This window comes from Salmo salar, chromosome ssa03 (assembly GCF_905237065.1).
Source record: "Salmo salar chromosome ssa03, Ssal_v3.1, whole genome shotgun sequence".
NCBI classification, from domain to species: Eukaryota; Metazoa; Chordata; class Actinopteri; order Salmoniformes; family Salmonidae; genus Salmo; species Salmo salar.
In genome coordinates, this window is record NC_059444.1 from 8,037,308 (window position 1) to 8,102,936 (window position 65,629).

Below are 65,629 nucleotides of genomic sequence, written 5' to 3' on the forward strand. Positions count from 1 at the left end.
TAGCAACTGAGCCACAGGGAAGACCGAATACTCTAATCTTGTAGATTATTTGGAGGAGGGCTGTTAATTAGTTACGACGTGACCCTCAACTCCACCATTTGATCCGTAATATTTACCCTGAGGATTTGAACCCTGTGGGGATCTTCATGCACCATTGACCTCAATGAGAAGAAGAAGAAGAAGAAGGTAAATCACGGGCCTATACAGTCCGGTGGCGGGAAATGGGGCTGGTACAGGCTATATATCAGCATCATTTTCAAAACAGACTTTGGTCTTTTGGAATATTCACTAACACTGGTATGGCATAAACACATTTTGAAAACAGCCATAACGATAAAACTACTATGTCACTGTACTAATACATCTATTAAGATAACTAAATATGAGCTCTTGCATAGCATGACATAAATTAATCTACATTTTGGAAAACAGTTAAGGCGCTAAAGCGTGGAAATTCCTCTCCTTCCCTACCCAAGCACGTTATACCTGTAATAATGCAGTTAGGACCTGTTATAACACGTTCATGAGACGCTTATAGATGTGTAACTGCATTATTACAGGTTAATGAGTTATATCCAAAGCATATCTAATAGCGCATTAAAAAATGTACCAAGGAAAAACACATTGAGACCTAGGTCTCATTTGCAAATGTGTCCTGGGAACAATACAGAAAATACAATTATACACAATTTAAAACGTGGATATGTAGTCAAAGTATATCGTTACCAAATTTGGAAAATTCAATAATAGTGACCTAAAAAATATATTTTTTAAATGCATTGTTTATTTACAGTCATTACAGTCACAATTGTCATTGTGAACAGGGCAGTCACAATCATAGATATTTTATACAACTTTTTGTTTATGACACTTGTTCACTCTCACTGTGAAAGCTAAACATACTCATTACAAATAAGTGCTTTCCTACTTAGAAAGTGTCTCAAATAATTGATCAGCTTATTGATACGGTTCGACCAAAGAGATTGATGAAATAATATTAATATTAGTTAATATTGCCAATTAACTTTATAATATAGAGATGGATAGAGGGCGCACTTGATCACAATGGAGATACTTATGCTGTCACAGAATCCATCATTGTAAAGAAAATACTTGTTTCCTCTTTCCCATCTCTATACTTTCTAAACAAATGCAACCAAAAAAAAAGGCACAAAACAGCTTGGCTGAATTTACAGAACCATAAAGACCAATGAAAATGCATTGTACCAGTACAGACCCAATGCTGTCATGGTTAGCTCTTTTCCCATCACTTGGGAATCGTCAAACACAAACCCCCAAACCAGACTTCGACTGTCCATCCTTTGTGGTCATCAGCTAAAACTGAGAAGGTCTTTATAGACCAGCCAAAGAAGAGTCCTATCATGACCAATGCTTCTAGCAACGTACACAAGAGCCAAGAGTTTCTCCAGCTCTCAGAAAGGGACCTCTTCTCCCCATGTCACTGCCTCAGCCTCAGCCATGGTCAGATAACCAAAGAAGTCTAAGTCTGATGCAAGATTGGGCAACCTGGGGATGGGGGGGGGCAACGACAACAGTACAACCTCTCTCACTGGGACTGTTAGCCATATTGGTTTGTCTTTCCGTTGCCAGACCTTGCATTGTGGAACAGAGCGTAGTTGCACAGCCACTCAATTGTTATGAGGGACTTCTGGTCGCACGCAAAAGGTTGTACTATGACTGTGCCTTCAAAGCGAGAGTGCCTGTGTGGTGTCCGTGTCGGACATGACCGATGAGCGCCCAGGTCCTCCTGGATCTTGCTGAGTACCCCCTGGGCCGGCCAGCAGTGGTAGATGCGGATAAGCTTGAGGATGTCTCTGCGGAAGCGTTCGCCCACAAATACATACAGGAAGGGGTTGAGGGAGGCATGCATGTAGGCCAGGCTCTTCAGCACCTGGCCGACCACGTCGAAACGCTTTTCCGCATCGCAGTCCATTCCGGTGCTGTTGACCGCCTTGGTGGCCTCCACCACCAGCACGCTGTTGTATGGCAACTGGGAGAGGACAAACACAACCACCACCACCATGATCACGCGCAGTGCCTTGTGCTTCTTGAAGTTGCGGGTTTTGAGCAGGGTGCGGATGATGCCGGCGTAGCAGAACACCATCACCAGGAGAGGCAGGCAGAAGCCCATGCAGATCTGAAGCACCAGGACCAGGATCTTGGTGCGGTTGTCCTGGTTACTCCAGTAGACCATGGTGCAGTAGAACCGGCCATCCAGCTCCTTGACGTTGGCGAACATGAACTCGGGCAGGGCCAACACCACGGCCAGGAGCCAGACGCAGGTGCACACCAACTTGCTGCAGCTCAGCCGCTGTCTCTTGGAATTCTGGGCCTTGGTGGTCTGGACGATGACCACGTAACGATCGACACTGATGCAGGTGAGCAGCAGCATGCTGCTGAAGAAGTTGATCTTGTAGAGGGCAGAGGTGATCTTGCAGAGGCCCAAGCCGAAGCTCCATCCCTGGTTGCCCTCCACAGCCCAAAAGGGTAAAGTGCCCAGGAAGAAGAGGTCGGCCACAGCTAGGTTCAACAGGTAGACATCGGTCATGGTCTTGAGACGCTGGTGGAAGTGCAGGTAGATCCACACCACGGTCAGGTTACCCAGGCCTCCCAGGATGACGATGGACCAGTAGAGAGGTGGTTCATACTGGCCTCTGAAAGCCCTAACGGCAGATTTGTCGCACATAAAGTCATCCAGACCATCCTCACCAACCGTGGGGGTGAAGCTGGAGTCGTAGTCGTACACCTGTGTGTAAGACAGGACAACATAGCTTGTTGGACATGTGGACAAATTGTGCCAGTAAATGATATGAGCAGAATATACGGTTGCGGACAGAAATATCGGAACACTTTTCTTAAATAATTTCCTATTTATTGTAAAATATATATTTTTTAATTATAATAACTTTGTCAGATTCTCAAATTGCAAAATACATTTTATTTTCGCAAACTTGGCAATTTTAAATCAGGGCCAGATTACCGAACAGGCACGCAGGGGGGTTGGGGCTCCCCTGGAGGTAGGGGGGCCACCAAATAGCATATGATAACAAACTATGTTTCATTGCAGGAAATTAGCTTTGAAAATGATAAATGTTTTCTTAGACTCATGACAAAATGTGTAGAATAGCATTATAAAACTCAAAATGTTTCTCTCTGCACTATGGCGAAATCAGTTTTCCTAAAAAAGGAATGCGGTAGTCCGACAAAATTATTGGCACCCCAGAGCTAGTACTTGGTTAGACAGCCTTTGGACAAAACTGCAGACAAACTCTTCTGGTAGCTGTCAATGAGCATGCTGCACCTTTCTACTGAAAATGTGGCCCACTTTTCAGCAGCAAATTGCTCTAATTCATCAATATTTGAAGGGTGCCCTCCACCAACTGTTGTTTTCAGATCTCTTTTTGGATATGATTCACATCTGGACTCTTCCCTGGCCACACCAGAACAGTCCAGCATCTTTTCTTAACCATTCCTAGGGGCTTTTTTATGTGTGTTTGGTGTCGTTGTCCTGCTGGAAGACCCACAAACGTCAATGGAGACCCAGTTTTTGGTCACTGGGTTGAACATCAGACTACAAAACACCTTATAATCTGCTGATTTCATGATGCCTTGTGCACATTCAAGGCCAACAATACCAGAGGCAGCAAAGCAACCCCAAAGCATTATTAAATCTCCCCCATCTTTGATTGTAGGCAGGGTGTTCTTTTCATTGAATGCTTCGTTTGGCCATCAACAAACACAGTGCTGATCTGTATTGCCAAAGCGCTCTAATTTTGTTTAATTGGTCCACACTTTTTTTTGTGGGATGTAAGCTTGTTTAAGTGGGTTTTTGAGAAGTTCAATCAGTTTCTTTCAGCATTGTGGTCTTCCTATGTTTACCAACGACCAAATGAAGCGTTCAAAGAAAATAACACCTTCCTCTACAATCAGGTTTGATACTGCTAACGGTTTGCTTTGCTTCCTCTGGTACTAGGGGCTTTGAATGTGTGCAACACGTCAGGAAATCAGCAGGTTATTTTGGAGTGCAATGTTCAACCCAGTGTCCAAAAAAATGGTGTTTCTGTTGAAGGTTTTGGGTCTTCCATTGGACAACAACCCCAAAGCACCCTGGAATGGTTCTAGAAGAAACACTGGACTGTCCTGGAGTGGCCAGTGAAGAGTCCAGATCTGAATCACATCCATAATCTATGGCGAGAGATGAACACAGCAGTTGGTGAATGGGACCCCTTAAACATTGAAGATTTAGAGCAGTTTTCTGCCGAAGAGTGGGCCAAATTGAAAATAGAAAGGTTCAGCAAGCTCATTGATGGCTACAAGAAGCATTTGTTGGCAGTTATCTTGGCCAATGGCTGCGCAACCAAGTACTAGCTCTGAAGTGCCAATAATTGTGTCTTTATTTTCTAAATTAAAATGGTAAACTTAAGTTTACAATGTTTAACATCCAATAAGGGGGAGACCAAAATGTTTGTTTTTTTCAATTTCAAGTACTTTTAGAAGAAATCGGGAATTATTTAAGAAAATTGCAAGGGTGCCAATATACTGTACACATACTTATATAGACCAGGGGTCTCCAACATGTTATCTCATAAGAGCACGTAAAAAAAAACGATATACATGTAATTTAACTGTTATGAATTAAAATAAGAAAAATTTGTTGTGATTTTTTGGTTGTTGCTATTTAATACAGATATAACACACACACACACCCAATATTTTACACATATGGTATAAAAAAGTACAAAAAATTAAATATATATATATATATATATATAGTGTACAAGTTGTTTACCTCTGAATCCATTGGTGAAGTCACCATGTCACCTATAACTGGCATCTGAAAAGAGATGGGAGAGAAACAACAAATTAGTCAGGAAAATAACACACAGTACAGTATAGGTCATGGTGTAATGTTGACTAAATATTAAAAATAAAATATTACAGCATGATGAAGTAGATACTTTATAGTAATACATGCAAAAATACTTACATTTCAAATCTGCTATCTTAAATGTTAATACATTTTGAGAACACTACACAAGACCAACTGTTCAGACAATTTTACTTACAGTTGTTCTCTGTTAGTGAGATGTCAAACAGGCGCTTAAATTCAAGATGCTTGTTGTTTTCTTCCTTATCACTGAGTAGTTTTAGAGAACTGTCTGGCAACGGTTTGCTCTCCAGAGGCTTATAAAGGTTTCAGTTAAACCACAGTTGACGTCAGGTTGCAAAGCAGGGTGATATTCTATTGTGCTCATTTGCGTGTTTTGCCGCGTCTCGCTGAACCTGCAGCGTGCGTACAACCTCATGCAACTTCTCAGGGATTTTAGTCATATATGAAGATGTATATGTAGCTACCTGTATACAATGGATGAGTCATAGGAAATCCCTTTTATTCTCAGCAGAAGTCTCCATTCATCTGAGATCTATGCCAAAAGAACACTTTCTCAGGACACCTTTGTTCATATACTGATTTTACAGTTCATTTCAGAGATCCCCCAAAATCTCCAGGATGACAGCCATGTACTTTGGATTTTTTGACTGTAGTATAAACATAAGAAGGTGGATTATGCTTTTTTTGACAAGGGCACACACACACACACACACACACACACACACACACACACACACACACACACACACACACACACACACACACAATCTCTTCCCTCCTGTTAGGAATGAAAGCCTATACTGTGATAAATTACTTAGGTTTGTTACTTCAGGCACCATGGTTACAATGGTTACCATTTCATTATATTACTGTAGTTGATTGACTAGAACCCACACACCTTGGCCAGAGAGTCCACTCATCACCTGGTGTCCCAGGTCTAAATCATTCCCTGATTAGAGGGGAAGGATGCAAACCAGCATTGCATAAAGAGCTGTCGAAGCAGTAGGTGTTTTCAAAAGACACTGTAACATATGGCTACAACATGGGTGGTGGTAGAATCCTATTGTGCTATCTCCTGGATCCTTATTATATGTTATTATATATATGATATGGTGATTTACTAGATATCTGTCTCTACTTGTCAAGGCGCCGGGGTCGACACTGGAGCAGATGAGTAAGGTGATACACTCCAACCAGATGCTGTCAAGTTAAGATTTGCTCAAGGTGTTTACCGTACTTTTGTTGTTTTCTTACCGTTCAAGAGTTGCCACAGTGTCAGGCATGCTTGTCATGTGACGATACGAGTCGTTAAACAACCAGATGAATTGAAGACAAGACAGCGCACTGAGGGTATATTTAGTTGTAGGCATGGTTTCAAACAGTTGTATGTGTTTGCGTTACAACACTTGAATTTCGTAATGTACATGGGGCCTATGAACATTAATTATGTAACCACTCCCTCTTCAAATCAGGGTTGATTGGAAAAAGCTGTTCAGAAGAGGACAATGTATTATCATATCATTGTACTCCCTGACGAAGAGTTTTTTTTTCATCTTTGTTTCCGTTGAACATGTCATATAATAAAGGCGTTTTTTTAAATTAATTATATGAAGAGTGCCTTGGTCCTCCTTTCTTTGTGAAGTCATTTAAAAAATGCCTAGTCTAGTAATATCATCCCGTCTCGGCTCACATCTCTAATTGGTTCTGCCTGGATAACCCCTGGATGCTACCAGCTGTACGTTATATGGTGATTCGACACTGTCATGCTTGCCTTGACTGGCCTTTTAGGCCTCCGTCGTAACAACTAGTGATATATCACCTGTCTCTCATATCAATCTGCACATCCTTTAGGGCCAAGACATACTGAAAAACATGGGCAGGAATGGAAATTAGACATTCTCAGTGTGTGTGTGTCACAGTGTGTGTTTCTCAGTGTGTGTGTGTCACAGTGTGTGTTTCTCAGTGTGTGTGTGTCACAGTGTGTGTTTCTCAGTGTGTGTGTGTCTCAGTGTGTGTTTGTCTCAGTGTGTGTTTGTCTCAGTGTGTGTTTGTCGCAGTGTGTGTGTGTCTCAGTGTGTGTGTGTCTCAGTGTGTGTGTGTGTGTGTGTGTGTGTGTGTGTGTGTGTGTGTGTGTGTGTGTGTGTGTGTGTGTCTCAGTGTGTGTGTGTGTCTCAGTGTGTGTGTGTGTGTGTCTCTGTGTGTGTGTGTCTGTGTGTGTCTCTGTGTGTGTGTCTCTGTGTGTGTCTCTCTGTGTGTGTGTGTGTGTGTGTGTGTGTGTGTGTGTGTGTGTGTGTGTGTGTGTGTGTGTCTCTCAGTGTGTGTGTGTGTGTGTGTGTGTGTGTGTGTGTGTGTGTGTGTGTGTGTCTCAGTGTGTGTGTGTGTGTGTGTGTCTCAGTGTGTGTGTACGTTGCACTGTAATAAGATATCTTTCTAAACTTTACTTGAACTCTTCATCATAAGGGACTGCTTATAATGATGATAAAGCCTACAACCACTGTAAAGACACGAAACAGTGTTTAGACTAGCAAACTTGCTAACCAATAGCTACCTTTAATTTTCAATAGCTTACCTTCAATCTTCAATTCAAGCCTACTAAAAAGAGTGTGCTCTCAGGCCTGGAGGGAAGCAAAAGTAATTCCCCTATTGTACCTAAGAATAGTAAAGTCCCCTTAACTGGCTCAAATAGCCAACCAATCAGCCTGTTACCAACCCATAGTAAACTTTTGTAAAAAATGGTGTTTGACTAGATACAATGCTATTTTTCAGTAAACAAATTGACAACAGACTTTCAGCACGCTTATAGGGAAGGACATTCAACAAGCACAGCACGTACACAAATGACTGATGATTGGCTGAGAGAAATTTATGATAAAAAGATAGTGGGGCTGTTTTGTTAGACTTCAGTGCTGCTTTTGACATTATCGATCATAGTCTGTTGCTAGAAAAACGTATGTGTTATGGCTTTCCAACCCCTGCTATAATGTGGATAAAGAGCTGCCTGTCTTACAGAACACAGAGGGTGTTCTTTAACGGAAGCCTCTCCAACAAAATCCAGGTAGAATCAGGAATTCCCCAGGGCAGTTGTCTAGGCCCCTTACTTTTTACAATCTTTACTAACGACATGCTTTGAGTAAAGCCAGTGTGTCCATGTATACAGATGACAAACACAAACACAGACACATGCATACAAACACACGATAACATATGAACTACACATGTACACATGTATTTTGTGTTATAGATAAGTAGTAGTAGATTTGAGGCCCGAGGGCACCCACTTAATATGTTGTGAAATCTGTTATGAATGTATCGTAATGTTTTTAAAATGTATAACTGCCTTAATTTTGTTGGAACCCAGGAAGAGTAGCTGCTGCCTTGGCAGTAGCTAATGGGGATCCATAATAAATACAAATACATAGATAACAGTTTGTGTCCTGAGAGTGTAAAGCCAGTTGCCATGAGCTGAAACCAACTTGACTGTTTATAACATCTGTTATGCCGTCATTATGATAGTTTTATGTAGACCGTATGACAAAGGGTTAAAATAAAGTGATATTAAACAGACCAATGGGGGTAAAGTTAAATTCGAAACATGATTGTTAATGCCATTAGATTTGTAACCTATTCTTACATCACTGTGTTTGGTACAGCTGATTTGGTAATATACTGAGATGTGATGAGAAAAGTGTTGCAATCAATCCTATGCAATGAAGCTGGTATAACAACACAACAACTTGTGTTTTTGTGAGCAAGAACTCGTGTCTGTTGTCTGTTGATTGGGGGTTGCTCTAAAGTTCAACACGGTGAAGCAGAATAACCAGACTTCACACGATGGTGGGTTTCCAAAAAGTTGTAAACAGTGGGAGCAGCAGAGGGCATATTTTATACAAATTAAAAGGACTGAGAACATAACAAATATATACATTCAAAACTGTGTGGTGTTCACAGTCTTGGTAATTCCCCGAAATACAGTGCATTCGGAAAGTATTCAGACCCCTTCCCTTTTTTCCACATTTTATTACGTTACGACCTTATTCTAAAATGGATGAAATATTTTTTTTCCTCATCAATCTACACACAATACCACATAATGACAAAATAAAATAAAATAACAAAAACATACCTTATTTACATAAGTTACATAAGCTTGAAATTGAGCTCAGGCTCATCCTGTTTCCATCGATCATCCTTGAGATGTTTCTACAACTTGATTGGAGTCCACCTGTTGTAAATTCAATTGATTGGGCATGATTTGGAAAAGGCACACACACCTGTCTATATAAGGTCCCGCAGTTGACAGTGCATGTCAGAGCAAAAACGAAGCCATGAGGTTGAAGGAATTGTCCGTAGAGCTCCAAGACAAAATTGTGTCGAGGCACAGATCTGGGGAAGGGTACCAAAACATTTCTGTAGCATTGAAGGCCCCCAAGAACACAATGGCCTAAGGCATTCTTAAATGGACTAAGTTTGGAACCACCAAGACTCTTCCTAGAGTTGGCCGCCCGGCCAAACTGAGCAATCGGGGGAGAAGGGCCTTGGTCAGGGAGATGACCAAGAATCGGATGGTCACTCTGACAGAGCTCCAGAGTTCCTCTGTGGAGATGGTAGAACCTTCCAGAAGGACAACCATCTCTACAGCACTCCACCAATCAGGCCTTTATGGTAGAGTGGCCAGACGGAAGCCACTCCTCAGTAAAAGGCACATGACAACCCACTTGGAGTTTGCCAAAAGGCACCTAAAGGACTCTCAGACCATGAGAAACAAGATTCTCTTGTCTGATGAAACCAAAATTGAACTCTTTGGCTTGAATGCCAAGCGTCACATCTGGAGGAAACCTGGCCAATACCATCCCTACGGTGAAGCATGGTGGTGGCAGCATCATGCTGTGGGGATGTTTTTCAGCAGCAGGGACTGAGAAACTAGTCAGGATCGAGGGAAAGATGAACAGAGCAAAATACAGAGAGATCCTTGATGAAAATCTTCTCCAGAGCGCTCAGGACCTCAGACTGGGGTGAAGGTTCACCTTCCAACAGGACAATGACCCTAAGCCCACACGCAAGACTGGGGGCCTGTACTAAAAAATAATAACAATAATAATGTATGAAATGTATGCATTCACTACTGTAAGTCGCTCTGAATAAGAGCGTCTGCTAAATGACTAAAATGTAAATTTAAAAATAATGCAGGAGTGGCTTCAGGACAAGTCTCTGAATGTCCTTGAGTGGCCCAGCGAGAGCCCGTACCCAATCGAACATCTCTGGAGAGACCTGAAAATAACTGCGCAGCGACGCTCCCCATCCAACCTGACAGAGCTTGAGAGGATCTGCAGAGAAGAATGGGAGAAGCTCCCCAAATACAGGTGTGCCAAGCTTGTAGCATCATACCCAAGAAACAAAGGTGCTTCAACATAGTACCGAGTAAAAGGTCTGAATACTTATATAAATGTGATATTTCCATTTATTTATTTATTTATTTATGAATTTGCTAACATTTCTAAAAACCTTGTTTTTGATTTGTCCTTATGGTGTATTGTGTGTAGATTGATGAGGGTAAAAAAATATATATATTTAATCCAGTTTAGAATAAGGATGTAACGTAACAAAATGTGGAAAAAGTCAAGGGGTCATACTTTCTGACCGTTCTATATATGTTTGTTTTGCTGTGTGCTTCTCTGCTACATGCGCATCTGACTCTAAGATTGCATCATCCTGTGGTCAACTTGAAATAGCTTCCAGGAAAGAAAGGTCACGTTTTTCCTCCACCCTGTCTGTGAACACAATCAACAACACTCAAAACATCTGCAACTCTATTGGGAGCTGATGGTATACTTAAACAATATGACCCAAGGGGTTGTGGTATATGGCCAATATACCACGGCTAAGGGCCTTCCTTAAGCAAGACGCAACGCGGAGTGCCTGGATACAGCCCTTAGCCGTGGTATATTGGCCGTATACCACAAGCCCCCCGAGGTGCCTTATTGCTATTCTAAACTGGTTACCAATGTAATTTCAGCATTAAAAGGAAATATTTTGTCATACCCGTAGTATACGGTCTGATATGCCACGGCTGTCAGGGCTCGAACCCCGCAGTTTATAATAGAGGTTATAGCTGCATTGGTTCCATCGCTGTCGAGTATAGGAGTAGCGACTTCCATCATAGGAAGTATAATGTCATTGAAAGTTGGTATGTCCTAAAATGTACACCGTATCAATGTCCATAATATTGCCCTAGCAATGTCAACAAACATGTCATTGTGACCTGACATTTCCATTGGTGAACAATGCCATCAATTTGGTATCTGTTTACATTCAGAGGAGAATGGCACACATCAGAGGAAGAGGAAGTGGGTCAGTGTGGGCAAATCTTAGTTTTCTGTTTATGTTCACAGAGGACATGACACACACGTGCACATGACGCACTCGTGCACACGTCTGGTGTGGGTAAAGATAGCAGTACCAATCACAGAGCCCTCAGCCTCTGCTCAAAAGGTTGAACAACTCCTTGAGAGGACCGAAACGGGCAGCTATTCAACCAAATAAAGTTTATTGAACTTTCCACAGAAAGAAGCTGCAATCCTGTGGAAATGATACTGATGACAGTATAACTTCTTTTCTAATACGTGTACTAGTTTGGTAAAAAGGGAATGCCGTCAAGCCATAACGGTTCATTCAAGATATTCACAGACAAAAAAAAACCATTGTTAACCATTGTTAACGATTTAATACTGATATGTTATTGAAGTAGGTTATTTATCTAAACCTGCATAGGTCTAATTTTTGATTTTATGTTTCATATCAACGGCACGCAATGTAGCCAATGTAGCCAATGTAGCCAATACCCACTTTTGTAAACTAATGTCACAAAATGTTATTCCGAGATCACCCTTCGCCCCCCCACCCCCCCTTCTTCCAAACGTGTAACCTTGGTAACCACATGCAGTCACAAACAGAAAGTGAAGAGCAGGTGGGTGGGGGGGGGGGGAACTGTGGCCAAAGCTAGTAGCCAAAAATAAGCTGTGGTTAGAACCTAGCAGCAAGGCAAGGAGGTTGTAGACACACCATTTGGAATTATACTGGCAGCTCTAAGAGTATGGAGAAAATACAGCACCTACAGAAGCTGCCCGAGTATAACAAGCCAAAGCCTAATTGGTTTTAATTACACTTTTTTTCAATAGTTAGTTCATCTTTCCTAATGCTTTCTTGCAGTACTTTTAAAACATATTTTGAAGTTTGTAATTTTGGTAACACTTTGCAGTATTACTATAACTTTATACAAATGGGAAAATATCCCCCCCAAAAAAAATATTATCTCCGGGGCATACCACATTTGTAATCTCTACCCACACCAGACGTGTGCACGTGTGTGTCATGTCGTCTGTGAAACATAAACAGAAAACTAGCTGCTAATATGAGTAATTACAAAACGTATTACATTGTACTCATCATTAGTTACACCGTAATAATAAAACGAATTGTGTACATTTGTAATTGTTCCATTATCATGTACAGTAAACACAATAATTACCTACAATAAGCTAATACTATATAATATATAGATATATATATATATATATATATATATATATATATATATAGTAATGTTAGCTAATTGTTTACTAAAACATGCCGTATAGCTGCATGTTCTTAACTAATATTAAATAAATGCATAGATTTTAACCAGCGATTTTTTTTTAATATTTTTTTTTAAATTTTTTTTATTTTTTTTAACCAAACCTCAGATGAACAAGCACCCCCTACGCACAACAGGGTTGCCGTGACAACAGTCCGTCCTGTATAATAACTGTGTATGACTTCCTGTGTAGCGTGACAAACTTTCATAGCAGTTGCGTGTGGGGGTTAGCTGTCCTGTTTAGAACATTGTATGGTGCACTTTATCCGGGGCCTTTGCATGCCAAGAGCAGACCACAAAAATAACGATATTTGAGGAACAGGATAGAGATGACAGAGAGAAGCGTACACACACACACACTGACATTCTCACATGCACCCCTCCAACTATCCTGTTTTCTACTCACAAACACAAATAATTATGCAACTAATGTAATTATGCAATTTCTAATCAAAACACAGTAAATGAATGAGTGCACAGACACTCAGTCACACATCCACATATAAAATTACAGGAGTTTGAAAAATGTATAGAAAATTATAATAAACATCTCCAAAGACCTTATAATGTAACAGAGCCGACATAAATGAGCAGGGGGGGTCAGATGTAAGATGCAATGTTTATTGTGTAGTTTATAAATCATGGAAAGTGGGGCATAGATTGACAGAGAAGCTGGGTAGGTTAAAAGAGTTGCTTTAGCATCTAAACGTCCAACGTTCCAAAGGTACCCTGGTGGAATCAGGTGGATTCAGATTCATCTGCGGATGCGGTTTCAGAGATCCGAGACGTCTCTGTGAGTTCTAAGGGGAGCAAAGTGAGTGAAGGACAAAAAATAAATAAAAATATTACAAATGTTAGGGTAATACTGTAATTGGATTTGGCATGAAAATTAACTCAATATTAGGAAGGTGTGCAATGGTTTTGTATACTCAGTGTGTGTTGACTAATGGCCTTACATGATGACGTGATGACTTGTAGACGGCACGTAACGTTACATGGAGTGTACAAAATATTAAGAACACCTTGCTAATATAGAGTTACACCCCCCCTAGAAAGTGTATCACAGGGATGCTGGCCCATGTTGACTCCAATGCTTCCCACAGTTGTGTCAAGATGGCTGGATGTCCTTTGGGTGGTGGACCATTCTTGATACACACAGGAAACTACTACCATAACCCCGTTCAAAGGCCCTTATATCTGTTGTCTTGTCCATTCACCCTCTGAATGGCACACATGCACAATCCATGTCTCAATTGTCTCAAGGGTTAAAAATCCTTCTTTAAGCTGTCTCCTCCCCTTCATCTACACTGATTGAAGTGGATTTATCAGGTGACATCAATAAGGAATAATAGCTTTCACCTGGATTCACCACATGTTATGACAGGTTGATACCGTACCAAATGACTGACCTGTTATGATCTCTTTAACTTGAATTCCCCCTCCTCCACCTCCAGCTAGAAAGACAGATATGAAAGGAAAACCAGATGAGGGGATAGAGAAAGAGCACAGAAGAGATAGCGAGGGAGATACCTTGTTTAGCCATATTCACACATTTTTACTCATGAGATGTTGTGACCAAAAAAATCTGTTCAGCAACTTCCCCATTGCTAAACGTGTTACAGACTTCAGCAGAGAAAATAATATGACCAGAAGGGTAGTTTTCCGTTCTCCTACCCTGAGGCTCCCTCTATGTGTGTGAACTTGCCTTTGTATCTAGCCTGGGTAGGAGGTAAAGGGGAGCCCTGGGGAGTGCTGGAGCGGGGAGCGTCCCAGTCTGCAGGATGGAAATGTGGAGGTGAATGAGGGCTCTGTCTACCCCTACACTCTCCCTCCACACTCCCCAGTACTCCTGCCCCCTACACTACCCCTACACTCTCCCTCCACACTCCCCAGTGCTCCTGCCCCCTACACTACCCCTACACTCTCCCTCCACACTCCGCAATACTCCTGCCCCCTACACTCTCCCTCCACACTTGCCAGTACTCCTGCCCCCTACACTACACCTGCCCTCCACACTCCCCAGTACTCCTGCCCCCTACACTACACCTGCCCACCACACTCCCCAATACTCCTGCCCCCTACACTCTCCCTCCACACTCCCCAGTACTCCTGCCCCCTACACTCTCCCTCCACACTTGCCAGTACTCCTGCCCCCTTACACTACACCTGCCCTCCACACTCCCCAGTACTCCTGCCCCCTACACTACACCTGCCCTCCACACTCCCCAGTACTCCTGCCCCCTACACTACACCTGCCCACCACACTCCCCAGTACTCCTGCCCACTACACTCTCCCTCCACACTTGCCAGTACTCCTGCCCCCTACACTACACTTGCCCACCACACTCCCCAGCACTCCTGCCCCCTACACTACACCTGCCCTCCACACTCCCCAGTACTCCTGCCCACCACACTCCCCAGTACTCCTGCCCCCTCTATGCCAGCTCCAGTGGTCCTACAGATCAACCATCCATCAGGTGGTCTGACTGGGACATTAGTTAAGATTTCTCGATAAATTGATTAGTCAAATTAAAAAATAGATATAGGATTTTAGAAAGGGCCCATCCTGAGTTATTTAAAAAATATATATATATATTTTTGTACTGTTGTGTGCCATCCATTTGGGTACGTTTTCATTGAAAGCCTATGGGTGCTTTTTAGGTTGTATTTTCCCACATGGTATTTTTGGCCCCTCTATTCACCTCTACTATACTCCCTTGTTTCAAATGTTTCTCACCCGAGAAACTGTAGGAAGATGTTGTAAACCCGGATGTCTCAGGTAATCTGGAGGAAAAAGAGTGAAAATATGACAGTTTAACAACCTCCTCACAGTCTTTTTAGATTACATTTTATGATGTTAAATTTGACTAAAGAAACCAGTACACATGCCTTCATCTACACGCAGAGACATAAAAATGGTATCCACAACTTTTATAACTTTTATAACTTGTATAGCTGCTTTAATTGCTTTACGTTTGCTGGACCCCCAAGAAGGCAGCAGCTAATGGGGATCCATAATAAATACAAATACAAATCTGACTCTGGGGAAGTAGAATAACACAATTGCCAGAATCTCACACTATCCTTTTAATACTGTATGTATTGATTGTACTGACTTGAGGTGGTCTCCTTCCAGCAGGGTTCTGTAAGTGGAGATCTCCACGTCTAGAGCCAGCTTGACGTCCAGAAGCTCCTGGTAGGCCATGATCTGCTTGTGGAGGTCATTTTTGGCCACCTCGATGGCCGACGTCAAGCTGGAGATCTGACCCTGGTACCCGGCCACGCCCATGCTAGACTGGGCATGGGCTTCTGCCAAGCTCTGCTCCAGGGACATGTTCTGGAGAGAGGGGTGGAGAGAGAGCACAGGAATGGAGGAGTGTGAGGGCGGGGATTCCGGATAGAGTAAGGTAGGAGGGTAAAGGAGCGAAGGAGATTATGTGAGAAAAGATTAAGTGAGACAGGGAAGAGGAGAAGAGAGGGTGTGGGAATGGGAGATGAATGGGAAGTGGAGAAAGTGAGGGTGTGGGAATGGGAAGAGGAGAAAGAGAGGGTGTGGGAATGAGAGAGAGAGAGAGAGAGAGAGAGAGAGAGAGAGAGAGAGAGAGAGAGAGAGAGAGAGAGAGAGAGAGAGAGAGAGAGAGAGAGAGATTTAGCTATAGTAACTATTGTATTTGCATGTTGTAATGTCTTGGATGAGCAAAGATCTTTAGACAGTGAAAATCATCTCTTGTTTAAGAAAGGAACAGCATTTTCTTTCAACAGAAAAAAAAACTGAAAATTAATTAGTGTAAGTTCCCTCTGAGGAAGTCTGTCTGGCACATTCAGAGCTGGTATCATGTGGGACTTTCCTGTCACTCAGAGAACCAGATACAGATTCAACCACTTCCTGTGTCTTCTGCATTCTACTTCCTGACGTGATTTATCATAAAGTCTGACGGTGATCTGCTGGGAAGCAGTGTACTGAAACAAAAGTTAAACAGTCGGTGTAGCTGGCGAACCGTGTGAAAAATGTTTTTTTGCTTTGTTGGCTGAGGTACATTTTTCACAAGGTCTTACTCAGTTGTTTTACTGCAGGTGGTTTCTCTTCTGAAATTGGCCTTGTGATAGCACTATGGTGGGGATTCTCCATGTGGTCACAGTGAGGCATTTTATTTGCATTTATTTAACTAGGGAATTCAGTTGAGAACAAATTCTTATCTACAATGACAGCCTACCCCTTGCCAAAACCAGACGACACTGGGCCAATTGTGCGGTGCCCTATGGGACTCCCAAATCACAGCCGGTTGTGATACAGCCTGGAATCGAACCAGGGTCTGTAGTGACGCCTCTAGCAGTGAGATACAGTACCTTAGACCGCTGCGCCACTCGGGAGATAAGACCAAGACTTTGAGATCAAAATGTTAGGTGTCCCCTCTCACCCCCCAAAACTTTACTGTAAAGAGGGTATTTTTTTTTTGTGTGAGGTGAAGTAGTAAGATGGAGGGTCCCACTCACTGCAGTGACCAGGCCTTGGAGCTCTAGACCGAAAGCCTGCAGCTCCTTCCGGGCCACTGAGATTTCCATCTTGGCCTCTGAGACGGCCTCCGAACTCTTGGCAGTAGCGGTCTGTATCTCTTCCATCTGCAAGAGGAGAGAGACACTCCCTGTTAAAACACTATTTACGTTCTTTGGGATTAGCTCATTTAAACAAGCGCCATTTTGTCACTTGGTACCAGGTAGTTGCCACTCAGTAGTAAACTATACAGATTACGAGAAAGTATCAAAAAGTATGCTTTGTTATTACAGACAGACAGACAGACAGACAAGCCAGGGTAGACAGACAGAGACAGACAAGCCAGGGTAGACAGACAGAGACAGACAAGCCAGGGTAGACAGACAGAGACAGACAGACAGGCCAGGCCAGGGTTGGCAGTTAGATAGATGCAGTAAATTGTTGAAGAACCTTCAGTTTGTAGTAGGCGTCCGCCTCATCTCTGTGTTGCTGCACAGACTTCTCGTACTCCACCCTGATCTTGTTGAGAGCAGTGGAGATGTCGAAGGACTTGCCCGTGTCAACCTCGATCATGGACACAGACGTGTCCATAGACGTGGTGCCCAGTTTGGACTGCAGAGTGGACAATTCCTGTGTGGATAGACGGTGGACAGTGATGTACAGAGTCAGCTAGACGGAGTCAGGTAGACAGAGAGTCAGGTAGACAGAGAGTCAGGTAGACAGAGAGTCAGGTAGACAGAGAGTCAGGTAGACAGAGAGTCAGGTAGACAGAGAGTCAGGTAGACAGAGAGTCAGGTAGACAGAGAGTCAGGTGTGATGAACACATACACTTTGACAACCAGATATCAAAATAATGACATTGTTCATTTACTGTACTCATACTTAATTTACTATACTAATTTACTATACTCATAAACATAAACACTTTATTCTCTGTACCTCTTCCTGCGTCTTGGTGACAAAGTCCAGTTCGTCCTTCAAGCTGGAGTACTTGGCATCCAAATCAATGCGTAATTCAGATGCCATATCTATGTCCTGGAAAGAGAGAGTGATAGTGGTACATCTACACGCTGAACAAATTCGGAGGGAGAGTAGGGAATTTTGTCATGGGGGAGGAGGAGTATGTCCGTAAAATGTACACCATATCCCAGTAAAAATAAATGCCTCTTTGTTTCTCTCTTTACCTTCTTCATAGCTGAAATGTCAGAGTCCAACTGAAACTTCACACCTTGCTCAAAGTCAAACCTGCAACAACATGCAGCAAAACCCTTTTTAATGCACCATTCAGCTGCACAAGGAAGTTCCATCTAACCATCAAGCTTGTCTATAGAGGGGCCAGATGAATATGGGACGAGGATAAAAGTGCTATGCAAAATAAAAGCTATCCGGTCAAGAGGCATAATTTCAACAAATGGAGGAATCTTAAAGGATCACCGTTTAGAGTTTCCATATAGTTTTATCAACCGAATAAAGTAATAACTGCTTCTTGAATGTTCAATTACTTACAGTATTTGTCTAAATAAAGGTGGACTAAGTTAGAATATTTATAGTTGTATTGTGCTAGTACTCTAACCAAGATATTAAATAATTCTCTGAAAGTGAAATAAAATATGTGAAACGGACACTCACTTGGCCTTGAGTTCGTGGGCAGTGCCACGAACGTTGTCCAGCTCGATCTCCAGTTTGATGGTGTCCAGGGTGAGCGTCTCCAGGGCACCGCGGTACTCGACGAGCTGAGCCTCGTACTCCGCTGTGGTGGTGGTGGAGGACTCTGGAGACCCCATGTCCGCACCCCCCGACAACTGGGACAGTCTGGCCTCCAGGATGGCGTTCTCCTGCTGGAGGACTCTCACTTTGCCCATGTACGAGGAGAAACGTTCGTTGAGGCCGGACAGCATGTTCTTCTCTGCCTGCCGGGACCTCATAGGAGCCAATGCTGGGCCCAGAGAGGTACCCAATGCCATGGCCGACCCGCCACCGATCCCCCCTGCTGCCATGGTGCGCCCCATAGCGAAGGCAGGACTGGCCATCAGGACTCCACCATAACCTCCACCATAACCTCCACCTCCACCATAACCTGCACCTCCACCATAACCTACACCTCCACCTCCACCACCACCTCCACCTAAGCCACCACCGAAACCCAGCCCACCCCCTGCTCCCCCACCCAACCCCAGCCCAGACCCCATAGCCAGTCCTCCTCCCAAGCCCAGCCCCATGCCCAAGCCTCCTCCGCCACCTCCCCCAAAGCCACTGCCACCTCCCCCAAAGCCATCTCCAACTCCCCCAAAGCCAAAGCCCAACCTGGCTCCACCGCCTCCTATTCCCCCAGACAGGCCACTACCGGCCGACATCCTGGAGGACCAAGCCATGGACATGATGTGCAGCTGAGGATCACAGCATATGCAGCAGATGTAAGAGAATGGGAGAGAGAGCTGTCTATGAGAGTAGATTCCCCAAAGAAAGCAGATCTGGATTTATATACTGTGGAGTCAGGGAGTGGGGGGGGGGGGTTGAGGGAGTGGAGGAACAGGACGAGGCTTGTGACTGTGCCACACCACCACTCAGGCACAGACAGAGCCCTCGGGGTGCTGGAGCACCTGCCCTTTTGCCTTACTATGAAAAAATGCCCATTTGATTGGTGGAAAAAAATATATATACAGTTGAAGTCAGACGTTTACATACACCTTAGCCAAATACATTTAAACTCAGCTTTCACAATTCCTGACATTTAATCAGAGTAAAAATTCCCTGTCTTAGGTCAGTTAGGATCACCACTTTATTTTAAGAATGTGAAATGTCAGAATAATAGTAGAGAGAATGATTTATTTCAGCTTTTATTTCTTTCATCACATTCCCAGTGGGTCAGAAGCTTAAATACACTCAATTAGTATTTGGTAGCACTGCCTTTAAATTGTTTAACTTGGGTCAAAAGTTTTGGGTAGCCTTCCACAAGTTTCCAACAACAAATTGGGTTAATTTTGGCCCATTCCTCCTGACAGAGCTGGTGTAACTGAGTCAGGTTTGTAGGCCTCCTTGCTCGCACACGCTTTTTCAGTTCTGCCCACAAATTTTCTATAGGATTGAGGTTAGGGCTTTGTGATGGCCACTCCAATACCTTGACTTTGTTGTCCTTAAGCCATTTTGCCACAACTTTGGAAGTATGCTTGGGGTCATTGTCCATTTGGAAGACCCATTTGCGACCAAGCTTTAACCTGTTGGGGATAGGGGGCAGTTGTCCTTAAGCCATTTTGCCACAACTTTGGAAGTATGCTTGGGGTCATTGTCCATTTGGAAGACCCATTTGCGACCAAGCTTTAACTTCCTGACTGATGTCTTGAGATGTTGCTTCAATATATCCACATCATTTTCCAGCCTCATGATTCCATCTATTTTGTGAGGTGCACCAGTCCCTCCTGTAGCAAAGCACCCCCACAACATGATGCTGCCACCCCCATGCTTCACGGTTGGGATGGTGTTCTTCGGCTTGCAAGCGTCCCCCTTTTTCCTCCAAACATAACAATGGTCATTATGGCCAAACAGTTCTATTTATGTTTCATCAGACCAGAGGACATTTCTCCAAAAAGTACGATCTTTGTCACCATGTGCAGTTGCAAACCGTAGTCTGGCTTTGTTATGGCGGTTTTGGAGCAGTGGCTTCTTCCTTGCTGAGCGGCCTTTCAGGTTATGTCAATATAGGACTCGTTTTACTGTGGATATAGATACTTTTGTACCTGTTTCCTCCAGCATGTTCACAAGGTCCTTTGCTGTTGATCTGGGATTGATTTGCACTTTTCCCACCAAAGTACGTTCATCTCTAGGAGACAGAACGCATCTCCTTCCTGAGCGGTATGACAGCTGCGTGGTCCCATGGTGTTTATACATGCGTACTATTGTTTGTACAGATGAACATGGTACCTTCAGGCATTTGGAAATTGCTCCCAAGGATGAACCAGACTTGTGGAGGTCTACAATTTTTTTTCTGAGGTCTTGGCTGATTTCTTTGGATTTCCGATGCTGTCAAGCAAAGAGGCAGTGAGTTTGAAGGTAGGCCTTGAAATACATCCACAGGTACACCTCCAATTGACTCAAATGATGTCAGAAGCTTCTAAAGCCATGACATCATTTTCTGGAATTTTCCAAGCTGTTTAAAGGCACAGTCAACTTTGTGTATGTAAACTTCTGACCCACTGGAATTGGGATACAGTGAATTATAAGTGACATAATCTGTCTGTAAACGATTGTTGGAAAAATGACTTGTGTCATGCACAAAGTAGATGTCCTAACCGACTTGCCAAAACTATAGTTTGTTAACAATACATTTGTGGAGTGGTTGAAAAAACGAGTTTTAATGACTCCAAACTAAGTGTATGTTAACTTCCGACTTCAACTGTGTATATATATATATATATATATATATATATATAAATATATATATTTTTTTAAAGTGCTTGTATTGTATTTTTTTGTCTCTTTTCTCTCGTAACTTTAAATGCAACGAATTGCCTATCAAACTACATACTTTGTCATTAACACATTAATCTTGAAAGAAGTCCCCCCCCCAATGGCTTAAACTTTTAGTTAATGAGGGATACAAAGTATATTGAAAACATGTGCTTCCACACAGGTGTGGTTCCTGAGTTAATTAAGCAATTAACATCCCATCATGCTTAGGGCCATGTATAAAAATGCCCAGTTGCCCATTATTTTGGCTACCATGGCTAGAAGAAGAGATCTCAGGGACTTTGAAATAGAGGTCTCAAAGGAATATTTTAAAGGATGTGTGTGTGTGTGTGTGTGTGTGTGTGTGTGTGTGTGTGTGTGTGTGTGTGTGTGTCATCAGATCTCAACCCAATTGAACACTTATGAGAAATTCTGGAGCGGCGCCTGAGACAGCATTTTCCACCAACATCACCACAACACCAAATTATGGAATTTCTCGGGGAAGAATGGTGTCGCATCCCTCTGATAGAGTTCCAGACACTTGTAGAATCTATGCCAAGGAGCATTGAAGCTGTTCTGGCTCGTGGCGGCCCAACAACCCTATTAAAACACTATGTTGGTGTTTCCATTATTATGTGGCAACCTGTATGTCAGTTATGGTATGCTTTTAATGCTCGAGTTTGAAATCAGCCTTTATTAATAACTGCTAAAAAAAAGTACTGCCTCACTTCAACACGATATCAGTTACAGTACTATAACTTTGTTATAAAATCTATAATGCCTTTTTTCCCCTGGCTGTCTCCCAGCTATGCTATATGTCCCAACGGGTTCTCATTCCTGATGCTCATAAAACCTGGAATTCAAGTGGTGATGCAAAGGATACTGTCTGGTCTTGAAAGCCTCTGCGGGCGTTTTTAGGACGCTGTTTTTAGGAGTCTTTCCAGGTAAGAGGGTGTAGCGTGCCTATCTCTCCATGCGGCAGGTGGGGCATACCTGCACGTTGTGTGAAAACATGTACGCAGGATTTCAGCTTAACCCACCATCAGCTATCTGTGTAGCCGGCGCTTCACTAGCTAATCAATCATACTCTAAAGATTGCCCCTGCGGTCAAATACTATTTCTCTCATATTGGAAGGTTGAATGCCACATCACTAGTTAGCCTACGTGTGTTCTTTAATACAGAATCTAGATTGCATACGTCCTGCCATTACTGGGAAATGTTTTCCTTTGTTCTCATTATTAATGTAAATTGCTGAAGTTGATGGTAATGTGTGACTTTATTTAACTGGGAAATTCAGTTAAGAACAAATTCTTATTTACAATGACGGACTACCCCGGCCAAACCCGGACGACGCTGGGCCAATTGTGCACCGCCCTATGATATGCATGTTGTATAACCATTCTATAGCTCTGTACTGTTATTTGTGCACATTTATTTAAATGTATTTAACCGGACAACCTGTAGTGGTTACTATCTTAATTTACTGTAAATACCACTTTTTCATTCTTCATGGTCCTTTAATCCTCCACATATCATTCCTATTTTTTGGGCAGTATTATGTTACAAACATGTTAAGACAGCCTGAAAACACCAATAACCTGTACAAAAAAACATTCATGGCCCTTGTTGAGCAGGTGTGGGCTAACCTGTGTTGGCCTGGTGTGGGCTATCCCTTGTTGATGGGGTGTGGGCTTGATGTAGGCTAGCCCTCGTTGGGCCGGTGTGGGCTTGGAGGTTAGCCCTTGTTGGGCCAGTGTGGGCTTGATGTAGGCTAGCCCTCGTTGGGCCAGTGTGGGCTTGATGTAGGCTATCCCTTGTTGATCCGGTGTGGGCTTGATGTAGGCTAGCCCTCGTTGGGCCAGTGTGGGCTTGATGGAGGTTAGCCCTTGTTGGGCCAGTGTGGGCTTCATGTAGGCTAGCCCTCGTTGGGCCAGTGTGGGCTTCATGTAGGCTAGCCCTTGTTGGGCCGGTGTGGAATGGAAGGTTTGTATACTACAAAATAACAAACTATTTGATCAATTTTAGAATAAGGCTGTAATGTAATAAAATGTGGAAAAGTCAAGGGGTCTGAGTACTTTCCGAAGGTACTGTATAGCCATTGTTCAGCTGGAATGGAACTTTTGGATCCTGTATATTTGACTGTGATATGTGATTGTCTCACCTAGCTATCTTAAGATGAATGCAGTTACTGTAAATCGCTCTGGATAAGAGCATCTGCTAAATGACTAAAATGTAAAATATAAATGTTTTACATAGAGATCTAATATTACTGTATTGATTAAAAAAAACATGTTTTTAAATATTGGTCACAGATTTATTATTTGTAAAGTTCTTTATTAAACATTTGTGTAAAACCTAGCAGTACTACTTATTTCTCTGAGAGTGAAGCATATACTGTATACAGCGTTTTAATAAAAACAAGATTATTTGTCCCACCGAAATGAAACCATCAAGTGGTAAATTTCAAACAAATACATGTCATTGAACAATCCCATGATTAGATAGTGAAAAGACACCCCTATCCCTTTCATAAGTTCTTTAACCTGTTTGGGATAGGGGGCAGTATTTTCACGGCCGGATGAAAAAACGTACCCGATTTAAACTGGTTACTACTCATGCCCAGGAATGAGAATATGCATATTATTAGTAGATTTGGATAGAAAACACTCTAACGTTTCTAAAACTGTTTGAATGGTGTCTGTGAGTATAACAGAACTCATATGGCAGGCAAAAACCTGAGAAAATTCCAAGAAGGAAGTGGCCTGTCTGAGAATTTGTAGTTCTTCTTTTGATTCTCTATCAAAACTACAGTATCTGTGGGGTTACGTAGCACCTTCTAAGGCTTCCATTGGCTCTCTAAAGCCTTCAGAAAGCAGATTGAGGCGTTCTGTCTCTGGGCAGAGTATAGTAGCTCAGTTTGTCAGTGGTCTGCCTGGTGACAAAGAGATTGGATATGCGCGTTCACGTGAGCACGCTGTTTTTTCTTTTCCTCTTGGAATGAATACACTATTGTCCGGTTGGAATTTTATCGCTATTTTACGAGAAAAATCGCATAAAAATTGATTTTGAACACCGTTTGACATGCTTCTAAGTACGGTAATGGAACATTTAGAATTTTTTTGGTCTCGAAATGCGCTCGCGCGTTACCCTTTGGATAGTGACCTGAACGCACGAACAAAACGGAGGTATTTGGACATAACTATGGATTATTTGGAACAAAAACAACATTTCTTGTGGAAGTAGCAGTCCTGGGAGTGCATTCTAACGAAGATCAGCAAAGGTAATACCATTTTTCTAATAGTAATTCTGAGTTTAGTGTGCCCCGAACTTGGCGGGTGTCAAAATAGCTAGCCGTGATGGCTGAGCTATGTACTCAGAATATTGCAAAATGTGCTTTCGCCGAAAAGCTATTTTAAAATCTGACATAGCGATTGCATAAAGGAGTTCTGTATCTATAATTCTTAAAATAATTGTTATGTATTTTGTCAACGTTTATGATGAGTAATTTAGTAAATTCACTGGAAGTTTTGGGTGGGAATGCATGTTCTGAACATCACATGCCAATGTAAAAAGCTGTTTTTGGATATAAATATGAACTTGATTGAACAAAACATGCATGTATTGTATAACATAATGTCCTAGGAGTGTCATCTGATGAAGATCAAAGGTTAGTGCTTCATTTAGCTGTGTTTTGGGTTTTTGTGACATATATGCTTGCTTGGAAAATGGTTGTGTGATTATTTTTGTCTATGTACTCTCCTAACATAATCTAATGTTTTGCTTTCACTGTAAAGCCTTTTTGAAAATCGGACAATGTGGTTACATCAAGGAGAAGTGTATCTTTAAAATGGTGTAAAATAGTTGTATGTTTGAGAAAGTTGAATTATGACATTTTGTTGTTTTTGAATTTGCCGCCCTGATATTTCACTGGCTGTGTCCCGCAGGTGGGACGCTAGCGTCCCACGTAGCCCATAGAAGTTAAACAATAAAAGCCTATTTACTAATATTTTGGAAAAAGGTTTTGGAAAGAAACTAAACTATATAATTTTGTTTCAGTAATTATCAGTTTTGAGAAGTTTCATTAAAGCTGGAATCCTTTAATGAAACTTTCTCATGGCTTCTGGAGGGAAACGCTGTAGGAATGCTCAACCGGTGTCGCTTATTCAGCCGACAGAAACTTTCAACCGGTTCTCCCCATTAAGCGAGTCGGAGTCGGAGGCCGAGACTTCTCTGGTCTCTACTCCTCCCGTTGTGGGGTCTGAGACGCCGACGGCTCCCACCATTAGCTCTGACAAATTGAAAGCCCTAGTCATTGGCGACTCCATTACCCGCAGTATTAGACTTAAAACTAATCATCCAGCGATCATACACTGTTTACCAGGGGGCAGGGCTACCGACGTTAAGGCTAATCTAAAGACGGTGCTGGCTAAAGCTAAAACTGGCGAGTGTAGAGAGTATAGAGATATTGTTATCCACGTCGGCACCAACGATGTTAGGATGAAACAGTCAGAGGTCACCAAGCGCAACATAGCTTCAGCGTGTAAATCAGCTAGAAAGATGTGTCGGCATCGATTAATTGTCTCTGGCCCCCCTCCCAGTTAGGGGGAGTGATGAGCTCTACAGCAGAGTCTCACAACTCAATCGCTGGTTGAAAACTGTTTTCTGCCCCTCCCAAAAGATAGAATTTGAAGATAATTGGCCCTCTTTCTGGGACTCACCCACAAACAGGACCAAGCCTGGCCTGTTGAGGAGTGACGGACTCCATCCTAGCTGGAGGGGTGCTCTCATCTTATCTACGAACATAGACAGGGCTCTAACTCCTCTAGCTCCACAATGAAATAGGGTGCAGGCCAGGCAGCAGGCTGTTAGCCAGCCTGCCAGCTTAGTGGAGTCTGCCACTAGCACAGTCAGCGTAGTCAGCTCAGCTTTCCCCATTGAGACCGTGTCTGTGCCTCGATCTAGGTTGGGCAAAATTAAAAATGGCGGTGTTCGCTTTAGCAATCTCACTAGTATAAAGACCTCCTCCATTCCTGCCATTATTGAAAGAGATTGTGATACCTCACATCTCAAAATTGGGTTACTTAATGTTAGATCCCTCACTTCCAAGGCAGTTATAGTCAATGAACTAATCACTGATCATAATCTTGATGTGATTGGCCTGACTGAAACATGGCTTAAGCCTGATGAATTTACTGTGTTAAATGAGGCCTCACCCCTGGTTACACTAGTGACCATACCCCCGTGCATCCGGCAAAGGCGGAGGTGTTGCTAACATTTACGATAGCAAATTTCAATTTACAAAAAAAAAACAATGACGTTTTCGTCTTTTGAGCTTCTAGTCATGAAATCTATGCAGCCTACTCACTCACTTTTTATAGCTACTGTTTACAGGCCTCCTGGGCCATATGCAGTGTTCCTCACTGAGTTCCCTGAATTCCTATCGGATCTTGTAGTCATAGCAGATAATATTCTAATTTTTGGTGACTTTAACATTCACATGGAAAAGTCCACAGACCCACTCCAAAAGGCTTTCGGAGCCATCATCGACTCACTGGGTTTTGTCCAACATGTCTCTGTACCTACTCACTGCCACAGTCATACTCTGGACCTAGTTTTGTCCCATGGAATAAATGTTGTGGATCTTAATGTTTTTCCTCATAATCCTGGATTATCGGACCACCATTTTATTGCGTTTGCAATCGCAACAAATAATCTGCTCAGACCCCAACCAAGGAGCATTAAAAGTCGTGCTATAAATTCTCAGACAACCCAAAGATTCCTTGATGCCCTTCCAGACTGCCTCTGCCTACCCAAGGACGTCAGAGGACAAAAATCAGTTAACCACCTAACCGAGGAACTCAATTTAACCTTGCGCAATACCCTAGATGCAGTTGCACCCCTAAAAATTTAAAACATCTGTCATAAGAAACTAGCTCCCTGGTATACAGAAAATACACAAGCTCTGAAGCAAGCTCCCAGAAAACTGGAACGGAAATGGCGCCACACCAAACTGGAAGTCTTCCTACTAGCTTGGAAAGACAGTACCGTGCAGGATCGAACAGCCCTTACTGCTGCTCGATCATCCTATTTTTCCAACTTAATTGAGGAAAATAAGAACAATCCAAAATTTCTTTTTGATACTGTCGCAAAGCTAACTAAAAAGCAGCCTTCGCAAATGGAGGATGGCTTTCACTTCAGCAGTAATAAATGTATGAACTTCTTTGAGGAAAAGATCATGATCATTAGAAAGCAAATTACGGACTCCTCTTTAAATCTGGGTATTCCTCCAAAGCTCCATTGTCCTGAGTCTACACAACTCTGCCAGGACCTAGGATCAAGGGAGATACTAAAGTGTTTTAGTACTATATCTCTTGACACAATGATGAAAATAATCATGGCCTCCAAACCCTCAAGCTGCATACTGGACCCTATTCCAACTAAACTACTGAAAGAGCTGCTTCCTGTGCTTGGCCCTCCTATGTTGAACATAATAAACGGCTCTCTATCCACCGGATGTGTACCAAGCTCACTAAAAGTGGCAGTAATAAAGCCTCTCTTGAAAAAGCCGAATCTTGACCCAGAAATTATAAAAAACTATCGCCCTATATCGAATCTTCCATTCCTCTCAAATTTTTTTGAAAAAGCTGTTGCACAGCAACTCACTGCCTTCCTGAAGACAAACAATGTATACGAAACACTTCAGTCTGGTTTTAGACCCCATCATAGCACTGAGACTGCACTTGTGAAGGTGGTAAATGACCTTTTAATGACGTCAGACCGAGGCTCTGCATCTGTCCTCGTGCTCCTAGATCTTAGTGCCGCTTTTGATACCATCGATCACCACATTCTTTTGGAGAGATTGGAAACCCAAATTGGTCTACATGGACAAGTTCTGGCCTGGTTTAGATCTTATCTGTCGGAAAGATATCAGTTTGTCTCTGTGAATGGTTTGTCCTCTGACAAATCAATTGTAAATTTCGGTGTTCCTCAAGGTTCCGTTTTAGGACCACTATTGTTTTCACTATATATTTTACCTCTTGGGGATGTCATTCGAAAACATAATGTTAAATTTCACTGCTATGCGGACGACACACAGCTGTACATTTCAATGAAACATGGTGAAGCCCCAAAATTGCCCTTGCTAGAAGCCTGTGTTTCAGACATAAAGAAGTGGATGGCTGCAAACTTTCTACTTTTAAACTCGGACAAAACAGAGATGCTTGTTCTAGGTCCCAAGAAACAAAGAGATCTTCTGTTGAATCTGACAATTAATCTGGATGGTTGTACAGTTGTCTCAAATAAAACTGTGAAGGACCTCGGCGTTACTCTGGACCCTGATCTCTCTTTTGAAGAACATATCAAGACTGTTTCAAGGACAGCTTTTTTCCATCTACTTAACATTGCAAAAATCTGAAACTTTCTGTCCAAAAATGACGCAGAAAAATTAATCCATGCTTTTGTTACTTCTAGGCTGGACTACTGCAATGCTCTACTTTCCGGCTAACCGGATAAAGCACTAAACAAACTTCAGTTAGTGCTAAATACGACTGCTAGAATCCTGACTAGAACCAAAAAATTTGATCATATTACTCCAGTGCTAGCCTCCCTACACTGGCTTCCTGTTAAGGCAATGGCTGATTTCAAGGTTTTACTGCTAACCTACAAAGCATTACATGGGCTTGCTCCTACCTATCTTTCCGATTTGGTCCTGCCGTACATACCTACACGTACGCTACGGTCACAAGACGCAGGCCTCCTAATTGTCCCTAGAATTTCTAAGCAAACGGCTGGAGGTAGGGCTTTCTCCTATAGAGCTCCATTTTTATGGAATGTTCTGCCTACCAATGTGAGAGACGCAGACTCAGTCTCAACCTTTAAGTCTTTACTGAAGACTTATCTCTTCAGTAGGTTCTATGATTAAGTATAGTCTGGCCCAGGAGTGTGAAGGTGAACGGAAAGGCTGGAGCAACGAACCGCCCTTGCTGTCTCTGCCTTGCCGGTTCCCCTCTTTCAACTGGGATTCTCTGCCTCTAACCCTTTTACAGGGGCTGAGTCACTGGCTTACTGGTGTTCTTCCATGCCGTCCATGGGAGGGGTGCGTCACTTGAGTGGGTTGAGTCACTGACGTGGTCTTCCTGTCTGGGTTGTGCCATTGTGGAGATCGTTGTGGGCTATACTCGGCCTTGTCTTAGGACGGTAAGTTGGTGGTTGGAGACATCCCTCTAGTGGTGTGGGGGCTGTGCTTTGGCAAAGTGGGTGGGGTTATATCCTGCCTGTTTGGCCCTGTCCGGGGGTATCATCGGATGGGGCCACAGTGTCTTCTGATCCCTCCTGTCTCAGCCTCCAGTATTTATGCTGCAGTAGTTTATGTGTCGGGGGGCTAGGGTCAGTCTGTTACATCTGGAGTATTTCTCTTGTCTTCTCCGGTGTCCTGTGTGAATTTAAATATGCTCTCTCTAATTCTCTCTTTCTCTCTTTCTGTCTTTCTCTCGGAGGACCTGAGCCCTAGGACCATGCCTCAGGACTACCTGGTATGATGACTCCTTGCTGTCCCCGGTCCACCTGGCCGTGCCGCTGCTCCAGTTTCAACTGTTCTGCCTGCGGCTATGGAACCCTGACCTGTTCACCGGACGTGCTTGTTGCACCCTCGACAACTACTATGATTATTATTATTTGACCATGCTGGTCATTTATGAACATTTTAACATCTTGACCATGTTCTGTTATAATATCCACCTGGCACAGCCAGAAGAGGACTGGCCACCCCTCATAGCCTGGTTCCTCTCTAGGTTTCTTCCTAGGTTTTTGGCCTTTCTAGGGAGTTTTTCCTAGGGAGTTTTTCCTAGCCACCGTGCTTCTTTCACATGCATTGCTCTTGCTGTTTGGGGTTTTAGGCTGGGTTTCTGTACAGCACTTTGAGATATCAGCTGATGTACGAAGGGCTATATAAATACATTTGATTTGATTTGATTTATACGCCAGACCGAGGCCCCTGCAGTGGACGAGTGGTTCCGCCCCGTCCGCCGTCAGAAGGATCAGGCGGACCGCCACTGCACTGAGGCTCACGTGTTCCATCCTGGTGATCGCGTCTGGCTCTCCACCAGGAACCTCCCGCTCCGCCTGCCCCGCCAGAGGTGTGCCCCACAGGGAACGGCATCAGCCAGGGGACCAGCAACTACCGGCCTGAGGAGGTAAACATGAAAGGAGGGTGAGATTCCCTCCTTTCAAGTTTCCCTCCTCTGGCAGGTGGTTGCTGGTCCCCTGGCTGATGCCGTCCACCGTGACACCCCGCCGCCTCCCCTAGACATCGAGGGGACACCTGCCTATGCTGTTAGGTCCCTCCTGGACTCCGGACGTTGTGGGGGTTAGCTCCAGTATCTGGTGGACTGGGAGGGCTATGGTCCTGAGGAGCACTCTTGGGTACCGGACATCCTGGACCCCAACATCATCCGGGATTTCCATCTCCATTGTCCGGACCGGCCCGCTCCTCGCCCTCAGAGCCGTCCTGGGGCTCGAGCAGTGCGTTGGGAGGGTACTGTCATGCCTACTCCTGCTCCCTGCCTCCTGCGCTCGACCTCGCCGGTCTACTAACCACCAGTCCTGGCAGCCATCAATGCGCACAACTGATCATCATCATTAAGCACACCTGGACTTCATCACCACCCTGATTACTCTCCTTTTATATAGCCCTCAGTAAGCCTCAGTCATCAGACAGTAATGTTCTCTCTCATGTTCAGTACGCTTCTCATGTTTGTTCTTTTGTATCATTTCATTATTAAACTCAACTTCTGCACCTGCTTCCAGACTCCTGTAAACATTACAATAAACTCAAAGGTGTGGGATTACAATGTTGCAGATGACTGCTCGATGGCTCAAAGTGGGGTCCCTCGAGACCCGGCTTTTCTAGTGTTTAGGTTAGAGTACCACCGTCTGCTACTTCCCAGTGATGCATTAAAGTTCCATGATAATTATAAAACTTATTGAGTGAAACTAAACTTACTTGCTTGCTTTTTGATAACCTACTGTAGATGTGAGACCTATTGAGTGAACATGCAGCTATAATTGTAACTTGCTGAACTCCTTGTCAAACAGGTAGGAAAACTTCCAAAAGCTCAAGTAATTTGTCCAAAAATAGGAAATAGCGTTGTATGAAGCAAGAAACCACTTTACAAAATAAAAGTATAATAATTATCATACAGAGGATAAGAAAATAGGTAGGCTACCCTATGTATATTGGCTTCTTAGCATATTCAAGCCTGACAAACCAATATGCAAAATACCTTTGCATATTCAAGTCTGACTCAAAACAACACTCTTTACCTAACTCGCTTTTCAAAGATGTCTAGAAATATATACGTGTTGTGCTCCTGTAGGAACCAATCACTCCCGCCATTGCTGACCAGAAATTAGCTAGAACTTGGCTAATAACTAGCGAACTAGCAAAAAATACCAACAAATGTACAGACGCAGTGATTGTGTGTTTTTGTAGACTGACACGAGTTGAATTGGTATTTCTAGACCCGCTTGTCCCCATTTGCTTGCTAAATATTGGTATGAGGCCAGGTTAAAAAAAAATTCTGCTGATAATTGATTAAAAGGACCCCTCCAGAAGAAGTTACCGGCGCATTTCAAAGTAATTCCTGTCCTAGTGTGGAACTGCTGGTTCCGTTCCACCCTCCAAACACTGACGTATGGCTCCTTATAAATATTGATTAATCGGGCGTGTACATCTCCACTTTGCTCTGTATGCACAGCCCATACGGTCTCTGTCGCAGCCCACACTCTACGAGTAAACAAACCAAAAAGTCAGGGTCAGGGTAGCTTTGCTAATCACTACAGAAAACAGCACAGCTAGCTACGAAAAGGTGGAGGACCATCCACTCTCCTCTTCTACAACGGAATTGAAAAATCACGGATGAAACAGAGTTTAGCGGTAACCCTTGGGTTTTAGCGGTGAAGCTAGAGGCAAGCTAACCTACTTCCTGGGCCAATATGTAACGACGGTCGTCAGGAATGGACCAAGGCGCAGCGGGTTGAGTGCTCATAATTCACTTTTTAATGAAAACACTTATACAACCAAAAAACTAAACGATGGATGACGAATACAGACTTGAAGGCGAACAACAGCAATTCAAGTGACAACCTCCCACAAATTACAAACACAAACACACCCTAATATATAGGACTCTCAATCAAAGGCAACTAGACAACACCTGCCTTCAATTGAGAGTCCACACCCCAATTAACTAAACATAGAAAACAGACTAACTAGAAAGAACATAGACTAACAGAGCAGTGACCAAAAAACCCCGGAATACATAAATCAACTACCCTCTACATAATACACACACCCCGAACCACATAAACCAAATACCCTCTGCCACGTCCTGACCAGCCTACACTAACAAAAGAACCCTCATACTGGTCAGAACGTGACACAATAAAGCTAGGTAGATAGTGGTAACTACTAGCAACTATGTATAATTTGTTCCAAAAATTTTTCCAGCATAAGAGTACCTGTAACTACACTAGCTAGTTCAGCTGTTTTTCTGATAACTTTATTATCTGAAGCATCAATGGTTAAAAAAAGTAGCTGTACTTGAAATTTATCTAGCTTAGCTACCTGTCTAGCTAACTAAACAACAGCTGTAACGTTTACAAAGTATCCCCACTAGACGACCAAAATATATTTTTTATTTAACTAGGCAAGCCAGTTAAGAACAAATTCTTATTTACAATGCCAGCCTACCGGGTAACAGTGGGTTAACTGCCTTGTTCAGGGGGCAGAACAACAGATTTTTACCTTGTCAGCTTAGGGATTCAATCCAGCAACCTTTTGGTTACTGACCCAACGCTCTAACCACTAGGCTACCTGCCGCCCCTACACTCTAAGCACTAGGCTACCTGCCTGCCCCTACACTCTAACCACTAGGCTACCTGCCTGCCCCTACACTCTAACCACTAGGCTACCTGCCTGCCCCTACACTCTAACCACTAGGCAACCTGCCTGCCCCTACACTCTAACCACTAGGCAACCTGCCTGCCCCTACACTCTAACCACTAGGCTACCTGCCGCCCCTACACTCTAACCACTAGGCTACCTGCCTGCCCCTACACTCTCACCACAAGGCAACCTGCCTGCCCCTACACTCTAAATCAAATCAAATTTATTTTTATATAGCCCTTCGTACATCAGCTGATATCTCAAAGTGCTGTACAGAAACCCAGCCTAAAACCCCAAACAGCAAGCAAAGCATGTGAAAGAAGCACGGTGGCTAGGAAAAACTCCCTAGGAAAAACTCCCTAGAAAGGCCAAAAACCTAGGAAGAAACCTAGAGAGGAACCAGGCTATGAGGGGTGGCCAGTCCTCTTCTGGCTGTGCAGGGTGGATATTATAACAGAACATGGTCAAGATGTTAAAATGTTAAAATGTTCATAAATGACCAGCATGGTCAAATAATAATAATCATAGTAGTTGTCGAGGGTGCAACAAGCACGTCCGGTGAACAGGTCAGGGTTCCATAGCCGCAGGCAGAACAGTTGAAACTGGAGCAGCAGCACGGCCAGGTGGACTGGGGACAGCAAGGAGTCATCATACCAGGTAGTCCTGAGGCATGGTCCTAGGGCTCAGGTCCTCCGAGAGAAAGACAGAAAGAGAGAATTAGAGAGAGCATATTTAAATTCACACAGGACACCGGATAAGACAAGAGAAATACTCCAGATGTAACAGACTGACCCTAGCCCCCCCGACACATAAACTACTGCAGCATAAATACTGGAGGCTGAGACAGGAGGGATCAGAAGACACTGTGGCCCCATCCGATGATACCCCCGGACAGGGCCAAACAGGCAGGATATAACCCCACCCACTTTGCCAAAGCACAGCCCCCACACCACTAGAGGGATGTCTCCAACCACCAACTTACCGTCCTAAGACAAGGCCGAGTATAGCCCACAACGATCTCCGCCATGGCACAACCCAAGGGGGGGGCGCCAACCCAGACAGGAAGACCACGTCAGTGACTCAACCCACTCAAGTGACGCACCCCTCCCATGGACGGCATGGAAGAACATCAGTAAGCCAGTGACTCAGCCCCTGTAAAAGGGTTAGAGGCAGAGAATCCCAGTGGAAAGAGGGGAACCGGCAAGGCAGAGACAGCAAGGGCGGTTCGTTGCTCCAGCCTTTCCGTTCACCTTCACACTCCTGGGCCAGACTATACTTAATCATAGGACCTACTGAAGAGATAAGTCTTCAGTAAAGACTTAAAGGTTGAGACTGAGTCTGCGTCTCTCACATTGGTAGGCAGACCATTCCATAAAACTGGAGCTCTATAGGAGAAAGCCCTACCTCCAGCCGTTTGCTTAGAAATTCTAGGGACAATTAGGAGGCCTGTGTCTTGTGACCGTAGCGTACGTGTAGGTATGTACGGCAGGACCAAATCGGAAAGATAGGTAGGAGCAAGCCCATGTAATGCTTTGTAGGTTAGCAGTAAAACCTTGAAATCAGCCCTTGCCTTAACAGGAAGCCAGTGTAGGGAGGCTAGCACTGGAGTAATATGATCAAATTTTTTGGTTCTAGTCAGGATTCTAGCAGCCGTATTTAGCACTAACTGAAGTTTATTTAGTGCTTTATCCGGGTAGCCGGAAAGTAGAGCATTGCAGTAGTCCAGCCTAGAAGTAACAAAAGCATGGATTAATTTTTCTGCGTCATTTTTGGACAGAAGATTTCTGATTTTTGCAATGTTACGTAGATGGAAAAAAGCTGTCCTTGAAACAGTCTTGATATGTTCTTCAAAAGAGAGATCAGGGTCCAGAGTAACGCCGAGGTCCTTCACAGTTTTATTTGAGACGACTGTACAACCATCCAGATTAATTGTCAGATTCAACAGAAGATCTCTTTGTTTCTTGGGACCTAGAACAAGCATCTCTGTTTTGTCCGAGTTTAAAAGTAGAAAGTTTGCAGCCATCCACTTCTTTATGTCTGAAACACAGGCTTCTAGCGAGGGCAATTTTGGGGCTTCACCATGTTTCTGTCACGTCCTGACCAGCAGAGGGCGTATTGCTTAGTCTAGGTCAGGATGTGGCAGGGGGTTTGTGTTTGTTAAATGTTGGGTTGATGATTGGGACTTCCAATTGAAGGCAGGTGTGTATAGTTGCCTTTGATTGGAAGTCCTATATAGGTGTGTGTGTTTGTCTTTGGGGTGGTGGGGAAATGTTCTGTGTTGAGCCTATGCTTTGCCAGACTGTTGGTTGTTCGGTCATTCTCGTGAGTTCGTTTTGTTGTTTTGATGTTCATTTAGTCTGTAAATAAATACACACGATGAGCATACACATACCTGCTGCGTTTTGGTCCTCTTCTCTCCAGTACGACATTTTTAAGGATGAGTACGACTTATTCTACGACAGAATTCCCCACCAACAAAGGACCAAGCAGCGGAAGAAGGCTGGCGAGGTAAGGGAGACCGAGAGGCACCCCAAATAATTTTTTAGGGGGGGGCACAAGGGCTGTTTGACGGGGCAAGAGCTGCCCACCAGTCAACAGTCGCCAGAGCTGCCCGCCAGTCAACAGTCGTCAGAGCTGCCCGCCAGTCAACAGTCGTCAGAGCTGCCCGCCAGTCAACAGTCGTCAGAGCTGCCCGCCAGTCAACAGTCGCCAGAGAGGTCAGACTGCGCTGAACTGCCGGAGTGGCCAGACTGCGCTGAACTGCCGGAGTGGCCAGACTGCGCTGAACTGCCGGAGTGGCCAGACTGCGCTGACCTGCCGGAGTGGCCAGACTGCCCTGACCTGCCGGAGTGGCCAGACTGCCCTGACCTGCCGGAGTGGCCAGACTGCCCTGACCTGCCGGAGTGGCCAGACTGCCCTGACCTGCCGGAGTGGCCAGACTGCCCTGACCTGCCGGCGTGGCCAGACTGCCCTGACCTGCCGGAGTGGCCAGACTGCCCTGACCTGCCGGCGCGGCCAGACTGCCCTGAACTGCCGGCGCGGCCAGACTGCCCTGAACAGCCGGCGCGGCCAGACTGCCCTGAACGTCCCGAGCTGCCAGACTGCCCAGACGTCCCGAGCTGCCAGACTGCCCAGACTGTCCCGAGCTGCCAGACTGCCCAGACTGTCCCGAGCTGCCAGACTGCCCAGACTGTCCCGAGCTGCCAGACTGCCCAGACTGTCCCGAGCTGCCAGACTGCCCAGACTGTCCCGAGCTGCCAGACTGCCCAGACTGTCCCGAGCTGCCAGACTGCCCAGACTGTCCCGAGCTGCCAGACTGTCCCGAGCTGCCAGACTGCCCAGACTGTCCCGAGCTGCCAGACTGTCCCGAGCTGCCAGACTGCCCAGACTGTCCCGAGCTGCCAGACTGTCCCGAGCTGCCAGACTGCCCAGACTGTCCCGAGCTGCCAGACTGCCCAGACTGTCCCGAGCTGCCAGACTGCCCAGACTGTCCCGTGCTGCCAGAGTGGCCCGACTGCCTGGAACGGCCTGCACCTGAGCCACCTCCAGGATAGGTGGGTTGGGGAGGGAGGGTGTAGCACAGTGCCGTCGGTGACGGCAGCCACCCTCCCTTCCCTCCCTTATGGTTTAGGGGTTATTGTTTGTTGGGTTTTTGTTGGGGTATTGGGGATTTTCTTGTTTTTCTTTTTTAGGTGCATCCTGGAGTCTGCACCTTGAGGGGGGGGTACTGTCACGTCCTGACCAGCAGAGGGCGTATTGCTTAGTCTAGGTCAGGATGTGGCAGGGGGTTTGTGTTTGTTAAATGTTGGGTTGATGATTGGGACTTCCAATTGAAGGCAGGTGTGTATAGTTGCCTTTGATTGGAAGTCCTATATAGGTGTGTGTGTTTGTCTTTGGGGTGGTGGGGAAATGTTCTGTGTTGAGCCTATGCTTTGCCAGACTGTTGGTTGTTCGGTCATTCTCGTGAGTTCGTTTTGTTGTTTTGATGTTCATTTAGTCTGTAAATAAATACACACGATGAGCATACACATACCTGCTGCGTTTTGGTCCTCTTCTCTCCAGTACGACATTTTTAAGGATGAGTACGACTTATTCTATGACAGTTTCATTGAAATGTACAGCTGTGTGTCGTCTGCATAGCAGTGAAATGTAACATTATGTTTTCGAATGACATCCCCAAGAGGTAAAATATATAGTGAAAACAATAGTGGTCCTAAAACGGAACCTTGAGGAACACCGAAATTTACAATTGATTTGTCAGAGGACAAACTGATATCTTTCCGACAGATAAGATCTAAACCAGGCCAGAACTTGTCCATGTAGACCAATTTGGGTTTCCAATCTCTCCAAAAGAATGTGGTGATCGATGGTATCAAAAGCGGCACTAAGATCTAGGAGCACGAGGACAGATGCAGAGCCTCGGTCTGACGTCATTAAAAGGTCATTTACCACCTTCACAAGTGCAGTCTCAGTGCTATGATGGGGTCTAAAACCAGACTGAAGCGTTTCGTATACATTGTTTGTCTTCAGGAAGGCAGTGAGTTGCTGTGCAACAGCTTTTTCCCCAAAAAATTGAGAGGAATGGAAGATTCGATATAGGCCGATAGTTTTTTATAATTTCTGGATCAAGATTCGGCTTTTTCAAGAGAGGCTTTATTACTGCCACTTTTAGTGAGCTTGGTACACATCCGGTGGATAGAGAGCCGTTTATTATGTTCAACATAGGAGGGCCAAGCACAGGAAGCAGCTCTTTCAGTAGTTTAGTTGGAATAGGGTCCAGTATGCAGCTTGAGGGTTTGGAGGCCATGATTATTTTCATCATTGTGTCAAGAGATATAGTACTAAAACACTTTATCTCCCTTGATCCTAGGTCCTGGCAGAGTTGTGTAGACTCAGGACAATGGAGCTTTGGAGGAATACCCAGATTTAAAGAGGAGTCTGTAATTTGCTTTCTAATGATCATGATCTTTTCCTCAAAGAAGTTCATAAATTTATTACTGCTGAAGTGAAAGCCATCCTCCATTTGCGAAGGCTGCTTTTTAGTTAGCTTTGCGACAGTATCGAAAAGAAATTTCGGATTGTTCTTATTTTCCTCAATTAAGTTGGAAAAATAGGATGATCGAGCAGCAGTGATGGCTCTTCGATACTGCATGGTACTGTCTTTCCAAGCTAGTCGGAAGACTTCCAGTTTGGTGTGGCGCCATTTCCGTTCCAATTTTCTGGAAGCTTGCTTCAGAGCTCGTGTATTTTCTGTATACCAGGGAGCTAGTTTCTTATGACAGATGTTTTTAGTTTTTAGGGGTGCAACTGCATCTAGGGTATTGCGCAAGGTTAAATTGAGTTCCTCGGTTAGGTGGTTAACTGATTTTTGTCCTCTGACGTCCTTGGGTAGGCAGAGGCAGTCTGGAAGGGCATCAAGGAATCTTTGGGTTGTCTGAGAATTTATAGCACGACTTTTAATGCTCCTTGGTTGGGGTCTGAGCAGATTATTTGTTGCAATTGCAAACGTAATAAAATGATGGTCTGATAGTCCAGGATTATGAGGAAAAACATTAAGATCCACAACATTTATTCCATGGGACAAAACTAGGTCCAGAATATGACTGTGGCAGTGAGTAGGTCCAGAGACATGTTGGACAAAACCCACTGAGTCGATGATGGCTCCGAAAGCCTTTTGGAGTGGGTCTGTGGACTTTTCCATGTGAATGTTAAAGTCACCAAAAATTTTAATATTATCTGCGAAGACTACAAGATCCGATAGGAATTCAGGGAACTCAGTGAGGAACACTGCATATGGCCCAGGAGGCCTGTAAACAGTAGCTATAAAAAGTGAGTGAGTAGGATGCATAGATTTCATGACTAGAAGCTCAAAAGACGAAAACGTCATTGTTTTTTTTTTGTAAATTGAAATTTGCTATCGTAAATGTTAGCAACACCTCCGCCTTTGCCGGATGCACGGGGGGTATGGTCACTAGTGTAACCAGGGGGTGAGGCCTCATTTAACACAGTAAATTCATCAGGCTTAAGCCATGTTTCAGTCAGGCCAATCACATCAAGATTATTATCAGTGATTAGTTCATTGACTATAACTGCCTTGGAAGTGAGGGATCTAACATTAAGTAACCCAATTTTGAGATGTGAGGTATCACAATCTCTTTCAATAATGGCAGGAATGGAGGAGGTCTTTATACTAGTGAGATTGCTAAAGCGAACACCGCCATTTTTAATTTTGCCCAACCTAGATCGAGGCACAGACACGGTCTCAATGGGGAAAGCTGAGCTGACTACGCTGACTGTGCTAGTGGCAGACTCCACTAAGCTGGCAGGCCAGGCAGGCCAGGCATCTCTAACCACTAGGCAACCTGCCCGCCCCTACACTCTAACCACTAGGCTACCTGCCTGCCCCTACACTCTAACCACTAGGCTACCTGCCGCCCCTACACTCTAACCACTCGGCAACCTGCCTGCCCCTACACTCTAACCACTAGGCTACCTGCCGCCCCTACACTCTAACCACTAGGCAACCTGCCGCCCCTACACTCTAACCACTAGGCAACCTGCCTGCCCCTACACTCTAACCACTAGGCAACCTGCCTGCCCCTACACTCTAACCACTAGGCTACCTGCCGCCCCTACACTCTAACCACTCGGCAACCTGCCTGCCCCTACACTCTAACCACTAGGCAACCTGCCTGCCCCTACACTCTAACCACTAGGCAACCTGCCTGCCCCTACACTCTAACCACTAGGCTACCTGCCTGCCCCTACACTCTAACCACTAGGCTACCTGCCGCCCCTACACTCTAACCACTAGGCAACCTGCCTGCCCCTACACTCTAACCACTAGGCAACCTGCCTGCCCCTACACTCTAACCACTAGGCAACCTGCCTGCCCCTACACTCTAACCACTAGGCTACCTGCCGCCCCTACACTCTAACCACTAGGCTACCTGCCGCCCCTACACTCTAACCACTAGGCAACCTGCCTGCCCCTACACTCTAACCACTAGGCAACCTGCCTGCCCCTACACTCTAACCACTAGGCAACCTGCCTGCCCCTACACTCTAACCACTAGGCTACCTGCCGCCCCTACACTCTAACCACTAGGCTACCTGCCGCCCCTACACTCTAACCACTAGGCAACCTGCCGCCCCTACACTCTAACCACTAGGCAACCTGCCTCCCCAAAATAAAATAATCTAAGTGTTGGTTGACCCTAAAACCTTTTATAGGGAGCCAAGGAAACCAACTCTTCCGTTCACGTATCAGTGATGGACAGTAGCTAGAATGTGTAAGGTTAACAATACTATTAGCAATAGGCCAATACCAATACAATAGGCCAACTTCTTGCACATTGTTGTGATGAGCCAGTGCCCTTAGAATAAGGCTGTCACTTGGTTAAATCACAATTCATATTCTATACTAAATACATTGCATATCAATAAAAATGTAATTCAACTGCATGTTCCTTTGTATTTACTTATTATTATCAACCGTCATCCAGATATTACACTGTTGATGAGTCTGGACTACAACATTACTAGTTAGCTTGTATTCTCTGAACAATAACACCAGTGTTCCTGTAACAGAATGTGTACACTGTATATACAAAAGTATGTGGACATCCCTTCAAATTAGTGGATTTGGCTATTTCAGCCACAGCCATGCAATCTCCAAAGACAAACATTGGCAGTAGAATGGCCTTACTGAAGAGATCAATGACTTTCAACGTGGCAACGTCATAGGATGCCACCTTTCCAACTAGTCAGTTCGTCAAATTTCTGCCCTGCTAGAGCTGCCCCAGTCAACTGTGCTGTTATTGTGAAATGGAAACATCTAGGAGCAACACTGGCTCAGCCGCAAAGTGGTAGGCCACACAAGCTCACAGAACGGGACCGCCGAGTGCTGAAGCGTGATTGCAATACTCACTACCGAGTTTCAAACTGCCTCAAGAACTGTTCGTCTGGAGCATCATGAAATGGGTTTCCATGGCCGAGCAGTCACACACAAGCCTAAGATCACCATGCGCATGCCAAGCGTCGGCTGGAGTGGTGTAAAGCTCGCAGACATTGGACTCTGGAGCAGTGGAAACGCGTTCTCTGGAGAGATGAATCACGCATGACAATGCACCCGTGCACAAAGTGAGGTCCATACAGAAATGGTTTGTCGAGATCAGTGTGGAAGAACTTGACTGGCCTGCACAGAGCCCTGACCTCAATCCCATCGAACACCTTTGGGATGAATTGGAACGCCGATTACAAGCCAGGCCTAAACGCCCAACATCAGTACCCGACCTCACTAATGCCCTTGTGGCTGAATGGAAGCAAGTCCCTGCAGCAATGTTGCAGTGGAAAACCTTTCCCAGAAGAGTGGAGGTCGTTAAAGCAGCAACGGGGGACCAACTCCATATCCAATGATTTTGGAAATAGATGTTCGACGAGCAGGTGTCCACATACTTTTGGTCATGTAGTGTATGTACTGTAGGTTATAGCCAAGAGAGGAGGAAGTCGTGGCTTCTTAGAACACAGACATGGTTTGAATTTTCCATGGTGCTTCTTATAACATAACCCTGTAAAAAGATTGTAACATTGTAACATCTTATCAATATGTGATAGAACCCTGACCATAAGAGTAGACTATAATGAACAATTTGTTTTCCATTTTATTGTTTGCTCAGATTGAACAGCCATCATTCTCCTGTAGTAAGACACACACACACACACACACACACACACACACACACACACACACACACACACACACACACACACACACACACACACACAGACACACACACACACACACACACACCATTAAACATACTCACAAACACTTTTATATTGTTTTTCACACTATGTCTATGCTGTTTACTTCAAATAGCTCATTGTAATATACACTATCTACTATTGTACAATACATTTTTGGTTAAACTGTTTATACACACACTGCATATTTATATACTGGATTCTTCAGAACAGGCATTGTGTGATAAACAAAGCAAAACATGGACCCATTTTGGGGAAAGAAAATGTACAATGTCATCCACAACTCACTTTATGTCAATATAACAATATCGCTACTGAGCGTCTGTAAGACACATGAATCGCATAGGTAGGATGTTGAATTTGTCATTATGTCTGTCTCGGGGTTCAGTCCATACCATTACCATTTTGATGTTCTCAGTTTAGCCCAGAGAACAGAATCAGGTAGGGATTCTCTCTGTGTATACAGTCAAGACAGTGCTGTCGGGTTCCTACCCACCCTATGTAGATCAATGATTGGCTCAAGCCACCTCTTCTACTCAATTTCACCTGGGTGGTGGAGGGATTTTAGGGGGGGGGGATGGACAAAATGAAGGAAAAAGGAAACCGCACACTGCTCTATCACTGATCTTTAATAAGCTTAGTATCACTGATCTTTAATAAGCTTAGTATCACTGATCTTTAATAAGCTTACGTATCGGCCTCACAGAGCTTTTGTGAGTTAAAAAAAAAAAGTGCACCCTTATGTAGACCTAGCCACACCCACATCCGTTCCACGCATCGAAAGGGGTTGAAGGGAAAAACAAATAAATGCTACCAAATATAACAATATGCATTTCATAAATATTCAAATAAAGTGTGTAAATAAGATGTATTAAACACGTCTGTAAAACCACAGTGAGGACATAGACCTACCGAGCAAGTCTTCATTAATCATTGGGTACATCGTACGAAAAACATCAGAGTAATCTTAAATAAAGGGATAATTCATGCTCAAATTCACAACATAACATAACAACATAACATAACATAGGCATTTCATCATTAAGTGGACAAACAAACTATCATGGACTGATGAAAATGGGGTCAATTTAGGATCTGATTGGCTGTTTTTGGAGAGAGAGAATAATCTTTCTCAGTTTTCTGGGTATCGCTTGTGTGATTGACAGTGACATACCTTTACAGGCTACTCAAATGAATGTGTAGTACACGGCATTTGTCTGGACAAACTTCAGTGACGCTGAATAGTTGCTGTCTGGTGACTCGTGAAACACAGACAAATACTGTAGGTGGAGTTAGTGAATAGTCACCTTGTCTGTCTGTCATGCATCAAAGTATAGCTTCATTTATAGGAACTATGTAGATCAATGACAGGCTCAAGACACACCCATGATTGTCCAGCCTTGTAGTCCTCACATCCTCTACTCTATTTCCCCTGGGTGGTGAAGGGATTTTAGGGGGATAGAAACTGGGGTTAATTTAGGATCTGATTTGCAGTTTTTAGAAAGAGAAAATAATCTCCCCCCGCAAATTAGACATGGATGTTTAGTCGGGAATTGAGGAAGTATCTTCAAGTTAAGGTTGGTCCAAAATTCTCTGTACTATGCCAAACAGTACGTAATCTGTAACGGCTAATGAAGCATCACATTAGCCCGTTACAATCTGCTAAATAAGCTAGTTAGTGACCCATAGGCCTACTCTTGCTGCTACTTTAGCGCGCCATGCATTATAACATGTATCCAGAAACAACGAGGTGTCCCAGCTGTGTTGACATTTCACCGATCCACGTCATCCACTTTTGATGTCACTACAGATGTAGGATCTTAATTTGATCATCTTGTTGCAGGAGAACTTTCCTGCAACGCATTTAACACTTGTAGTGTATTTGAGGTTTAAAAAAAGCTTCTGAAGTTTGTAATTTCCACTTTCAGACTTGATTTTCACTTACGAAAAATGTATAAACCCCAACAAATGTCCATTAATGTATAATTCACATAATACTTCACATTTTCTGTTGCTGGAGGATTATTTTCCTGCTGTAGCAAACTGGCTCAAATTAAGATCTGTAGCTAGCTATCCATCTAATGTTAGCTAGGTGACATAAGCCATGAAGCTAGCCCGTGATAAGTCGTTCGGCTAGCATGTGCCTTGCTAGGCTGCTTACTTCACACATTCAATGTGACATTGGCAGCCATGGATATATAAGTGAACGTCAGAAGCTCATCAGAATAATATTAGCTATTTTCTTACTCACCGTTTCACCATCTACCCCTCCGCCTCTGGATTTCCCTGAATCCAATGTCGTGTCCACTCAGTGGATGGAGAAAATAGCTAATATTATACACTGTCCACAGAAGGAATCAATCAGATTCCAAACTCTCCACCATGGCCAAGACCAAAGAGACCAAAGAGCTCTCCAAGGATGTCAGGGACAAGATTGTAGACCTACACAAGGCTGGAATGGGCTACAAGACCATCGCCAAGCAGCTTGGTGAGAAGGTGACAACATTTGGTGCGATTATTCGCAAATGGAGGAGAAACAAAAGAACTGTCAATATCCCTCGGCCTGGGGCTCCATGCAAGATCTCACCTCGTGGAGTTGCAATGATAATGAGAACGGTGAGGAATCAGCCCAGAACTACACGGGAGGATGTTGTCAATGATCTCAAGGCAGCTGGGACCATAGTCACCAAGAAAACAATTGGTAATACACTACGCCGTGAAGGACTGAAATCCTACAGCGCACGCAAGGTCCCCCTGCTCAAGAATACATATACATGCCCATCTGAAGTTTGCCAATGAACATCTGAATGACTCAGAGGACAACTGGGGGAAAGTGTTGTAGTCAGATGAGACCAAAATGGAGCTCTTTGACATCAACTCAACTCGCCGTGTTTGGAGGAGGAGGAATGCTGCCTATGACCCCAAGAACACCATCCCCACCGTCAAACATGGAGGTGGAAACATTATGCTTTGGGGGTGTTTTTCTGCTAAGGGTACAGGACAACTTCACCGCATCAAAGGGACGATGGACAGGGCCATGTACCATCAAATCTTGGGTGAGAACCTCCTTCCCTCAGCCAGGGCATTGAAAATGGGTCGTGGATGGGTATTCCAGCATGACAATGACCCAAAACACACGGCCAAGGCAACAAAGGAGTGGCTCAAGAAGAAGCACATTAAGGTCCTGGAGTGGCCTAGCCAGTCTCCAGACCTTAATCCCATAGAAAATCTGTGAGTTTGAGTTGCCAAACGTCAGCCTCGAAACCTTAATGACTTGGAGAAGATCTGCAAAGAGGAGTGGGACAAAATCCCTCCTGAGATGTGTGCAAACCTGGTGGCCAACTACAAGAAACATCTGACCTCTGTGATTGCCAACAAGGGTTTTGCCACCAAGTACTAAGTCATGTTTTGCAGAGGGGTCAAATACTTATTTCCCTCATTAAAATGCAAATAATTTTATAACATTTTTGACATGCGTCTTTTTTGTTGTTGTTGTTATTCTGTCTCTCACTGTTCAAATAAACCTACCATTAAAATTATAGACTGATCATTACTTTGTAAGTGTGCAAACGTACAAAATCAGCAGGGGATCAAATACTTTGTTCCCCCACTGTATGCTTAGTGCTCAGTTGACATTTTCAGAGAGATTCTTGTTTTTCTGAGAAATATTTGAAAAAGAACATGAAATAATTCGTCTCAAAATCGATATCCATCTTACCTCTTTTTTTTTAATGTCCTGTGGGTTCGAGAAGAAAGAACGAGTTCAACAGGAAAGTGAGCCTGTCAGGTAGCCTTAATTCTTGCACAGAATCCAGCCTAGCTGACGCAATACAGTGTTCCACATTTCTGACTACTTTTTTTCTCTCTGGCCCCCATTTGATTTAGTCCCCCATTTGATTTAGTCCCCCGAATTCTGGCCATCCAACAAGGATAAAAACTTCATTTTCTTAACCTCATGTCTCGATCATAATCTGTTATCTTAGAAGATTATCTATACCAGAGCATGAAGGGGAGGACCATCTTCTTCAGTGAATTCCATAAAAATAGTGAAACATTAAAGTTATCCTTTAGATAAAACTATACTAAATATTTTTACGGCTCCAAATAATTGATTAAAACACACTGTTTTGCAATTAAGGTCTACAGTAGCCTCAACTGTAGGGTAGCACCATGGTGTAGCCAGAGGACAGCTAGCTTCTATCCTCCTCTGGGTACATTGACTACAGTATAAAAACTAGGAGGCTCACGGTTCTCACCCCCTTCCATAGACTTACACGGTAATTATGGCAACTTCCGGAGGACGTCCTCCATCCTATCAGAGCTCTTGCAGCATGAACTGTCCACCCAATCAAAGGATCAGAGAATGAATCTAGTACTGAAAGCATAAGCTACAGCTAGCTAGCACTGCAGTGCATAAAATGTGGTGAGTAGTTGACTCAAAAATGAAGGAGAGAGAGGGATTTCGTTGTATTTTTTTCTTCCAATTTCTTAGCTAGCTAGTTTAGCGTACTCAAACACCCGGCTCAAACTTTTCCAAGTCAAGGTAAGCTTTTGATTTTATAAATGTATTGCCACCAGGGCCCGCCGGTGTAACTGCTAAACTGCTTGCTGACTGAACACTGTACTGCATGATTGTAGCGTGTTTACTAACGCGTTAGTTCTAGTAGCTATGTTGACTATGACGTTAGATAATATGGTGACAACGATGTAGGCTGTGTTTAGCAGTTAGGATATGAAGGTTTGGCTTGTAAAGGTCCCAGACAGCTGATGTGTTGTGCACTGAAGTCCACAAGCGAAGGGAAAAGGTGAGAGGAGGAGAGTGCGTCGATGCGAGAAGGAATTATGCTGTTTGTATCTGGCTGCTATGAAAGTGAACTGTGTTTGCGTGTGATCAGGGGTGTATTCATTCAACCGATTCTGTTGAAAAACATTTCTTAAACGGAAGCATAAGGAACGAAATGGGTATAAACATACCTAAATTTGTCCAATAGAAACTCTCGTTTGCAAATGTTGGACTAATGATTACACTCTAGATCAGCTAGATGCAGGCAAGAGTGCAAGGTGGTATTGAATGTGTCACTGTCTGTCACCTTCATTACTCAAATTGTTTCTCTCGACCTGTGCACCTACGTTGTAAAATTTCATTCATAGGGTAGGTTTGGAGCAACCTCATGATGGGTATAGGGAAAATGTGAGTATCATGTAGTAACCTAAACCTATCGATGTTACATTGAGCTGGGTGAATGGAATATGAATGACAGTCATCCAATATGCTGTAATAGAAATAAGGCCATGGTAATTAAAAAAAATGATGGTCCTCCTCATCTTGAACAGCACCAATCCACACAATTAACATATTATTTTACCCGTTGGTCAAAATATGCGTTTTTGATTGGACAACCTACCTTAAGTAAATTGAAATTGTGTACCATTGTTTACTTAATTATATAGCTCACAATAAGACCTGTATAAATGTAGCATCAGTCAGCTTGTTCGTTTATTTGACTAATTTCAAATTTTCTATTGTAATGAAATCCAAAGAAGTTTATAGCAGGATTTCACAATAATATTCTCCGAAAGTCAGTATGAAGGTTTGCGCTCAGACTAGAATGAAAAGTGGCTGGTACGTAGGAGAAAAAATATCTATAGAGTTCAAAAGGTAGTCGCACTTTAAAACCATCTTAATCCCATAGAAAATCTGTGGAGGGAGCTGAAGGTTCGAGTTGCCAAATGTCAGCCTCAAAACCTTAATGACTTGGAGAAGATCTGCAAAGAGGAGTGGGACAAAATCCCTCCTGAGATGTGTGCAAACCTGGTGGCCAACTACAAAAAACGTCTGCACTCTGTGATTGCCAAGAAGTGTTTTGCCACCAAGTACTAAGTCATGTTTTGCAGAGGGGTCAAATACTTATTTCCCTCATTAAAATGCAAATCAATTTATAACGTTTTTTACATGCGTTTTTCTGGATATTTTTTTGTTATTCTGTCTCTCACTGTTCAAATAAACCTACCATTAAAATTATAGACTGATCCTTTCTTTGTCAGTGGGCAAACGTACAAAATCAGCAGGGGATCAAATACTTTTTCCCCCACTGTATACCAAGCTTTTTATATACAAAGCCTTTTACATTTAAATTTAGCTCGTCATGCAAATTTTGCTTTTAGCGACCCGCAGAAACAACTTTGAAGGTGAATAACACCAAAATATAAAATCCTCAAAAATTGTTACTAGAAACCTGCACCTCTGTCAATAGAGCTCGATGCTTATGAATCAGATTTATAATGTTATGAAATCTGACTTTAATGTTGATGATATGTTCAAGAAAGAACCCACTGAACAATTAATAACATGAATTATCATATTTCTATTGGTAAAATGTATTTTATAATACAAGGAAGTGGAACTTCATCACCAAAGCAATCCCTCTTGGCAGTGTGGGTGGACTCCCTACTTAATTAAGGCACTGTTCTTTCACACACCGGACCCATAAAGCTAGAAAGAGTTGGCAGCCTTTGGCAGACAAGATGGCCTACCTGTGGCTGCTCTGAGGCCCCTCTCAGCATGGCCAGGTGGGTGAGCAGTACATTTTTTACATTTACATTTTAGTCATTTAGCAGACGCTCTTATCCAGAGTGACTTACAGTAGTGAAAGCATACATTTCATTTCATGCATATTTTTTTTTTTTTTTTTTTTTTGTACTGGCCCCCCGTGGGAATCGAACCCACAACCCTGGCGTTGCTCACACCATGCAGGCGTTGCAAACACCATGCCCTACCAACTGAGCCACAGGGAAGGCCAAGCAGTCTGACCAGGATGAAGGGGGTGAGGGACATGTTTTTGGTGTCCAGGGTGTCTGGGTTGTCCCTCCTCTGAGGGTCTCCCAGGATGTGGCCAGTCCTTGTGAGATCTCCCCTAAGAGGACACGTTCAGTTATTGGTCATGACATGAGATCTGGAGCCATGTATAAAATGGATCAGAAAACACTCTAAGAAAAAAAGGGTTCCAAAAGGGTTCTTGTCTTCGTAGGAACCCTTTTTGGTTCCAGGTTGGACCCTTTGGGGTTCCATGTAGAACCCTCTGTGGAAAGAGTTGTACATGGAACCAAAAGGGTTCTACCTGGAACCAAAAGGGTTCTTCAAAGACTTATCCTATGAGGATAGATGAAGAACCCTTTTTCTAAGAGTGGTGGGAGTGCTGGTCTAGGATCAGGTCCCTCCTGTCCATATACTTTAGTATTATTTTAAAGGCCAAACTGATCTTACATCAGCACTCCTACTCTGATGCTTTGGCAGTAATATCTATGTTGGACCCTTAGAGAGCTGACTTACTGCTGTAGCTCCATCTTCTGGAAACCAGTCAAGGGAACATGGTTCTCCCCTCCAATCTCCACCCTACACTCTAGACATTGTGCCTTATGGGTGGGTTGACCACACTGCAATAGAGTGAGTAAATCAGTTGGCTGTTTGCTTAGCTAATGAACATAAAATATGAAACTAACGCAATTTTACATGAAGAACTTTGCTTACCTTATCCACAACACAGGGGTGACCATTCGGACAAGCTGTTGAGATTTGAGTCAAAACTGAGCTTATTATTACAGAAATGTCATTGTTTTTAACCCAAAATTGTATTAGCTGAATCTGAAAATAACAATTAATTTATATGTCTATACTGTCTATATGCTTCCTGTAGCACGATGTTAACAAATACAATTTCACAGAGGTGTAACTCGGATGATTTACTCAAAGTTCAAGTTATAGTACATGCATTTATCAGGTTAGGATTCAAAATGTCTGTACTTACAGTACCAGGAGAGTCCATAATCCACTTCACTCTGTGTTATAAGCCTTTGAGCGACAGCCAGCATGTCCTCAGGCATTGTGGGTAGAAAGGCACTCTGTTGGGATAGACATAAGCAGATAAAGACAACTCTCACAGTCAACAAGGAGAAAGTCAATGTAAGATATTGACAGGTGCTGATGAGAATCATACCAGCATATTGTTGGGAGACAGGCCAAGCTGCTGAAGAGGTGTGAGCAGCCCTTCTGTCCCAGTGAGCAGCACAGCAGACATGTGGACAACCAGCTCTATAAGGGTGTGCTCCACACTGGACCGGTCTGCCAGGACACTCAGTCCTCCCATCCTGTTGTGAACCAATTATTTGGCAAAGTCCCTCACTTCCCTGCAATTTAGGTACCTTGATCCCTCGATGAAGTCCTCAAGTGCTTTGCATTGCTGGAGGAATAAAACAAAGTCAGACATTTTGGATAAATGTAATTGGGATTTTCTGAAGTCTACAAAAAGTCAATATAATTCAAAGTATAACTATTATAACATAAAAATCAGAATAGTTTGCCAACTCTATCGTTAGTTGTGGGCTAACAGTTTTCCCTCTGATGTGGAGTTGAAGGAGATGGTCTAACGTGTATAGCTTAGGGGCGGGGTAGGGGGCTGTGTTCCTACCTTAGGGGTGGGGTGGAGGCCTGTGTTCCTACCTTAGGGGCGGGGTGGAGGCCTGTCTTCCTACCTTAGGGGTGGGGTAGGGGCCTGTCTTCCTACCTTAGGGGCGGGGTAGGGGGCTGTCTTCCTACCTTAGGGGAAGGGGTAGAGGCCTGTGTTCCTACATTAGGGGCGGGGTGGAGGCCTGTATTCCTACCTTAGGGGCGGGGTAGAGGCCGGTCTTCCTACCTTAGGGGTGGGGTGGAGGCCTGTCTTCCTACCTTAGGGGTGGGGTGGAGGCCTGTCTTCCTACCTTAGGGGCGGGGTGGAGGCCTGTCTTCCTACCTTAGGGGCGGGGTGGAGGCCTGTCTTCCTACCTTAGGGGTGGGGTGGAGGCCTGTCTTCCTACCTTAGGGGTGGGGTGGAGGCCTGTCTTCCTATCTTAGGGGCGGGGTGGAGGCCTGTCTTCCTACCTTAGGGGTGGGGTAGAGGCCTGTCTTCCTACCTTAGGGGTGGGGTGGAGGCCTGTGTTCCTACCTTAGGGGTGGGGTGGAGGCCTGTCTTCCTACCTTAGGGGTGGAGGCCTGTCTTCCTACCTTAGGGGTGGGGTGGAGGCCTGTGTTCCTACCTTAGGGGTGGGGTAGAGGCCTGTATTCCTACCTTAGGGGTGGGGTAGAGGCCTGTGTTCCTACCTTAGGGGTGGAGGCCTGTCTTCCTACCTTAGGGGTGGAGGCCTGTCTTCCTACCTTAGGGGTGGAGGCCTGTCTTCCTACCTTAGGGGCGGGGTAGAGGCCTGTGTTCCTACCTTAGAATGGGGGTAGAGGCCTGTCTTCCTAACTTAGGGGTGGGGTAGGGGCCTGTCTTCCTAACTTAGGGGTAGAGGCCTGTCTTCCTACCTTAGGGGTAGAGGCCTGTATTACTACCTTAGGGGTGGGGTGGAGGCCTGTATTCCTACCTTAGGGGCGGGGTAGAGGCCTGTATTCCTACCTTAGGGGCGGGGTAGAGGCCTGTGTTCCTACCTTAGGGGTGGGGTGGAGGCCTGTATTCCTACCTTAGGGGCGGGGTAGAGGCCTGTGTTCCTACCTTAGGGGCGGGGTAGAGGCCTGTGTTCCTACCTTAGGGGCGGGGTAGAGGCCTGTATTCCTACCTTAGGGGCGGGGTAGAGGCCTGTCTTCCTACCTTAGGGGCGGGGTAGAGGCCTGTGTTCCTACCTTAGGGGCGGGGTAGAGGCCTGTATTCCTACCTTAGGGGTGGGGTAGAGGCCTGTATTCCTACCTTAGGGGCGGGGTAGAGGCCTGTATTCCTACCTTATGGGCGGGGTAGAGGCCTGTCTTCCTATCTTAGGGGTGGGGTAGAGGCCTGTGTTCCTACCTTAGGGGCGGGGTAGAGGCCTGTGTTCCTACCTTAGGGGCGGGGTAGAGGCCTGTGTTCCTACCTTAGGGGTGGGGTAGAGGCCTGTCTTCCTACCTTAGGGGCGGGGTAGAGGCCTGTATTCCTACCTTAGGGGCGGGGTAGAGGCCTGTATTCCTACCTTAGGGGTGGGGTGGAGGCCTGTGTTGGCTGCTCGGTACAGACTGGTGACTTCTCTGAAAAGAGACAGCAGGACATACAAGGTCCGCCTCCTTGCAGGTGCAGTACATCTCTACAACAAAACAACACACAAAGATGAGGACAAATTCACCAAACATCCATAAACTCTTAGGTTAGAAATAGTTTTAATAAAACTAATACACACACACACACACACACACATTACATACAGTGGTATTGAGTTTAGTGGAGTTAAACTAATACCTGACAGGTATCCTCAATCTCCTGCACACTGTCCTCTAGTACTGCTTTGGCAACAGCCTCGCGGATATCCTGGTAGTCGTCTCCATAGACGAGATACTGGTCCATCTGGCCAACATCTTCATTCTGCATACAAGACGATGGAAGACCCTGATATCTAGAACATCGTCCTTCACAGTACTAGCTAGGAAATACACATCATTGTATCTAACCCGCTCAGGTCCTCTTTAGAAACATGTTTGTAAACAATAGAGAACAGGAAACAGGGCCGATGGGTAATTTCAACAGTTTAAAACAAATGGAGTATGAAACGTTTCATGAAACCCTGTGATGTACCTGCTGCTGCAACTCTTCAGGAAAAAGCCACCTGTACTTCTCTGTATCCTTCAGCATTCTCTGGACATACTCTACACCGTGCTGGCTGCTGACGTTGCGGATCAGGTAAACCCGGTACCAGTCGTTCTTACTCTCCTTACACAGGAACTCCTCGACAACATCCTGAGGATTTTCACATTCCCCTGCACACAATGTGAGGAACCGAGGACAGATCTTGGATCAGTCAGTCAAAGTGATTGCAAGCATTCTTTATAAAACATTCCGTATAAAAAAACAACTATAATTCATTTACACCAACAAGCACAATTTTGAAAGCAACAAGGATCAGAATTCATGACGCCATATTGACTGAGTGTTTTTACCAGACTGTATTACATTTACATTTTAGTCACTTAGCAGACGCTCTTATCCAGAGCGACTTACAGTAGTGAATGCATACATTTCATGCATTTTTTTGCTATGGAGCAGGTGTGCAGCCATGTCCAGGCATAGACGGACCCTCGCGATCTGTTGCAGGTACTCTATTGTGACGGTCTCAGCCGACGTAGTGACAAAGTCCAGGAAGTGACGCAAGAACTCAGTCTCATTCTGCAGGTAGGCCTGCTGATCTGCAGGCTTCTGGCATTCATGTGGCTTTCTGTCGAACATGGAGTCCTGCAGAAAAACAGTTATAAACATCTATTCCATTTATTTAACCTTTATTTATCCATAAAGTCCCGTTGAGGTTAGAAGACCTCTTTTACAAATAGAATAGTGATAGCACTCCATTGATTTAGGGTGAAATCCTGTCAGATCCTACCTCAAGGCAGTTGATGTAGAGCGCATAAAGTTCATTTTTATCCTCAGCCTCTAGAATGTTGCTCTCTTCTATCAATGTCAAATACTGCTGCAGATATTCTTTGACGTCATCAAAGCTAAAAAAAAAATAAAAAAATAAAAAAAGAGTTAATTTTCAGTCAAATGTTTGATAACATCTGAAACCAACTGAATTGCGTTGCTGGTTACAGCAGCATTGCAGTGATACACTACATGACGAAAAGTATGTGGACACCAGCTCGTCAAACATCTCATTGCAAAATCATGGGCATTAATATGGAGTTGGTCCCCCCCCCCCCTTTGCTGCTATAACAGCCTCCACTCTTCTGGTAAGGCTTTCCACTAGATGTTGGAACATTGCTGCGAAACTTGCTTCCATTCAGCCACAAGAGCATTAGTGAGATTGGGTACTAATGTTGGGCGATTAGGCCTGGCTTGCAGTTGGCATTCAAATTCATCCCAAAGGTGTTCGATGGGGTTGAGGTCAGGTCTCTGTGTAGGTCAATCAAGTTCTTCCAAACCGATCTTGACAAACCATTTCTGTATAGACCTCGCTTTGTGCACGGGGGCATTGTCATGCTGAAACAGGAAAGGGCCTTCCCCAAACTGTTGCCACAAAGTTGGAAGCACAGAATCGTCTATAATGTCATAGTATGCGTTAGCGTTAAGATTTTCCTTCACTGGAACTAAGGCGCCGAGCCCGAACCATGAAAAACAGCCCCAGACCATTATTCCGCTTCCACCAAACTTTACAGTTGGCACTAAACATTGGGGCAGGTAGCATTCTCCTGGCATCCGCCAAACCCAGATTCGTCCGTCAGACTGCCAGATGGTGAAGCGTGAGTCATCACGCCAGAGAACACGTTTCCACTGCTCCAGAGTCCAATGGCGGCAAGCTTTACACCACTCCAGCCGACGCTTGGCATTGCGCATGGTGATCTTAGGCTTGTGTACGGCTGCTCGGCCATGGAAACCCATTTCATGAAGCTCCCGACAAACAGTCCTTGTGCTGACGTTGCTTCCAGAGGCAGTTTGGAACTCGGTAGTGGAGTGTTGCAAACAAGGACAGACAGTTTTTACGCAGTAAACGCTTCAGCACTCAATGGTCCCGTTCTGTGAGCTTTTGTGGCCTACCACTTCGCAGCTGAGCCATTGTTGCTCCTAGACGTTTCCACTTCACAATAACAGCACTTACAGTTGACCGGGGCAGGTCCAGCAAGGCAAACATTTTACGAACTGACTTTCTGGAAAGGTGGCATCCTATGACGGTGCCATGTTGAAAGTCACAGAGCTCTTCAGTAAGGCCATTCTACTGCTAATGTTTGTCTATGGAGATCGCATTGCTGTGTGCTCGATTTTATACACCTGTCAGCAACGGGTGTGGCTGAAATAGCTGAATCCACTCATTTGAAGGGGTGTCCACATACTTTTGTATATATAGTGTATAAACAACATTTATTTCCTGGTTCACTCACGTGTACTTGAGCAGAAGCTTGAGTATCACTGATCGCACCACAGGATTCTTGTCCATAGACTCATCAAATGGTGAGAAATCTTTGGTGTGTATCTGACTTTGTGCTGGTACAAATATAATACATATCAGAACACAGATAAAAACATTTTACTGAGCCACAATCTTCCCTCTGGTCTGTTTAATGCTTAAAATGTCAAAAAGAATACAGGAACAAATGGAATCTAAACACTATAATTTTGGCTAGTGTGTGTGTGTGTGTTGAGGGTACCTCTGATGAGTGGGATGGGTTCTGTCTCAACCATGAGGAAGGACAACAGGTGCAGGATGACACCTTTTGATGGGGGGATGTTGTCCTTGAAGCACACAGTAGTGACCAGGTCTATGAAAAACGCATTGCAACTCTGCCTGAACTGAGCGTTTAGTGTGATGCAAGCTCTGCAAAACCATAGTAGACAGATTAGACAGATAAGACGGTTAACAGGGAAAGACATGTCCTTTATCATTGGTTATCCAGATTTAAAAAAAAGGGTAAAACACACCCACCTTATGTCCTCAGTCACTTTGACCTCGAAGTCATCTGGGAGTTCGTGTTTGCACGTGGGGCAGTACATTTGGCCTGTGTTGAGACATCCTCTGACACAGGTCAGACAGAACATGTGGTGGCAGGGCAGGTCCACGGGGTCTTGTGGTTCCCCCATGCACACACGGCACTGGAAACCAAACCTAAAGAGAAAAAAATAGCTGCCGTTATTAAACATCAAATTCTGTATACAGCTTATCAACCACAGCGAATAATGTAGACATATAATATGAATAGACTTTTACACTAAATAAATTATATCATATAGACCTACTTGCAAATCAGATCACTTGCTTTTTGCTTGCAAGTCTTCAGTACTGTAATGATGGCCGCAAATGGTTCCTCCGATTTTACGTCTGAGTTTTTTGCCAGAATCTGCCACACGAGATAATTAGCAGTCACATAGATTAGTTAAAATGACATCCAACCAATTGAGTTGATTTCAGTTGAATGTTTTTTTTTTAAATGACATAGTTGTCGCCCATTACTCCCATTGGTTTTTAGCTAGTGGTGTCAAAAGTTAGCTGAAGTTCCAGGGTTAGGAACCGTTTAAACATTCACTTGTAAAATACTGAATTTATCCTTTAAGCACAAAGTTCAATGCAATGAGAAAATTGCAATACGTTAACATAGTTCAAGAGCTCAGGTTGACATTTACATTTATTTCCATCCCATATTTCAGGTTTAGCAACCATCAGACTTAAACTATGTAGAAGTATAAACAAAGCACAAATGTAATTGGTGGCATGTTGACTTAAAGAACAAAAATATATGATATAAACTCACTTTGCCTATGGTACGAGTGTGATCAAGGACCAGAGACTTGAGCTCCCTCTCCTCAGACTCAAAGCCTATCAGCATGTGTTCCACAAACAGAAAGACGATGCAGATACGGTTCCAATGATTACTAAAAACACAAAACAAACAAGGACAAATCTTTACTTATTCTGGAAGAATTAACCATATCTGGGAGAAAGTTAATTCAGACAAACAATTACTTAGTAAAACTTATATATAAATAAATAAAAGCTATGTTCTACATTGTATCAAAACACAAACACAGACATCAAAACTATGAAATAACACATATGGAATCATGTAGTAACCAAAAAAAGTGTTAATTCAAAATATATTTGATATTTGATATTCTTCAAAGTAGCCACCCTTTGCCTTGCCTATCCTAGGTATTCCTTAAAGAGGTGGGGTTTCAGGTGACTCCGGAAGGTGGTGATTGACTCCGCTGTCCTGGCGTCGTGAGGGAGCTTGTTCCACCATTGGGGTGCCAGAGCAGCGAACAGTTTTGACTGGGCTGAGCGGGAACTGTGCTTCCTCAGAGGTAGGGGGGCCAGCAGGCCAGAGGTGGATGAACGCAGTGCCCTTGTTTGGGTGTAGGGCCTGATCAGAGCCTGAAGGTATGGAGGTGCCGTTCCCTTCACAGCTCCGTAGGCAATCACCATGGTCTTGTAGCGGATGCGAGCTTCAACTGGAAGCCAGTGGAGAGAGCGGAGGAGCGGGGTGACGTGAGAGAACTTGGGAAGGTTGAACACCAGACGGGCTGCGGCGTTCTGGATGAGTTGTAGGGGTTTAATGGCACAGGCAGGGAGCCCAGCCAACAGCGAGTTGCAGTAATCCAGACGGGAGATGACAAGTGCCTGGATTAGGACCTGCGCCGCTTCCTGTGTGAGGCAGGGTCGTACTCTGCGAATGTTGTAGAGCATGAACCTACAGGATCGGGTCACCGCCTTGATGTTAGTGGAGAACGACAGGGTGTTGTCCAGGATCACGCCAAGGTTCTTAGCACTCTGGGAGGAGGACACAAGGGAGTTGTCAACCGTGATGGCGAGATCATGGAACGGGCAGTCCTTCCCCGGGAGGAAGAGCAGCTCCGTCTTGCCGAGGTTTAGCTTGAGATTTCCAAAAAAAAAAAAAAAAAAAGAAAAGAAAAAAAAAGAAAGACCAAGTCCATATTATGGAAAGAACAGCTCAAAGAAGCAAAGAGAAGCGAGAGTCCAGCATTAGTTTTAGACATTAAGGTTTCTTCAAGTGCAGTCGCAAAAACCATCAAGCGCTTTGATGAAACTGGCTCTCGTGAGGACCGCCACAGGAAAGGAAGACCCAGAGTTACCTCGCTACAGAGGATACGTTCATTAGAGTTAGCGGCACTTCAGATTGCAGCCCAAATAAATGCTTCACAGAGTTCAAGAGACACATCTCAACATCAACTGTTCAGAGGAGACTGCGTGAATCAGGCCTTTATGGTCGAATTGCTGCAAAGAAACCACGACTAGAGGACACCAACAAGAAGAAGAGACTTTCTTGGATCAAGAAACATGAGCAATGTTCATTAGACCGGTGGAAATCTGTCCTTGTCTTTGTTTGACGCAGAGTAGGTGAACAGATGATCTCCGGGTGTATGGTTCCCACCGTGAAGCATGGAGGAGGAGGTGTGAAGGTGTGGGGGTGCATTGATGGTAACACTGTCAGTGATTTATTTAGAATTCAAGGCACACTTAACCAGCATGGCTACCATAGCATTCTGCAGCAATATGCCATCCCATCTGGTTTGTGCTTAGTGGGACTATCCTCTGTTTTTCAACATGACAATGAACCAACACACCTCCAGGCTGTGTAAAGGTTATTTGACCAAGAATGAGAGTGACGGAGTACTGCATCAAATGACCTGGCCTCCACAATCACCCGACCTCAACCCAATTGAGATGGTTTGGGATGAGTTGGACCGCAGAATGAAGGAAAAGCAGCCAACAAGTGCTCAGCATATATCGGAACTCATTCAAGACTATCGGAAAAGCATTCCAGGTGAAGCTGGTTGAGGGAATGCCAAGAGTGTACAAAGCTGTCATCAAGGCAAAGGGTGGCTACTTTCAAGAATCTAAAATATATTTTGATTTGTTTAACACTCATTTGGTTACTACATGATTCCTTATGTGTTATTTCATAGTTTTTATTCTACAATGTAGAAAATAGTAAAAATAAAGAAAAACCCTTCAATGAGTAAGTGTCTAGATTTTTGACTGATACTATATATTTTTGTTCTTGCTTTTTGAATATCATGGATATGCTTGCTTTATTACTTCATTCCAACATGTGTGGATGGACTAGCACCTTGAATTCAGAACTTTATACAGTGAAGGTCTTCACCTCTTTCACAACGCATATTGACTTTCTTAAAAAATAAAATGAATAAAGAAAGTCAAATGGCCCTCTGTAGTCTTTCAAAGGGACATTTCCCTCACCAGATGTAGTCAAACAGTTCCCGGCTCCTCTCTCCATACTGCTTCAGGCTTCTCTGGGAGCAGACCAGCTCCATAGACCCCTTCAGTCTTTTCACCTGCTTCAGCCAGTCCTGGCACTGGGCATCAGAGTCCAATGCATGGGGTTCCAGGAGCTCAACACAGGAAACAGATGCATAGACATCCAGAACCTGGCAGAGGAGTGAGACAGAAACATAGTATAGTTACTGGCATGTTTACTATGACATTTCTATCAGCATGTTGGCAGCCTCATTTCAATACAGTATATACTGTACATAACCTGGTAAAAGTTCAACTACCATATATACTGATGTGATACTACTATCATACATTCATATATACTGTATCTTCAACTACTATCATACATTCATATATACTCTATACAAACATTTGGCACATAAAAAAACTGATTTCTCATAACTAAATGCGGCAGTGTGTGGAAAATATATGCACTTAACATCTCTGGGCTGTTCTTCACTAGTGTGATTCTTACCATCTCTGGGCTGTCCTTCACTAGTGTGATTCTTACCATCTCTGGGCTGTGCTTCACTAGTGTGATTCTTACCATCTCTGGGCTGTCCTTCACTAGTGTGATTCTTACCATCTCTGGGCTGTTCTTCACTAGTGTGATTCTTACCATCTCTGGGCTGTCTTTCACTGGTGTGATTCTTACCATCTCTGGGCTGTCCTTCACTAGTGTGATTCTTACCATCTCTGGGCTGTCTTTCACTAGTGTGATTCTTACCATCTCTGGGCTGTCCTTCACTAGTGTGATTCTTACCATCTCTGGGCTGTGCTTCACTAGTGTGATTCTTACCATCTCTGGACTGTCCTTCACTAGTGTGATTCTTACCATCTCTGGGCTGTTCTTCACTAGTGTGATTCTTACCATCTCTGGGCTGTCTTTCACTGGTGTGATTCTTACCATCTCTGGGCTGTCCTTCACTAGTGTGATTCTTACCATCTCTGGGCTGTCTTTCACTAGTGTGATTCTTACAATCTATGGGCTGTCCTTCACTAGTGTGATTCTTACCATCTCTGGGCTGTCCTTCACTAGTGTGATTCTTACCATCTCTGGGCTGTCCTTCACTAGTGTGATTCTTACCATCTCTGGGCTGTCCTTCACTAGTGTGATTCTTACAATCTATGGGCTGTCCTTCACTAGTTTGATTCTTACCATTCTTACCAGGTAAACTGTCAAATTGTACAAATGCTGTGATTCCTTATAAACACGAGGGTTTCTCATGTGGAATTGCAAGGATTAATGTAGCCTAAATAAAGATGAGATTGTAGTTACATGAAAACATTTGTATTATTTGCCTTCCAGGTTTCTATTTTATGGAGCTCGATTGGTGAAATTAGGCTACAGAAATGATTGTAAATGAAGATGTTTCCATAATTGAATGATTTCTAATGAATAGCCTTGTTTTACATGGAAATGCTAAAGAAATATTGGACTTCCACTTTAGCCTAGGCTAACCTAGCCTAGTTTTCGATTGGTTAGAATTAACATATTACCCTATTTAATTTAGAGTTGATCATTTAGGACATCTGTCTACAAAATTGCCCTGCATGGCACAGCCTAGTATCATAAGGGTGTACGACTTTCAAAATTGCTCAGTTGGTAGAGCAGGGTGCTTGTAACGCCAGGGTAGTGGGTTTGATTCCTGGGACCACCCACATGTAAAATGTATTCACGCATGACTGTAAGGCGCTTTGGATAAAAGTGTCTGCTAAATGGCACATTATTATATGCAGAGCATGTGTTGTGTATCTATTGACATAGTGATTGCAAACTAGAGGAACTGATAGTGAACTCCTACTGATGTCTCTATTTGCTGAATTGAGAGGATGGAGTGGGTGCAGGGACAAAACAAGGTCAAGTAAAGTAAACAGACAATGTTTGGAATGGGAGAAGGCTGGCACAGGAGACAGGCTTTACTGGCAGAGTCATTGGGTTGATGACGTGTCCATTTGATATCTAAGATTAAGACAGAGTTGAGTTTGCATATTAATGAATAGTTTCACAGACCAAATCAATCTGTAATATTGTGCATTTATCCCTGTTCTTTTCAAACCCCACACACATCTGTTGTGAACTACTCAGGTCAAGGCCTAGGGTTACCAGGTGCCATAGGCCTATGCAGAGCATAAAGATAAAAACCAAAAAAACAGGACGGTCCAATGATGCCATGAGTGAGTAAATATCCCAACTCAACTCTGTCTTAATGGGATAGTTCACTCAAATCACAAAATGTAATATTGGTTTCCTTACCCTGTAAGCAGTCTAAGACTGCAATCCATGCTTTTGTTGACCTGCCCACTGTCTCCAAACGCTAACGTTGGTGTAAATAAAGTTTGATTTGAAAATGTCATTCAAAATAGCAATGCAAAACAATTAGCTTATTTGTCAAATCCTTCAGAATCTATGTGTTCTATTTGGCCTACAATGTGGTTAATAAAATCCGATTTGGATATATTTGGCTGTTTTCACAAAACAGTGTGAAATATACACATAAACATCCTGAATGTAGGCTAAACTTATTGTGCTGTAAAAAGATGAACTAATTGATTAATCTGTTCTACAGCACATGTCATGTTTCTATTGGCCACAGACAACGATTGTGTAGAATCTCCCTTGTAGAGGTATTCACACAGCACGAAATGTGCAGATCTATGACAGATAATTCTGACATGCTAGTCTTTTGTTCGGGACGATTTTGTGTTGTCCGGAGCTCGCAAGTGCAGTAAATTGCGACACGTGAATGGTATCATTATCATTCCAAACTCGCACATTGAGAGCTTGACATTAGGAAAGCAATATATAATGTTGTAATTTGGGTGAACTATCCCTTTAATCGTAGGTTTAAAAATGGGAACGTGCTAATTAAAACACTTGTATGTGACAAATAAAATGTTGATTTGATTATGTTGTTGTTTTTGCGCTGTTGCCAGTGTCGTCTGTCTGTGTTGTCCGTTTTGTCTTATATTGTGTTTTCATTTTTAATTCTAGCCCTTGTCCACACAGGCGACGTTTTGTCTCTTCCAAGGTCGTCATTGCACAATTCAGTTGCCTGGTTAAATGAAGGTTACATAAAAAATACATTAAATGTTGACATGATCCCAGTTAAAGCCAGTGAACCTGTCTTCTACTGTCGGTCAACAACCTAACATCAAGCAAATACACTGGTTCAAAAGTTTGGGGTCACTTTGAAAGAAAAACAAATTTTTTGGCCATTAAAATAACATCAAATCGATCAGAAATACAGTGTAGACATTGTTAATGTTGTAAATGACTATTGTAGCTGGAAACTGCAGATTTTTTATGGAATATCTACATAGGCGTAGAGAGGCCCATTATCAGCAACCATCACTCCTGTGTTCCAATGGCACGTTGTGTTAGCTAATCCAAGTTTATTATTTTAAAAGGATAATTGATCATTAGAAAACCCTTTTCCAATTACGTTAGCATAGCTGAAAACTGTTGTTCTGATTAAAGAAGCAATACAACTGGCCTTCTTTAGACTAGTTGAGTATCTGGAGCATCAAACACATGGTTAGCAGATGTTAATGCGAGTGTAGCGAAATGCTTGTGCTTCTAGTTCCGACCGTGCAGTAATATCTAACAAGTAATCTAACAATTTCACAACATCTACCTTATACACACACAAGTGTAAAGGAATGAATAAGAATATGTACATATAAATATATAGATGAGCGATGGCCGTGCTGCGTTGGCAAGATGCAGCAGATGGTATAGAGTACAGTATATACATATGAGATGAGTAATGTAGGGTATGTAAACATTATATAAAGTGGCATTGTTTAAGTGACTAGTGAAACATTTATTACATCCAATTTTTTATTATTAAAGTGGCTAGAGATTGAGTCAGTATGTTGGCAGCAGCTACTCAATGGTAGTCATGGTTGTTTAACAGTCTGATGTCCTTGAGATAGAAGCTGTTTTTCAGTCTCTCGGTCCCAGCTTTGATGCACCTGTACTGACCTCGCCTTCTGGATGGTAGCGGGGTGAACAGGCAGTGGCTCAGGTGGTTGTTGTCCTTGGTGATCTTTTTGGCCTTCCTGTGACATCGGGTGGTGTAAGTGTCCTGGAGGGCAGGTAGTTTGCCCCCGGTGATGCGTTGTGCAGACCTCACTACCCTCTGGAAAGCCTTACGGTTGTGGGCGGAGCAGTTGCCATACCAGGCGGTGATACAGCCCAACAGGATGCTCTCGATTGTGCATCTGTAAAAGTTTGTGAGTGTTTTCGGTGACAGGACAGGTTTGTGAGTGTTTTCGGTGACAGGCGCTGTTGCGCCTTCTTCACTACACTGTCTATGTGGGTTGACCATTTCAGTTTGTCCGTGATGTGTATGCCGAGGAACTTAAACAACTTCCCACCTTCTCCACTACTGTCCCGTCGATGTGGATGGGGGGTGCTCCCTCTGCTGTTTCCTGAAGTTTCCAGTGTGATTGCAATTGCATCGTCTGTGGACCTATTGGGGCGGTAAGCAAATTGGAGTGGGTCTAGGGTGTCAGGTAGGGTGGAGGTAGGGTGGATTTGTGGGTTCGATTACAGGCTCAAAATGGCCAGAAACAAATAACCTCTCTGGGAAAGACAACATCCGGTGAAATTGCAGAGCGCCAAATTCAAATGACAGAAATAGTAATAATAAACATTCATAATGATACAAGTGTTATACATCGGCTTAAAGATTTACTTCTTGTTAATCCAGCCGCTGTGTCAGATTTCAAAAAGGCTTTACGGCGAAAGCATACCATGCGATTATCTTTGGACAGTGCCCCGCTTACAAAAGCATACAAACATTTTCCAGCCAAGTAGAGGAGTCAGAAAGTCAGAAATATCGATAAAATGAATCACTTACCTTTGATAATCTTCATCTGGTTGCCCTCACAAGACTCCCTGTTACACAATAAATGTTTGTTTTGTTCGATAAAGTCCCTCTTTATATCCAAAAAACTCAGTTTTGTTGGTGCGTTTTGTTCAGTAATCCACTGGCTCAAAGGCGGTCACAACAGGCAGACGAATACATCCTAATAGTACCGGTAAAGTTCGTCGAAAGATGTCAAACAATGTTTATAATTAATCCTCAGGTTGTCTATTGTCTAAATAATCAATAATATTTCAACCAGACAATATCATTTTCAATAGAAAGGAAAAACAACGAACGGCGCGCCCACAGTCACGCGCCCAATCCAGCTCTGCCTACTTCCCCTGTCCACTGACCAAAAGGTCTTTTTACTCATCGTTTTTCAAAATAAAAGCCTGAAAGCATGTCTAAAGACTGTTGACATCTAGTGGAAGCCATAGGAACTGCAATCTGGGTCCTAACCCATTACATTCTGTATAGGCATTGAATTGAAAAACAGCCACATCAAAATATTTCCACTTCCTGGATGGATTTGTCTCAGGTTTTCGCCTGCCATATCAGTTCTGTTATACTCACAGACATTATTTTAACTGTTTTGGAAACGTTAGAGTGTTTTCTATCCAATACTACCAATTATATGCATATCTTAGCTTCTGGGCCTGAGTAACAGGCAGTTTACATTGGGCACCTCCTTCATCCAAGCTTCCCAATGCTGCCCCCTGTCCCTAACAAGATAACTTTCTTCTGAAAGTCGTCAGTCTATTCTTGTTCGGAGAAATTATGTCTATTCCATGCAAAAAATTGCCAAGAAACTGAAGATCTGGTACAACGCTGTGTACCTCTACCTTCACAGAACAGCGCAAACTGGCTCTAATCAGAATAGAAAGAGGAGTGGGAGGCCTCGGTACACAACTGAGCAAGAGGACAAGTACATTAGAGTGTCTAGTTTGAGAAACAGATGCCTCACAAGTCCTCAACTGGCAGCTTCATTAAATAGTACCTGTAAAACACCAGTCTCAACATCAACAGTGAAGAGGCGACTCCGGGATGCTGGCCTTCTAGGCAGAGTTCCTCTGTCCAGTGTCTGTGTTATTTTGCCCATCTTAATCTTATATTTTTATTGGCCAGTCTGAGATATGGCTTTTCACTTTAATGTTGAGCTATTTTTTACATTCAGCATCACTATGTCAGGGGAAATATAGTATTCTTTCTAACAAAAATATCTACATATATCTCAAGATGTTGTGTATCCCTGGAAATAATCAGAATTCATGTAAACATAACAGTTTTGAAAACATAGCTTGTCCAAAAAAAGAGGTCTCAGGGTATGGGGTAATAGAGAATGGGTAAGTTGAGCCGCCAGTTGTCTTGAACGGGGATGTTGTGCCAATTCATAGGCAAGTTCTCTACATTTGAGTCTACTAAGCTCATGAAAATGTCTGCCGGATTCTTGATATGTTTAATAAGATCAGACTCCATGTCATGACTCTATCAGACTCTATCAAAGCCTCTCTTTCTCACAGGAACATGTTTGTTTTCTTGTTTGTTAATGTACTGAGCTATTTATTGGCTTAACTTGCCCCTGGCCAAATCACACAATTACCCCAAAGCAACCATTTTGACTGTATTAGCTCGCACAGCTACAGGGATGCACTTTTATGCTAGGTTCAGGTCCTCATATTGTAGCTTATAGAGACCCCAACTAATGTATGAAACAGTCTTTAAATTATCTACTTTGGTTTGGATACAAGCACCATGAAACCTACAACACAATACATTTATTTGACTTTGTGAAAATCTGTTTTTTGGAACTAACAACACTTTTTCCATGTGGTTTCT

The 65,629-nt window shown here is 43.7% G+C and overlaps 4 protein-coding genes across 5 annotated transcripts; all 4 read right to left on the bottom strand.

Annotated features, from left to right (window-relative positions):
• Nucleotides 1–764: 764 nt before the first annotated feature.
• LOC106597311 (C-C chemokine receptor type 9) lies at nucleotides 765–5,347 on the bottom strand. Its single transcript, XM_014188520.2, is given in 4 exon segments — nucleotides 765–1,759; nucleotides 1,762–2,767; nucleotides 4,811–4,855; nucleotides 5,088–5,347. Coding segments are annotated over 3 exon segments (1,104 nt in total). The 5' UTR covers nucleotides 5,088–5,347; the 3' UTR covers nucleotides 765–1,706.
• A 7,802-nt stretch (nucleotides 5,348–13,149) lies between these two features.
• zgc:136930 (thread biopolymer filament subunit gamma) lies at nucleotides 13,150–19,479 on the bottom strand. Of its 2 annotated transcripts, none has more exons than XM_014188509.2 (9): nucleotides 18,664–19,479; nucleotides 18,219–18,279; nucleotides 17,974–18,069; nucleotides 17,485–17,664; nucleotides 17,037–17,162; nucleotides 15,659–15,879; nucleotides 15,280–15,326; nucleotides 13,952–13,996; nucleotides 13,150–13,342 (listed from the first exon to the last, which is right to left on the bottom strand). In XM_014188509.2, the coding sequence occupies exons 1-9, from the start codon at nucleotides 19,410–19,412 to the stop codon at nucleotides 13,281–13,283; spliced, it is 1,587 nt and encodes a 528-aa protein (XP_014043984.1). In that variant the 5' UTR covers nucleotides 19,413–19,479; the 3' UTR covers nucleotides 13,150–13,280. The 2 variants fall into 2 exon arrangements, with proteins under 2 accessions (XP_014043984.1, XP_014043986.1); XM_014188511.2 differs by having other exon boundaries at nucleotides 15,245–15,326.
• A 12,711-nt stretch (nucleotides 19,480–32,190) lies between these two features.
• Nucleotides 32,191–52,920, bottom strand: LOC106597461 (E3 ubiquitin-protein ligase rnf213-alpha-like). The gene is made up of 9 exons (XM_045714449.1): nucleotides 52,757–52,920; nucleotides 52,424–52,546; nucleotides 52,161–52,271; nucleotides 50,183–50,425; nucleotides 49,994–50,087; nucleotides 49,717–49,751; nucleotides 49,519–49,622; nucleotides 48,912–49,102; nucleotides 32,191–32,261 (listed from the first exon to the last, which is right to left on the bottom strand). The coding sequence occupies exons 4-9, from the start codon at nucleotides 50,330–50,332 to the stop codon at nucleotides 32,191–32,193; spliced, it is 645 nt and encodes a 214-aa protein (XP_045570405.1). The 5' UTR covers nucleotides 50,333–50,425; nucleotides 52,161–52,271; nucleotides 52,424–52,546; nucleotides 52,757–52,920.
• Nucleotides 52,921–53,160: 240 nt separating this feature from the next.
• On the bottom strand, nucleotides 53,161–59,862 carry LOC123741597 (E3 ubiquitin-protein ligase rnf213-alpha-like). The gene is made up of 9 exons (XM_045714456.1): nucleotides 59,392–59,862; nucleotides 58,881–59,068; nucleotides 56,413–56,533; nucleotides 55,901–56,001; nucleotides 55,590–55,769; nucleotides 55,315–55,481; nucleotides 55,048–55,150; nucleotides 53,556–53,670; nucleotides 53,161–53,410 (listed from the first exon to the last, which is right to left on the bottom strand). The coding sequence occupies exons 1-9, from the start codon at nucleotides 59,860–59,862 to the stop codon at nucleotides 53,162–53,164; spliced, it is 1,695 nt and encodes a 564-aa protein (XP_045570412.1). The 3' UTR covers nucleotide 53,161.
• Nucleotides 59,863–65,629: the final 5,767 nt, after the last annotated feature.

Excerpts from the sequence above, each read along its gene's own strand:
- LOC106597461 (XM_045714449.1), bottom strand. The coding sequence starts at position 50,332 with ATGGGAGGACTGAGTGTCCTGGCAGACCGGTCCAGTGTGGAGCACACC. Across the intron at positions 49,752-49,993 it reads TTATGGACTCTCCTGGTACT|CTTGTCCGAATGGTCACCCC; the intron begins GTAAGTACAGAC and ends AAATCTCAACAG. Across the intron at positions 49,103-49,518 it reads CAGAAGATGGAGCTACAGCA|GGGAGATCTCACAAGGACTG; the intron begins GTAAGTCAGCTC and ends GTGTCCTCTTAG.
- zgc:136930 (XM_014188509.2), bottom strand. The coding sequence starts at position 19,412 with ATGTCCATGGCTTGGTCCTCCAGGATGTCGGCCGGTAGTGGCCTGTCT. Across the intron at positions 18,070-18,218 it reads ACATTTCAGCTATGAAGAAG|GACATAGATATGGCATCTGA; the intron begins GTAAAGAGAGAA and ends CTCTCTTTCCAG. Across the intron at positions 15,327-15,658 it reads CTGGAAGGAGACCACCTCAA|ATTACCTGAGACATCCGGGT; the intron begins GTCAGTACAATC and ends TTTTTCCTCCAG.
- LOC123741597 (XM_045714456.1), bottom strand. The coding sequence starts at position 59,862 with ATGGTAAGAATCACACTAGTGAAGGACAGCCCAGAGATGGTAAGAATC. Across the intron at positions 55,770-55,900 it reads GCAAGTGATCTGATTTGCAA|GTTTGGTTTCCAGTGCCGTG; the intron begins GTAGGTCTATAT and ends TTTTCTCTTTAG. Across the intron at positions 53,671-55,047 it reads AAGCTTCTGCTCAAGTACAC|CTTTGATGACGTCAAAGAAT; the intron begins GTGAGTGAACCA and ends TTTTTTTTTTAG.